The sequence below is a fragment of the Lycium barbarum genome, chromosome 6 (assembly GCF_019175385.1).
Source record: "Lycium barbarum isolate Lr01 chromosome 6, ASM1917538v2, whole genome shotgun sequence".
Lineage (NCBI taxonomy): Eukaryota > Viridiplantae > Streptophyta > Magnoliopsida > Solanales > Solanaceae > Lycium > Lycium barbarum.
Genome location: NC_083342.1, coordinates 24,416,748 through 24,488,836, shown reverse-complemented (window position 1 = coordinate 24,488,836; position 72,089 = coordinate 24,416,748). Strand labels below are relative to the sequence as shown.

General features: G+C 39.3%; 1 protein-coding gene and 1 long non-coding RNA gene across 2 annotated transcripts; both read left to right on the top strand.

Annotated features, from left to right (window-relative positions):
* Window positions 1–27,845: 27,845 nt before the first annotated feature.
* LOC132599651 (uncharacterized) lies at window positions 27,846–30,430 on the top strand. Its single transcript, XR_009566918.1, has 3 exons — window positions 27,846–28,017; window positions 28,795–28,845; window positions 30,220–30,430. It is a non-coding gene; the product is annotated as an uncharacterized LOC132599651 (long non-coding RNA).
* An 8,213-nt stretch (window positions 30,431–38,643) lies between these two features.
* On the top strand, window positions 38,644–39,225 carry LOC132643955 (uncharacterized). Its single transcript, XM_060360489.1, has one exon. It carries the CDS (start codon window positions 38,644–38,646, stop codon window positions 39,223–39,225), a length of 582 nt encoding a protein of 193 aa, XP_060216472.1.
* Window positions 39,226–72,089: the final 32,864 nt, after the last annotated feature.

The window sequence follows — 72,089 nt, the reverse complement described above, 5'->3', positions numbered from 1 at the left end:
TTGATCTAGAAAAGTATGCCAGCGTGGAACAAACACGGATCAACCTTTTCTATAAGAGAAAAATAACTCAAAGGAAAATAACGTTATTACATTAGACAATATCAAATAATGCCAGATAACGCACATAATTGGCATATAGGCACACAAGCACAAACAAATCATGTATTTGATTCAAACGTTGATTGATCCTCTATTCTGAGGCTTTGGGTATTTTGTATCTCTTGAGTCATTTGTGCATTTTGGTTTGGAAGTCTATGGTTGACTTTCTTTAAGCGATCTTTGTGACGCTACATCATAGGGAAAAATATATATTATATATAATATGGGGACCGAGTGTTTCGTAGACTGCCTGCGTATCCCTCCACGGGAAATCATGCCCTTCTGTAGTTTGGTTTACATGAAAATATATTTTTCCTAAACTTGTTCTACCTAAAAAGCTTCCCAGAAAAGGCCCGATAAGGGCATTCGACGTATCCCTCCTCAGGACATCAAGTCGGACGCGGTTTCTTTTACATATAAATAGTGAGGGGACAAACTTTAAAAATCACAAGGAAGGATCCCCAAATTCTACCCAAAATATGACCTCTCTTTGAGATCGGGAAGGGTTGTTGTCCTTACAACCGCAAGTTTGGCCGAAGGCCCTACTTTCTAATAACAGGGTGGGAGCACTACCCAAATCGCCAAACTGTGGACTAAATGTTCCAATTCGAACTTAAAGCTTCGCATTCTTCGATATCGTGCCCAGGTGCTCTTGAATGAAACAAATAGATCTTTCTTTGGCTTGGTCCACTGGGCGACGATATCCAAGAAGCCTTGACTAAACAGATCTTCCCGGTACTTGCTAACTTCGAAAAAATGCTGGCATACGAGTCCTTGGAGATGGTAAAGTCGTAACGCCAAATGTCAGTGTCCAAAGTGATTCCTTCATTTGGAGTGACCGTCTCATAGACCAACAAGGATGGGGGTCCCCATAACTTATGGATCATCATGTCTTCAATCATCCTTACCATACTTCTTCTTAGGGCCACACAATCATCAGCAGTATCGCCAGGTTGGTTTTTGTGGAAAGGGCACCTCTTGTGAGTATAAATTGGGGCGCAAGGCGGTAACTTTTCATAGCTAGCACATGTGGCCCCTATACTCTTCATCTTTTTGAAGACCTCTTCACATCTCACATGTTTTGGAGTGATGCGGTAAGGGAAAGCAAGGGCCTTGAGGGTGACCGCCCACCAAGTTGGTGATGGTGGACGAGCGAGTCTCTGTGCTACATCGTAGCTATCAGCTTGGGCCGCAGAGGCGGCAGTGATGGCCTCTTTAGATGGCCAGGTTTGTTGCTGTGGCTTGGATTCATCCTCGGGGTCCTTATTTTCTTCCTCTTTTTTGACTATCAGAGGCACGTAGCTTCGTGCCAATTCTTTGACCTTGTCTGAAAGGTTATCTTGGTAATGCTCCAATTCTTTAGTCTCTTTGGGTGGGTTCCCAGCTAAGTCCAAAATTTGGTTGGCCTCATTGATCTTGGCTCGAACCAATTTGATCTTTTCTTCTAGCCTACGAATCGTCCTACAAAACGATCTTTCGTCTTCGCTAGCAGCATCGCCCATGGGGGTAGTGTTACTATGGTTCCTTCTCCCATCCATGTTAGCAAATCAACCTTTAAATTGGTGCAAAGGGTTAGTTTTGATGTTCAGGGTTTTTGGCTATTTGGCAATTCTTTGTGTCTTTCTTTGATATAGTGATCGGAACGTAGGATCAATCAATTATTTAAACGAAATACATGAATAAGCATGTTATCATATAGTCATGTAATAATTTATGCTACTCGCGTTTATAAAGCACAGTCATCCTAGTCGATTTGAAACATTAACGTGCCATTTGCATTAAACCATTGCCATAAACCATAGTTTTCATCAAGAATACTTTCCCCTAAGGTATTACAAAAGATAATAAGCGTAAAGTAAAATCATCAGAAATGTCCTCCAGTGGATGATGATGAAGCTCTCTCGATCCTTGCCTTCTTGGCCCTTCGGAGGGCGGTCTGGATCTGGAGGTGAGTTGATGTCAGCACGACATCCATCAAGAACCCTTTTTCTGTGAAGGTAATTGTTGACACCTAATTTTTGACCTCCAATATCTTATTTTAATTACCCAGGGTTCTTGGATCTCAAATGGAGTGAAATATGTATTTGTATAAATCGAAATGATTTTGCAAAATTATTTCGATAATATTTTGCTATTTCATTTGGCAAAATAACTTCAAATATATATTGTAAGTAGTTCAAAATAATTTACATATTTTACTATTAATATTAAAGTATTTATCAAGATTAGTCAAAAATAACCTTAAAACAATTGTACAATTAATTTTTTAAATTATCAAGTGCCTAATTAACCCGTATTTTACTACGTTCAATACAAGAAATTAGATTAGTTAAATAAATAATTATTTTACCTCGCAATTTTTAATTTTTGCACAACCAATTTGCATTTGCAATTCTTTAAATTAATCATAATTAATTAATTGGTTAATTGTGGTTATATTTGAAAATTGCTCATTAATTGTTAATTATAGTCTTAATTAATCAATTTCATGGTTTAAAGTCAATTAGGGACATATTTTCCATTTAAGCTTTTTATGTAATTAGTCGTGTCTTTAATTTGGTTAATTAAGCTAATTAGCTTTAAACTTGGCCATAATTGAAAAGTCTAACTAATAGACACTTTTAATGGCATACTTACCCCTCCATATATATACTTGTATACATTAATATACATGTGTATATGTGTATACGTGTATATCATGTATATGGGCATATATCAGCCCCTCCCCTCTTTTTTTTTTTAAGGACTAGGCCCAGTTAATTACGGACCAGACCCGACCCAAATTTGAAAAACCTCTTTTAAGCATACCAAACAGACTTCTTTAGGTCATTTGATGAAAGAAGGGGTTTTCACCCTTCAAACCCTAGCGCCGCCCCCAACCCCTTTCTCTCTCCTCAAGTCACTCCTTGTAGGAAATGGCAAAAATGAGGGTCCACAACATGCTATCGACTGTTGGATGGCCGAGAATGGAAAGAGCATTTAAAGCTTTGCCATTTCTCACCCATTTCTACCAAGACTTAACCCCAAACATGGTATCGTGCCTCTCTTTTACTTTTTCTGATTTCTAGGTCAACTTGTACAAATCCTCAATGGGATTTGTCTTGATCAGGCTATTTTAAACTCTCAAATCCCATTGGTTCATCCGAAGCCAAAAGGATCCATTGAGGATCTCTCAAAATCTGACCCTCCATGTTTGTTTTACTTCAATCCTCACCATAGAATATGGAATCAAGGAGAACCAGTCTCAAATTTATGCTAGTCCCACATCGATTGAGGACTAGGGTTTCTCAAATTTGGGGGTTCTATACAAAGAACAACCCCCCCCCCCCAAATTAACATTTAGACAGACTGGGACACTGAGATGTACACCAATATACTCAAAAAACTTGAATTACCTAGGGTTTTGGCTATTTAGCTGAGATCTTTAATTATTCGGCTTAGTAAAATTTTAAACTTGGTTTTCTTTGAGCAAAGAAGGTCTAACAACTCCATTCTCAATAAGGCTGCACTTAAGAAAAGTAAATGCCTCCCCTTTCTTTGTTTTTGTTTTAAATTCTATGTTATAGTTGTTTTGTATGTTTGTATGCTTATGTGTTTAGTTTGTTGTCTAGCTTAGTTATTATTGTTAGATTAGGCATTATTATGTTTAGCTTAATTTAGATATTGTTTGGATACTACTGTTATTGTTTAGTTTAGCTTATGTTATTAGCATGTTATTAGGTTTAGTAGTGGAAATCTGTTTTTGTTAGCCTAATATAAAGTTGTTAAATGCCTACATGTTAGTTAATAACTGTTATCTGCTCATTATAGGTTATTTAAGCTTAGTTTAGTATTTATCAATGTTAGTATGTCTGATTGTTTATATTTGGTTACTGAGTAACAGTGTTGACATTATTCTTTGTCCAAATGGATCATCTACATATGAAAATAGCAAATTAGCAGTAGTTTGGTCATTTGCACCCACATGCTGTCTCTTTACTGTCAAATATCAACTATGTTTAAATGTAATTGCCCTTTTGTTTGGTTGATCATACACTCTAATTATGTAGTTAAAATTAAATGTCTAAATGCTTGTGGATATAGAGGTTAGCATTATGTTGAGAATAGCCTGCCTAGTTTGTGTAAAAACAAATGCTTCCAATATCCATATACTTAGATTAACCATCATCCTGTTATGATATTTTAGTTCTTTAGGGAATGTTCATATATGAACTGTCACACCCCAGTCCTGATAGGGCATGACGGGCACCCGACTCTCATCAGAGTCGAGCGAATCCTTAAACATTCGCTCTATCAAAACCTGTCATTTCAAAAACTTTTAAAAACATGAAACTTTTCCAACTAGAGATCATTATCTTTATAATGATTATGAAAACTTTCAATCAATTAAGTACTTTAAACCAATTGAAATTATCTAAAATACATACTCTTTTAAAATCTACAAATGATTCGCCTGACATCATTTTGTCGACATCTCGACAACATACCACAGGACACTGTCTGCAGAAGTCTCTAAGAAGTGAACTGAACATTATGAGTCAGAACAGGGCCCTAACATCCCATAATCACACATATCTAGACATGACTCAGCACAGCTCCAGGAGGAGGTGGAACTTGCCAATCCCAGCAGATGTCAGAGCATCCTAGCTGTATACTCAAACTGCCAAACAATCTGGCGCTGCGGGCATGAACGTAGCATCCCCAGGCAAAAGGACGTCAGTACGGACAATGTACTAAGTATGTAAGGTGGTAACAAATCATAACCATAACTTGATTTAGGAGAAAAGAAATCACAATCAGACTCAATACCTGCAGCCTTCGCTGGAAGAAACATAAATGTATACACGAGATCTCAAAACAATCTTTAAGTAAATAATGCAATCCAACCAACACTCTTTAAGTAAATAATGCAATCTAACACACATTCTTTAAGTAAATGATGCAATCTAACACACGTGCCGCTTCCGACATGTTAACAAAATGGTCCCTTCGGACGGCCGCTTCCGGCATAGTAATGATAGCCCTTTCGGGCAGCTGCTTCCGGCTCCATAACAATGATGGCCCCTTCGGGCAGCCGCTTCTGGCTCAATAACAATGATGGCCCCTTCGGGCAGCCGCTTCCGGCTCAATAACAATGATGGCCCCTTCGGGCAGCCGCTTCCGGCTCAATAACAATGATGGCCCCTTCGGGCAGCCGCTTCCGGCTTAATAATGATGATGGCCCCTTCGGGCAGCCGCTTCCGGCTTAATAATGATGAAGGCCCCTTCGGGCAGCCGCTTCCGGCTTAATAATGATGATGGCCCTTTCGGGCAGCCGCTTCCGGCTTAATAATGATGATGGCCCCTTCGGGCTGGTTTTGAAAGTCTAAATAGTAAATCTCGCACCCCCTTCGGAGTGGTTTTGAAAGTCTAAATAGTAAAATCTCGCACCCCCTTCGGAGTGGTTTTGAAAGTCTAAATAGTAAAATCTCGCACCCCCTTCGGAGTGCTTTTGAAAGTCTAAATAGTAAAATCTCGCACCCCCTTCGGAGTGGTTTTGAAAGTCTAAATAGTAAAATCTCACACCCCCTTCGGAGTGGTTTTGAAAGTCTAAATAGTAAAATCTCGCAACCCTTTCGGAGTGGTTTTGAAAGTCTAACTTTATGTTTCATTTAGTACAAAACTAATTTCCTCGAAATCATTAGTAAAACCATATACACAACTCAACTGGCACCTTATGGGTGTTCCCTTCGGAACAGAATAGGAGTACAATATCAATAAATCCTCACAAGGAACATTTATACCTTACTCGTCTAGGAATGGAATCATATGGAGTACATATAGAACGAATGGCACAAGAATCATGAATCACATTCGGAACCTATGAATAGAGTTACCCCAAGGTTCATATCATTCATCACTTACATCTAAGACATGCCAAGAGAAAGAAAGGTTAGCCTTACATACCTGTTCAACCTCCTATTAGCTACGCTTATTCGTCCGAGCTCGTAAATCTACATTTGAGAGGATTAGCAGTACATTAGTCTCCATATCACACGCTTCTTCCGAGTTTCAAATTTTTACTATTCTATATTCTGCCGAAAATCGGGCAGCATCTCCCCTGTTTATATGCCTAGCCCGAAATTACAATTCAGCAACCAATCAAAAACAACAATAATACCAACATCAACAACACTATTATTCGTACCAACATATTCCATAAACATCCCACACGACGTTTTTCAACATACAACAACAATATGCACTTTCTTCCGTCCCAATCAAGGAGTATAGTCCCATCAACACACCAAAAATGTTAGATACCGTTTTTATATGCATAAATCAGTCCATCCACACTGCCACAACATGTTCAAAATAGCCCGTAAACATGACAACTACAACACAACACTTTATGACCTTTTCTCCATAACTATTTTTATTTTTAAGGCTTGCTAGACCTTCAAATAAACTCAACATAAAAGATGGGATAAATAACATACCTTATACTTGAAAAAAAACTCAGCCACGTCAACCTTTTCCAACACCAACCTTAAGTAGAAGCAAGAACAATCACTTTTCACGGACTAGTTTGGCGTAATCTTGTCAATTTCTTGATTTATCGGACTATAATGTTTGGGAGATGTTTTGAGAGAATTATAGGAACTTTTGGAATGTTAATTTTCTGAAAAAAACGAGTTGATGGGGGTATTTATAGCCCCCCTAGGTCTGTTCCACTGACCTTCCCATGTGGGGCCCGCGGATCCACTTAGGCAGCTTGGGGTCTTGTTCTTAAAATGGCCATAACTCTTGATTCCGACAACGTGTGAGGGCCCACAACCTATGGTTGGAAATCTCTTTCAATTATCTACAACTTTTATTTCTGGGATCTTTCCCGAATTCCAAACTTATAATGCCATTGTTGCCCCTCCAAGTCAGATCATCCGAAAACGTTTCCTTAAATCGTCCTTTTGGAAGGCTTATGTCCATATTTGGCTTATGGGTCCTTCTTAGGACTTTCTCAACTTCACATGTACTACCCATATATCTCTTCATATGTCTTTTATAAAATCCCGACATGTGGGCCCCACCTTAACTTATGGTCACGAGGGTTATTATCAGGTAACTTGTTAACTGATTTATTCCATACGATCTCCAAATGTCACATGAATACTCTTATACACAGATAATACAATCTTCATCCCTAATTCTTGTATAACTCTGCTCTCCCTTGAGCTCATACTAAGCCACCGACAGTCTTGGTGACGCAAACTTTCCGGGGTGTAACATGAACCTTATCTTTTATGCTAAATCAGCATTGAATATGTCGTATTGAGCTAGTCTTATATATTTAAATGTTGGCATAAGTCCCTGTAAGCCTGCCGATCCCCCATGCTATCAAATATGTATGACCATGGCCAATATTAGGACCTTGTTTTAGTTTGGATCTGTCAGCATCTTTTCTTTGGCATGTATTATTTGCTTATCATGGTTGGACAGCACAATATGGTTGTGTTTGGGATACAAATGGGGTTTATTTAAGCATGTTGGCTTAAAATCTAAAAAAAATATTTGGTTTCATATCTGTTGAATCATTTTGCTTGAGGTCATTAACGGTGGTTAGTCCAATGGGATTAGTTCTTACTGTTGGAAGAGTTTTCGTAAAACAACAGTTATTACTCGAGTATTGACATGGAACCATTCAAGGCTTTGTATTGTAGGATATGTCGTTCTCTGATTGGGTAGTTCGATGCTTTTGAGGTGAGACCCTGGGGTATGGATTTGTTGAGATACTCCTTAGACAAAGTGGAGTTGATTCAGGAAACGTTTCCAGCAGCTCAAAGTAGGCAAAAGAAGTATGCGGACCGGAAGGTTCATGATTTAGAGTTTGTGGTTGGTGAGTAGGTTCTGTAGACGGTTTCACCCATGGAGGGTATGATGTGATTTGGGAAGAAGGGAAAGTTGAGCCCGAGGTTATTGGTCTTTTCGAGATTCTCCGCCATGTTGGTGAGGTGGCTTATGAGTTAGCTTTGCCACCAGGCTTGTCAGGTCTTCATCCAGTATTCCGTGTTTCCACGTTGAAGAATTACCATTCAGATGGCTCTAATATTATTCATTGGGACTCAGTACTTTTTTATAAGAATATCTCCTTTGAGAAAGAGCCGATAGCGATCTTGGATAGGCAAGTGAGGAAGTTGAGGTCAAAGGAGATATCTTCAGTTAAGGTGCACTGGAAGCACCCTCCAGTTGAGGAGGTTACTTGGCAGATCGAGGACAATATGCGTGAGAGATATCCCCAGCTTTTTACTGACTTAATTACCTTTATTTCGCTTCACTTCTTCTCCGTTCGAGGACGAACGGTTGTTTAATTGATATCTGATGTAACGACATGTTTGGTCGTTATACGCGTTTTGACCATTTTAATCCTATTGACCCCTATCCTAGCCCCGTTAGAGTACTTTTGACCCGTGGGGTTGTGCGACACTGTTCCTGAGGTCACCAAGTAAATTTCGATAGGATTTGAGAAAATTAGAACCTTAAAGTGAAAAATGATTGACCAATAGTTAACTTTTTGGTAAACGAAGCTTTTTAAGAATTCGGTCGATTCCATGAGGTTCGGAGGGTCGATTATGACTTGGTGGGATGATTGGTTCGGTTCCTGAGGCATTCGGAGCATTTTGTACCCTTGGTTAGAAACTTGATTTTGGCCATTTGGGGGTTGGCCGAGTCAAGATGACCTCCGTTTTGGAATTCCGAGGGCATGGTTGAGTTTGTAGCGCATTTTTACTTGTGTCTACATATTCAGTTTGTATCTGGAAGGTCTCGGATGGATGTCGGGACTATGGGTGAACTTGGTGAAAACCAGATTTTTTTGGTTTTCTGTGGTGTCGCTTCTGCGATAGGTTGGCCACATCTGCAGGCCTACCCAAGCGAGGCTTGATCTGCAGATGCTAGTCGTTGAGTCATTAATGAGATCCGCCTTAGCGGTCGAGTATCCGTCGAGGCGGATCGCGTAGGCTGACCCTTGCTCCACATAAGTGGAGATTGCTGAATCAGAAACCTTATATTTTTCCCATTTCGAACCATTCCTTTTCCATTCACTAAATTGAAACCTAGAGAGTTTTAAGGGCTAATTGAGGAGCATTTAGGGCTGAATCTTCATTGGGTAAGTTCTCTTTTACTTCCTTGTGTGTATTTAATGTTTAAGCTTGGATTCTATGGTTGAATTAAGAGGTTTAGTTGGAAAGAAAGGTTGTAGACTCTAAGTTTGACTTCATGAATCATATGCTTTGAAAGTGAGTTTTGATTTGAAAAACTTGCTAATCTAGTCATGAAATACTTGGGATAATTAGATACTAAGTTGAATCTATCCAAATTTCATGTATTATGAATATGGAAAGTTAGGGTTTTTTCTAAATTCGGGGTTTTTGATTAAAGGGTGATATTGATAATCGATTGAGTCTAATTAGTAATTGGGGAATGGTATGGAACTTCTTAAGTGTTGGGTAACCGATCTTTACTTTAAAATCCTATTTTGCCTTGTTGTCCCCAGTTTCTCCTTAAGAGATTGTTTTTCGATTCAAATCTTCTTTTAGCATTATGGGTGTCGTTATTCTCTGTTACGAATGTAGATTACATTGTTCAATAGACTTCGAACGTTTGGAAGAACGTTGAAAGGGAAAGACTCGTGTTGGATAGTTCATGCCACCCGCACGACATCGAATAAAGGAAGGGTTCGCCCACCAGGGGGTTAGCGTGGGTACCCGCTCAACCCACGAGTTGGGTCGTGACCATTTGAAAACCTTTTCACATCAAATTTATGTATATCATGCTTATAATTAGTTGTTCAATACTAGATTCCATATTCAAACACTTTCTAGTAGATTTCTAATATGCTAATGCATGTTATGAACATATAATTTTTAATCATGGGCCAGACTTAGTTCTCATGTTTATAGACTTAATCAAATAAGTTTGCAAACATCATCATAGATCAATCAACTATATCATACCACCCTAAGTAGATATGACACTGATCAGGCTAGTGTCCATCCTATATACCAATCTAATACACAGTTGACTAAACTACACAAGCATATTCATGTTAAATAATTAGTCAATCAATAACAAGTCTTAATAAGGCTTAGCAGTGCATAAGATAACAACCCAGAACCAGTTTCAATAGACATAGGGTTAAGACAGTGATAGGAACTCAACTCAATGTGCTTATGTTCACCCTCTGTAGGCACAACAATAATCACAAGTTAAACTACATCAGGTGTATGATATATACCAATGATTAGACTAGTTAAGGCTAAACAAAGATTAAACTAAGCTACCAATGTGCCGAGGATTTGTGTGGCACATACTCAGTTAAACAGCATACTAGATTAAGAAAGAATGGGATTACTTATCTATTAGACTAATTAACTAGGCTAAAACTAAACTAAACTAACAACTAAACACAAACATTAATAAGCAAATAACCATACACCAAACTAGGATAAGCTTATAGATTAACTAACACACAGACTAAACAGGAAATCATGCTAAACAAGCATATAAACCCCAATAATGACTAAATTAATCTACAAAGAATGGTAATAAATAAATAAATAAGGTAGCAAATAAACTAAGCTAACACATAACTAGACTACATAAGCACACAAACATAAACACAGACGAATCAAAAATTAAAGAAAATAACTTAAAGGAAGAAGAGTTACCTTTCTATGTGTAGCCTTTGATCGAGATTGGAGTTGAAATCCCTTGCTCCTTACCAGAGACTCAGCCACAAAAATAAAATAATATTTAGAGTAGAAAAACATAATTAGTTAAAGGTTTTAGCAAAATTGTTAAATCCCTAGTTAAATTAGGTATTTTTGCTCAGAATGTTTGAGACGTGTGTGTATCAAAACTGAGACGTTCAAAAAGAGAAGGGTGGGGTTCTTTATATAGAACCCTAAAATCCCAAATTTGCTATTGGAAATAGATGTGGGACTGAGGTTTTTTTGGGGGGGATTCCTCTTGAATCCCGCCTAAATTCATCAAACTAATAGGAATCGATAATTCAAACTAGAAACGAGCCAAATCCCATTAAGGGATTCGTCCTTCTTTGATAAATTTACAGTAAAAGAAAAAAGATGAGGAGTTATACCTCATTTGGTTGTTGTTTAGTGGAGAGAGGAAGCATAATTGTTTCCTCAATCGGCTATGCCAGACCTGAGAGAAAGCAACGTACACTGTCATTTTAGCCAAATTTGGCTTGGTGACGCAAGGAGAGAGAGGGAGACGAGTGCCGGCACTAGGGTTTCAACTGAAACCCTTATTCTAATAACTTAGAACAATACAAGGGTTGTTTGTCTTATGTTTGTAGAAGTTGGGGGGAATTGGGCTGGGCTGGTCCAATTGGCCTAGGCTCGGCCGAGAAAAGTAGAGTCTTCGGCCCAAATTCGTGAAACAAAATAATTAAATTTAAAAAATAGCTGATTTTGTAAAAGGGGTCACAATTGAAATTTAAAATATTTCAATTGTGTCCATAATTAATGTATAAATCAATTGATCATTTCGATTATAACCACAATTAACTCATGAAACAATTAGCAACTTTAGTTTTAATCCAATTTGAAAGTAATTGCAATTACAACCAAATAAATTATAAAAAAATTGAGACGTAATTGCTTATTTACTCAATTAATCAAATTTCTTGATTTAACGGAGTAAAATATTTATCAATTGACCATTAATAGTTTTAAACAAATAATTAGATTTTAGAAAATTTACAAAATACCACGGATAATACACCATAATATGCTTGTTATTATTTTTCCAAATGAAATGGCAAGATATTACCGAAATAATAATGTAAAATAATTTTTGACTCGTAAAATGCATAGTTCACTCTGTTTGTGACTCCAAAAGTCTGAATGGTTAAATAAAAGTATCGAAGGGCAAACATTAGGTGTCAACAACTGCCCCTTTACTGTTCGGGATGGCGAGGCCTAAGCATCGAAATTTGACAAATCTCATTTTTGACCGACCAAGTCAAAGTACTTCTCTCTTTTTATGCAATTTTTAAATTTATGGTCGGACCCTAGTCTCTTAGTTTTCTACATATCTCAAGCTTTATGAGAACTCAGGCCACTTGCAGTTCAACCCCATTAAACTTCTAATGTAAATTTCAAAATTGAACCTCGAGTCTTCCGATGTCAACTAAGAAGTCTCAGGATGGTCTGTTGGAATGTGACTGACCCTCCAATATTTAGTCCGCCTCCAATTTCGAGAATCAAGTCACTTGTTGTTCGACTCCATCGGTGGAAAAGGGTATCACTTATGCGAGAATGCCGTTGCACTTTGCAGTGTATCCGACTGGTCGCTGGATTTTTTTTGAAAGAAAGCAATAAGCGAAATCTTTTCAAAATCAATTTGTGCGGTTGAGCATGGGGAGGAGCGATCTTCCAATTCTTGGCCAGAGAGCTTGACTCTCGGTGTTACCCTATCTCGACCGGCTGTGTAAGTAAAAGTTCCATGTTTGCTTTGCATGCATCTGGATCTGGTTTGATTAGCCCGCTCCCTTCTTTGGTGGCTACGAACTTGCTTCCATCTGCTGGGCATCATTGCGGTTGACCCTCTTGGTATATGTTTTTTCTTTTATCACCCTTGCGTGGCTTTGTAATCGTACCCTCTGCATTTAATTTTGCGAGGTGACCATCTTGGCACCATTTCAATTAAATGAACATCTTGGTCTCGCGTAATTATTTTACCACCCTTGCATGGCTTTATCATTGTAACTCTCTTTACCGACTCTTTAAAAATAGGTGACCCTCTTAGCACCGTCTGATTTTCTGTGGGTGACCCTATTGGCACCGTTTGTCTTGAATAAACCTCTCGACAATGTTTGATATGAATGGCCCTCTCGGCAATGTTAGATATGAATGGCCCTCTCAGTAATGTTTGGTTTGAATGGATTTCTTGGCAATGTTTGATATGAATGATCCTCTCGGTAATGCTTTTATGAATGGCCTTCTCAGCATTTCTGTATGAATGGCCCTTTTGGCATGTTTGTATGAATGACCCTCTCAAAAATGTTTGTATGAACGACCCTCTCGGCAATGTTTGTATGAATGGCCCTATCGGTAATGTTTGTGTGAATGTCCCCCTGGGCATGTTTGTATGAATGTCCCTCTTGGCATGTTTGTAAGAATGTCTCTCTCGGTAATTTTTGATATGAATGGCCCTCTTAGTAATGTTTGATATGAATAACAAATATGGTCCTTTTGGCTAGGTTGTCTTTCTTTCATCTTTTATGTCGGTTCTGACCCTCTTGGCCTAATATGTCGCTTTGTCCATCGCGTCACCCTTTTGGCCTGATAATATTGTCCTTGTGACGCTTCATCCCTTATAGACCTCTTGGCTTGATTATGCCGCCCTTGTGGCGCTTTTCCCTTCTATAGCCTTTTGGCTAAGTTGTGTTGCCCTTGTGGCGCTTTGTCTTTGTAGCCCTTATGACCAAATTGTGCTGCCTTCACGGCGCTTTTCCCTTTTATATCCCTTTTGGCCAGATCGTGCAGCTTCGTAGTGTTTTTTCTTTAATAGCCCTTGTCACTAGATCGTGTTTCCCTTGTGGCACTTTGTTCTTTGTAGCCCTCATGGCAGGTTGCGTCGCCTTTGTGGGATTTTGTCCAATGAGCTGATTCTTACCTGTTCTATCATTATGAATAAATAAGGTTAGCAGAATAAACGGTCGTCCTCCTGATGACACTGGGAACCTACATCCAAAGAAAGACTGTTAGTTCCTATGAGGCCCATCCATGTCATCGACTCCTGTTTCTTTGTTTGCTCTGCTTGCTTGGTTGTGCTCTTTGTTCCGCTCCTCTTGGATTCGATAGTTCGAGAGATGAATTTATTTTAAAGTAAAAGTGAAACAAAACACACTTTGATCATTAGTTTTCAAAATGTTTGATTGTAAAAAATGGAATATAATTTTCGAGAACTATTTATGTTGTCGTCATGACATGTGCATTTTGAGTGAGAATCCTCACTTGTTCATGACATCTTGCGGCGACATCCGGCTTTCTCTGGTGGAATTTTTTAGACCTTCTAAAAAATTCTGCCCTAGCTTAATGCTTTGTTTTGGCAAACTCTCGTGTCGAACTTTAGCGGAGGAATGTTTGAGATCCTCTCAAAAATTCTGCCCCAGTTTAAGGTTCTGTTTCGGTAAACTCTCATGGTGAACTTTAGCGAAGGAATTGGGATCCCCTCAAAATTTCTGCCCCAGTTAAAAGTTTGGGTCGCTGACTTTTGCGCTGAACTATTGTGAAGGAATTTTTTAGATCCTCTAAAAACTTCTGCCCCAATTGAGGATTTTGAATATGTGTGTTTGCGAACTCTCGTACGAATTCTGAGTTTATCTTGAATTTCTATCATGTGGCTCCCTTTTCTTGGGTTTTGTAATGGTACGACCTAGCTTGAGGAGCGCCTATGTATCCTGTCTTAGCAGGAATCAGGTTGAACGTAGTTCAGAAAAAAAGTAATTGATTTTTTTTCTAATAACTCGACCGAGTCCTATAGGGACTGCCTACGTATCCCACCTTGAGAAATCAGGTCATTGCGTAGTTCATGCTACAAGGAAATCATTTGGTTTTTTCTGTCCATTACAAAAGGAAGACCAAATCCGATATGGATTTCTACGTATCTCTGCCATAAGAGATAGGTCTTATTGTAGTGATTACAAGAAAATGTGTGATTACAAGTCGAAAAGTGTGTCTTCATGCGTAATACCGCTAGATTGCATTTGAATAGATTGCCTTGGGCCATTCTTGGCTGTCCGTTTCAGCTAAGATCACTGCACCTCCGTGGAGTACCTTGTGGACCACGTAGGTCCTTGGAAATTAGGTGTGAACTTTCCCTTGTACTTATCTAGGTGTGGGAATACTCGTTTGAGTACTAGCCGTCTATTTGAAAAAGTTGAGCTCTGACTCGCTTGTTGAAGGCACGAGCCATTCATTGTTTGTATAATTGATCGTGGCATACGATGATCATCCTTTTTTCATCGATCAAAGACAGTTGCTCGTATCAGTTCTGGACCTATTATGCGCTGTCCAATTCTACTTCTTGAATGATTCTTAGTGCTTCTATTTCCTCTTCGGCAGGTATGACTGCTTCGGTGCCATATACAAGAAAGTACATAGTTGCTCCTGTTAAAGTCCGAGTTGTTGTTCGGTATCCAAGAAAAGCATCAGGCAATTGTTCGTGCCAATACTTGTAGTTGTCCATCATTATCCTTAATATCCTTTTGATATTCTTGTTGGCTGCCTCTACGGCCCCATTCAATTGTGCCCAATAGGCGGTGGAGTTCCGATGGGTTAAGAATTACTCACAGATGTCCTTTATCATATGACTATTTATATTTGCTCTATTAGCCATTATGATGGACTCTGGTATACTGAATCGGCATATTAATGTTCTTTCGAACAAAATCAGCTACCACTTTCTTCATTACCAATTTGGGCGATGTGGCCTCCACCTATATGGTGAAGTAATCTATGGCGACCAAAATAAATCTATTTTCATTGGATGCAGTCGGTTCGATGGGTCTAATGACGTTCATGCCCCAGGCGGCGAATGGTCAAGGTGAGCTCATGACTTTGGCTTCACTCGGTGGGACTCTGATTAGGTCTCTGAGGATTTGGCGTTGTTGATATTTTGCACAAACTTGCAACAGTCGATTTCCATTGTCATCCAGTAGTAACCTGCTTGTAAGATCTTTTTAGCCAGAACAAACCCATTTATGTGAGGCCCACCGGTTTCACCAAGCACTTCTTCCAATAATTTCGTGTCCTCGACGGTATCCACGCATCTAAGCTATCTGAGATCTGGCGTTCTCTTGTAGAGTAGCTCCTTGTTTAAGAAGAAACCATTAGTCATTCTCAGGATTTTTTCTTTGATTGCTCTAGGAATTCTTGGGATACTCCCCCTTCTCCAAATATGTCTTTATGTTGACGTACCATGGCTTGCCATCTGATTTTTCCTCCACATGAGAATAGTAGGCATGTTCTTCTCTCAAAATTATCTCCAGTAGGTCAATGTGGTTGCTTTCACGATGCTGTATCATGGATACTATGGTAGCAAGAGCATCGGCGAATTCATTTTGAGCCCTTGGTGTATGCTTGAACTCGATCTTCCTGAACCTTTTGCACAACCTTTGTGCGAATTTCACATATGGAAAGATTTTGGCGTTCTTCGCCCATTCTCCTTGTACTTGGTGAATTGGCAAATCTGAGTCGCCTATCACCAATAACTCATGGATGTCCATATCCAGGGCCATTCTGAGACCTAAGATGCAAGCTTCGTAGTCCGCCATATTGTTGGTGCATCGGAATATGAGTTTTGTAGCCATCGGATAATGTTGTCCCATTTATGATACAAAGACGGCTCCAATTCTCCAACCATTGTAACTGACTGCACCATCAAAAAATAATCTCCAGTCTGAACAGGGCTCAACAATTTCATCATCCACCGTTAGCATTTCTTTGTATAGGAAGTAGGTTCGGAGTTGTTCAAAATCCTTGTCGACTGGGTTCTCTGCCAGCAGGTCGGCCAGTTCTTGTCCTTTGACGTCCTTTTATACCACGTATGTGATGTCAAATTCAATTAGTGGCATTTTTCCATTTTACCAATTTCCCTATGGGCATGGGTTGGCGGAAGATGTACTTTAGCAGGTCCATTTTAGATATGAGGTAAGTGGTGTATGATGACTGGTAATGTCTCAGCTTTTGGGCTACCCAAGTCAAAGTATAGCTTGTCTTCTCTACCAGGGTGCACCTCACCTCGCAGGTGGTGAACTATTTGCTCAGGTAGTAAATTACATGCTCTTTCTTTCTTGTTTTGTCATGTTGTCCTAACATGCATCCAAAAGCATTGTCTGATACCTATAGGTATAAAAATAACGGGCTTCCTGGCCTAGGAGGCATTAAAATTAGCGGGTTGGAAAGATATCTTTTGATTGTGTCGAATGCTTTCTCACACTCTTCAATCCTATCCGTTGGCGCATCCTTCTTTAGCCGTTTGAGTATGGGCTCAACAATCACAGTGGACTGAGCTATGAGCCGACCGATGTAATTTAGCCTTCCCAGAAAACTCATGACCTCTTTCTTGGTCTTTGGAGGAGGTTTCTCTTGGATAGCTTTAATTTTGGACGGGTCTAGTTCTATGCCTCTTCAGATTACTGTGAACCCAAGCAGTTTTCCAGCAGGCACTCCAAATGCGCACTTGGCCGGATTTAGCTTCAGATTGAATTTTCGATGTCTGTCAAAGAATTTCCGCAAATACATTGTATGCTATGAACTACTTGATAATGACTTTTTCTACCTATAATTCAATTTTCTTGTGGATCAGGTCATGAAAAATGGTAGTCATAGCTCTCATGTAAGTGGCGCCGACATTTTTGAGGCCGAACGGGGTTACCCGGAAATAGTACACTTCCGATGGAGTGATAATAGCTGTTTTTTCTGCTACTTCTTCACTCATTAAGATCAACTGGTATCCCGCGAAGGAATCAACGAATGATTGCAATTCGTGCTTCGCGCAGTTGTTTATGAGTATATGGATGTTTGGTGTAACAGTTCACCTTTTATGCAGTGTTAAGGCATAAAATCTACTATGAACTCGTAGGTGCTCTTTCGGACATATTTTTGAAAAGAGTCGCCACCTAATTTTTAGGAAATTAGGAAACCAGGGGTGAAGGGTTTATTCAAATACCGTGAAAAATCCTTTGTAATCTATAGTTCTAGGTAAGGGTTCTAATGATCCCCTCGGGAAGGTGTTAGGCACCCCAGTATTAAGGATCCGTACTATACGGTAGACCTTCGAATTCCAAAGTATGAGTATTTGCATAAACTGTCTATTTAGCGTTTATTCTCGCAAAAATCTTGTCATATTTGCATATCATTTTGAAGAGAATTGGTAAATGTTCCTTTTATATATAAGGTACGTAGGTTCGGATTTATAATATCCAGGTAAAATAATTTCCCCTTTTGAATGTGAGGATGACATATTTCGTTTGGAAAATGAGTATAAGATTGGTGTCTTTATTTGAAAAAATGTAAACTTGTTATGTTTTGAAAATTTGCAATTTTGTCCATGCTTGACTCATACTTTATTTGGTTCGACCCGTATAACACCTTTGGAACACTTCATCCGAGAACTCATGTGTAGACGAATGTATTTTTATTTTAGGAAATGCATTGTTTAAGACAATTTGTGAAAGTGGTTTTGTGTATTGGACCTTTATAGCCAACACTTGATTTTTGAAAGAAATCTACCTTTTTTGGGCCCAAATTAATTGGTTTAAAGGGCTTTAGGAGTGCTTAAATCCTCCCCTTTTTTGTTTTCTTGTAAATGGGCTTTGGCCCGAAAAAATCCTTTTGTTTTTGGCCAATTCTGGCCTTGTCATTTTTTTGCCAAAATCAGCAGGGTTTGGCCGCAAATTATACCAAGTTAGTCATAGAAATACTTGCCTATTTTTTATCCTTTAGTTCTACAAAAAAAAAAAACTTCGGTTTTGCCTTTGAAGAAAAACAGTCGTTTAACACAGTTTTGCAACACAAAAAGCTTTTTGAAATACCCTTTTCGTTCTCTTGTTTTAAAAATTTAAAGCCATTTCAAGTAGTTTAATTAATCTAATTTTTTAGTTATCAAAATATCGTTCGCTAAATCCGGGATATTGAAAGAAATGGTTTGGGGACTTAGAGTCAATCTAGATGGCATGAGCACCATTGTCCTAAGACTACTAGTTCGCACAATAAAGATTCCACTACAACATAAGTTTATACAAATTTTACAAATACATAGAAACTAAAAAAATGAATGATAGTAATGAGCAAATAATGTAGAGACGCGTAACAGCTCCCTAGCCCGCCATTTTCACCCATGGTTGGGCCTTTTGCGCGCCAAGCTTTTTCTCCGTCTTTGCTGACTCAATATCTCCGAGGAAAGTTTTTTTCTTATTGGGCATGATGCCCAATAGGCAAGCTGCCTTGACCCGAGTGGTCACGTGGTGAGGGAGGAAAGAAAAAAGGAAATTGGTTAGTTAGAATTTTTGAACTTATCACTATCATAAAAAAAAAAAAAAAAAAAAAGAATATGCATCAACCATATACATGTATATCAAAACAGATTCTGCAGGCCAAGCTAGGCAGTTGTGCTAAGGCTTATGTGTGAACACCGCCAGGCCTATCGGCTGGTCCTTGGTAATGAGGAGGAAGGGTAAGTTGTTGCCCCCGTATTCCCGATGTCGCACAAGTTCCAAGGGGTTTCACGAACCCCAGGCATGGCTGGTCACTGGGGAAGGCTAAGACTGTACCTTACCCCAAATTGCCTTGTCCCATGCCAATTCAGCGACAAAAATCAGAAGCAGATCTCAGGTTAAGCCATTACATAGCTACCCAGATTTTACCACACAATGTACATCTACAAAACAAATAAATTCATGTACTTGCAGTAGCAAAATATGACCATACACACACTTGTGAGAGAGGCTCAAAACTGACTAGAAAACAAATCCAAGAAATAAGAACAAAACGTATAGTCATAGGGTGACACAACTGCAGCCCATAAATTTAAAAATGGGACAAAGGCAGAACAACATAGCCATAGAGAAAGAATAACGCAGTTGCAATATCAATTATGGAAGGATCTGGGGAGATAAATCAATGTCACACATGATCATGACAAGGGCACACAGGCCGTGACATACAAAGGGGGCAAATCAATACCATACACAACACCAGGAGATGAACTAGAACATCTTGGCTTCTTACCAATGAGAAGAGCATATAGAACCAAACAAGGACATGGCCATGGAAGGGTAGGAGGGAAACTAATGTACTCTCAAGGACAAGTAAACAAAACCGGATAAGGGAAAAATAAGTAAGCAAAATCAGCACCTCTACCTAACCTCCCATCTTTGCCTCTTAATTTGAACTCATGTGTACGATTATTCCTTATTTGGTCAAAGCCAAAATCAACCTTACTATGTCAATGCTAAACTCTAAGCTGGGGAAAGGTTTTCACTAAATCTAGGAGGGGCAGAATCTAGGTGGTTTCCAGAACTCTTGGCAATGAACCTCAGCCCCACAGACCACAGAAGTGCCATAGGACCTCTTATTTGAATGAGACTGTTGTGAACCAGGCTGTGCCTAGCTTTACTCTTCTCCCTTCCCTAAGGCCCCTTTAAAAGGTCTTTCTTAGGTCATGTGGCTTTGGTCTAGTTCCAGCCTTCTCTATAATCATAGGGAGGTCTGTTTCTTTCAAGATTACCTAGCCTAAGACTTAATATAAAAAGGTTCCAAATGTACATATTCAAACAGACAGACCTATCTATTTATACTAAGGTCCAAGCCATCTCCCAAAGAAGACAAGGCAGGTTAAACTAATTCAAGTGATAGCATGAATCTCATCCCATCTAACCCCAAAGGTACACATGACCAAATCAATAACAAAAACAAGCATAGCATTTTCACAGTGTGCCTGATGACCAAGGTATGCAATGGACTTCAGGCAGTGTTACTTGTTCCAGGTAAAAGGAAGTTTGACAGCATTTAGGACTTTTAGAGCACATATTTAAAAAACTGGCAGCCTTTAAACCTTACCATTTTTTATTACTCAAGCATGAATAGACAAGTTAACTAATCAGGATTACTTGTTAACAATTGAATGAACTTTGAAGGCCTTTATTAAGGAAAAGAGATTTCTAATGGGCAAGTCATATGGGCACTTAGCCAAAACAGCCTTAAAACAATTTGACCCTTAGTAATGACCTTTCAAATACTTAAACTTATCAAAACATTTTCTCAAGGAACAAAAGAAAGGAAAGAAAGCAAGAAATAGGTTTGTGGCATGATCATAGTTTTGGTAAACAAGGGGATTCAAATCACCACATAGGAAACAGATTTCAATCAGTAAACAAAAGGGGAAAATTCTCAGACACTAGTTATGGATAAACAAGCTAAAAGAAAATGGGGTGGATGAAAAACACAGGATCACACACAGGAGCAAGCAGTAAGCAGCAAATTTGGCACTTAGCTCTCATGATGGATTCAGACCAACACAATACACTCATCAGTCCCACTTTTACATAAAACCAGTTTGAACAATAAGACTCCAAACGGGCAAATTCCTAAGACAAAGAAAAAGAAGACAAACTTTCAGGAGACATGGTGAAAGTCACACAACACTTAGGCTTTCCCAAATAGTGACAACAGTTCATTTAACTCTTGGTGCACCCTTTTCCCAGCTATGGTTAAGTCTGTCTAATCTATCTGAGATCCTTGTGTGTCCCAGGACCATGAAGGAAGTTCTAAAAGAGAAGGATAAAGTCTGAGGGTCAGGAAAGGGAAGCAGGATACGGTGGGATCATCACCTCCCCATCTCTTTTTCCTGAATCTCTTTTCAGCAAAAGGGATCCTGGGTTCCACTAGTCATCACCTTCTACTCTTCCAAGACCTCTTTCTTTTCCCTTATGAACTCATCCTCATACCCCAATGACACCACTAAGGACCAGGGAAGGTTTTGGCCATGTTAACCCTATCACATGACTACCACAGGTAACTCATGAAACTATGCTTAACCCCCTAAAAGACTTTTGTTGCCCAGTTTCAAAACATGATGCACTAAGAACGGACCCACCATAAGCATTTAACAACAATAACAAACTAATGTTCATCATCAACTCCAAACCAACAAAAAAGATCTTTGCTCTGAATACTACATTTCTACTCAAAGAAAACAATATTTTCCATCTATCGGGACCAATTCCTTTGGAGAAAAGCAGAGATAGACTCAAATCAAAACTACTCTAGCCTTAGCCAAATTCTGAGACATTATACTCAAACCTTTCTTAACCTTATTATTACTCCTTAAAAGAACTCCATTCACCCCATCAAAAAGGGAATGCAAAGCATCCAGGAGAGCCGCACAAAGATGAAATAAGCAAACTTATAACAAGATTCCCATTACCCCTGTTCCTTTTTGTCCTTTATCTTTACAGTTAACATAACTAGGTGATCAATCCTCAAAAATAAGGTTTTTCTTCACACAACATATTTATGGACATTTCTACACATGATCGACCAAATAGACTCACACATATACACATATTCCTTGTCAAACTACCAATCCTTAAGCCCCTTTTTTTAATGCCATTTTCAGAGTGGATACATCTCATTACTAGGTTAAGGAAAACATGTGAATTACCTCCTTGACAAGCTTATTTAACTAAATGATTTCCCATTTTAACCAAACATAGACCATCTTAGGACTGCTCTTCACTCAGTTTATTACAGCAACATTAAAGAACTTTTAGACTCCACACAAGCACTTACATGTTTTATAGGTTTTACCCAAAGGGAGGTTAAATAAGTTCCCATACTTACCATAAGCAGAAGAATCAGACAAATGTGAGCCAAGTGAATATTTTTTTATTAAGTTCAAATCCCTTCCCTCCCCAGAATCACTATTTAAGACCTCTATCTCAACAGACACTAATGTGACCCAAAATGCCTAGTTTTTTATCAAATAGATATTACTTAAATGAAGCAAACAGAAATCAGGCCAGCCAAGGCACTTAATCGACCTGTAACCACCAACACCCTTAAGGACAAAAATATTACCAAGTGGAACAAATAGAATCCTGCAAAGCACACAACAAACCTTCAATCATTAAACCAAGCACATTATGAAACAGGACAAACATCATCAGACTAGGTCCAATACATATCAAACCTTCAACTTCCAAACAAGCACATGATTAAGTGGAACAAACAATGATCAGACTAGGTCCCTTCATGACAAATCTCCAACCTTTAGACAATCTCCAGAACAAACACACTATCAGATAAGTTACTCAGCACCAGATCAAACATCTCATTTTAAAAGGACCTTTAGCCCCTACTTGAGTTAATCTTCAAGCCAAAACACATTTCCAAATGGACACAGCCAAGAATGTAATCCAAATAAATCACTCAAAAGTTTCTATAACCCTAAGCGAAGTACTGTTACATGGAACACATAGGACTAAACCCATCATGATACTTAACAGACCCCTTTGATCCTAATTCAAAGCACAAGACTCATTACACACATCAGACAAACATATTAACCTAAAATACATTCTAAACCACACATAAAAACACTTAATCATATTAAACAAACATGATGTAACGCCCCGAATTTAAAAAAAAAAAAACTCGCTCTTGAATTTTTGATTGACCATACCTTGATAGTAAGGATATATTTTACTTCGCACTCCCTGGATGTGAACTTGACGACATTTGAAGCTTGTTTGAAGTGTTATGGTGTAGTTATATGAACTACTCCTACTATGATTATTTATTAAATGGATTAGATATTCATAAAAGTGGGCAACCTTTTTATTCTATTTTATTATTTTCTTCCATTCTTATCAAGGAAGATACAAGTTATTTTATTATTTTTTTCATTCTTATCAAGTAAGATATATATCCCTTTGTCTCTTATTCCCCCCCACCTCTATAATTTTTGTTTCCTCTCTAGAAAAAGAAGACCAAAAACTCCTCTCCTCTCATAACATTCATCCACCAAATCAATCATCAATATTTCCTTGGTTGAGCCCCAAACAACTCCACACGATTGAGGTAAGTTACAAACCCATTTTTGGATTGGACTGCTGTTAGTGTTTTTTGCATAACTCCTTGTATAAAGCTTAGTTTTAAGTGCTTCAAGATATTCTAGAAATCTGTTGCATAGACCTAAAACTTTATTTCAGGCTCTAAAACCCAGTTTTGCTTGTATTCACTCGAAAAGGGGCGAAAAAGTACAGGGCAGGTGCTGCCCAGATTTTCGTTTTGCAAACCCTACATGTACTACTGTTAGTATTTTGAGCATATCTCTTTGTACAAAATTGCTATAGGAGTGATTCAAATTTCTATAAGACCCTAAGACATATATCTACAACTTTCATTAAGGCCTCAAAGTCTATTTTTGCCATTTACCCCTTTGAAACTGAGTGACAGTACAAGACAGTAGTACTGTCCAGAATTCCTGTTTTGATAGTTTAGGCTGATTTTCACTGATTTCATGTTTAGTTTCGACGTGCTGAGACTTTTGAACTTAAGTAAGTATTTATTTAAGGTATATATTCTCTTGTACAAGCTAAGAGGAATTTTTTGACGAAGTGGACTTTGGTTGGTCTATGGTGTAGATGATTTGAACTCCTCGAGCTGTGGTAGAACTTGTTGTGTGGTAAAACGCCAAGGTTTGTGTATAAACTTGAACTTGGAATATCCTTGTTTTCTAGAATTTTTGAAGTACCTTGATGGGTTGTTTCCTTACTCTTCATCTTATATCATAGTATGGTTATTATCTTAAGTATTGCAAGACTTTCGCTAAATCACCCACTTGTACGGATTACTTGATCATTTTGAATTCTTGTTGGGACTTTGTCCTTCTTGTTAAGGTGACTTTTTCATTTATATCGGCATGCCTCTCGATTCAGATCTTGCCTATCTTGACTTTGGATTTACATTTCGTCTTGATGATGGATTTTCGTCCATTTTCGAGTACGAGTGGAAAGCCACTTTCAACATGGCTCTTGATTCTCTTGACTATTGGGTGACGAACCTTCTTGATTTGGGGCTTCGGTCCATCTTGATATTGATTGTTCTTGGTGTGATGGCATGACGTACATATTGGGCGAAAGTGGTTATTTGACAAACTCTCTTGAATTGAATTATAAGCTTTCTTGATACTTGAGCCTTCGAATATTAGTATCGATATTTTGAAACTCTTCAAGGTTGGTATTTGATATTTTGATATACTTGTTTACTTGGTTTATTGTTATCTTATTGAGCTACCTATGACGGACAAGGGAATTGGAGAAGCTAATGGCTCCAAGCCCAAAGTTTATACACCACTAAGCTTTATGCTTAGCGATAGTTGTTTTCTATCGTAGGTAATGTGCGGGAAGAGATGTGAAGATGGACATTTAGAGTAGATTTTTTGGGAGCCTTAGTGAAGATCACATTTGCATATGCATCTAGGTCTTGTAAAATTTTGGGGACTTGTACATGATCCATGTGTGGCACTTATGTATGAAATTTTGAAGGCTTGTTGGACACAAGACCATATGCTTGTAACTTGAACTTGGTGACGTGTTTTGATATTTTAGGGTGTGCTACCAACCCAAGTCATGCCATGTACTAGGTTTACATTTTGCCTCGTAATTATGTACAAAGAAAGATACTAGTTCTGTGATAATCGCAAGTTTGAGTTTTGTGTATCTTATGGACCCGCAATGGTGTTGATTTGAAAATATAATTTCAAAATGAAGTTTCTTAAATGTATTGACTATTTGAGAAGAGAATCACCATTTTAAATTGATACTTTGATATTGTATTTCATCTAAGAAATTTTTGGAGGGTACAATGAAAAAAAAGATGACGCACTTTCAACCCTTTTTCGCGTGGGCCTATTTCCGCTATTAAACATTTTTGTGTGAATAGCCTTTGGCATAAACTTCTTCTAAACGTTTTAAGTGTGAAATTAGCTTTTGTTTTGTAAGTGGTATCCTTTCAAAGGGGATACTAAAAGTTTTGGTATCAGAGCCTAGGTTTGTGATTCTAGGGTTTTTGTTGTGACTTGTTGGTATACTTGTTCCTTTTTTTCACAAGTTTTGTTGAGTGTATTACGCATATGCATCGTGTACATGTGCCTAATGCTATGTGATCTTCCCTTATGTAGGAATTAAGTCATGGCCTCTTCTTCTTCTAATAGACCTATGGAAGCCGCTCGTGAGGTTTTAAATAACCCTAATGCCCAACCTCGCTTACAAGAAGGGGTTGGAAAACACTTTTTTGATTCTAATCCTCCTCGTACTAGTGGATCCGAAGTGGGAAATAATCAGGGTACAAGAGTTGGGCCACACCCTCAAATGAGCCATAGTGCTCCTGCTGTTAATCTTCCTTTTCAACAAATGGCTGATTTCTTTTGTCACATGGCTAGAAGAATGCCCGACCCTAATGAAATGAACTTTGAGAAAATGAGAAAAATGGGTGGAGTTGAGTTTGAAGGCATTGTTGATCCTACGGATGTCGAGCAGTGGTTGGAGCGGATGGAAAGAGTGTTTGAGCAATTAGAGTGTTCAGACACTGCCAAATTTAAGTATGCTGTCTCACTGTTACAAAAGAATGCCTATGACTGGTGGGTAAGTGTACCGAATTCCAAGGCAAAACCTCCTGTTCTTACTTGGAATCATTTTGTGAAAGAATTTCATATGAAGTATGTCCCTCCTGCTTATCATGATGCAAAGAATAAAGAGTTCTTGAATTTAGAGCAAGGGGGTATGTCTATTGCTGAATATCAGCAGAAGTTTCTCAGGCTTTCTCGTTATGCTGGTGGTATTATTAATAACGAAAAAGATAAGTGCAGACGATTCGAAGACGGTTTGAATAATTCCATCAGGAAATCTGTAGCGGTCCTACAACATGAAAACTTTTGTAAATTAGTTTCAGCTGCTCTTACTTGGGAAAGGATCGACAAGGAACAAGCTAGTAGAAATGAAAACAAGTTCAGAAAAGCTGATGCAAATTCAGGAGGTCCATCTAAAAGGGCAAGGTTTGACAATTCCAAAGCTAGTACTGCTCACAAGTTAGCCCAGCATAAGCAAAATAGATCAACTTTCTCTACTGCTAGCACTCTAAGCTATGGCCAAGGCAAGACTCGTATACCCACTTGTGCACAATGTGGAAAGACTCACTTTGGTACTTGTAGAAGAGCCTCTGGTGCTTGTTTTAATTGTGGGAGCTTCGATCATAAGGTTAAGGATTGTCCTAATCCTAACCCCACTTCTCCGCGTACGGAAGGCTCAGTTCAAAAACCTATTACCACACCTTCTCAAGGGAATAGAGGTGCAAGATCTAGAAACACACAAGCAACAGGTGCAGGTGGATCCAATCAAGCTAGTGAGTCAAGAGCTACAACACGAGCTTATGCTATGAGACAGAGGGATGACCAAGATGGAGCAGACGTGGTCGTTGGTAAATTTCACTTATTTGGCTTATGTGTTGTTACATTATTTGATCCTAGTTCTACACATTCTTATGTTTGCTCATCATTGGTTTTTCCTAAAAATGTGAAATCTGTGAGACTTGATTATGGTGTGTGTTATATCCCGTATTTCGTACGTTCGGATATCCCAAAGTAGTCGTGACGAAGTAAAGGGAATGACCATTTTCAAAAATTTATTATAATGTATAAGTTGTTGTGAATATTATTTACGAACATTGGTAGTATGGAAATAGTGAGGAAGACTAAGGGTAAAAAAGAAAATTCGTGAAAAGGGTTCATGGAAAATATTGCGAAGGACTAAGGGCAAAATGGAAATTTCACAAAAAAATATCAAGAATGTTCTTGAAGGGCCCTTGGCCGTGTGGCATGCCCCTATATGTCCACATTTTTATTAATTAATAAGGGCTAATGGTAAATTATAACAACATAAGGAGCAAAGCTTGCCAAAGAAGACATTAGTCTTCTTTGTTAAAATTTCAAGAAAACTCTAGAAAAAAAAATGACAAATAAGTCATCTTTGCCACCAAATTAAGAAGAATCTAGAGATGGATAAGTGGCCACATAAGATTGGAGGAGACTATATATATATATAAAAGGAGAGGACTAATTCATCAATTTGGAGAGTTGAAGAAACAAAGAAAAAAGAAGATACTTTGGAAGAAAAACAAAGGGCCAATTTCGGCCAAGCTTGGAGGAAACAAGAACCTTGGAAAAATTTCTCAAAAATTACTCTCTACTAATTGGAAGGTCCCTAGCAAGGAGAAGAGGTCATTGGAACAAGTAGAACATTTATTGTTGCAAGATCAACATTCTAGCCAAGTGGGAAATTGAAGAAAAAGGGTAAGAACTTAATCTTCTTTTATATTTTATGTATGGTTGTATATGTTGTGGTGTGTGGGAGTGAATGGAACTCATGAATATTATGAAAATATGGATGTTGAATAGTTGTCCGTGTATATGTAGTTGTGGCCGTGTGGTCATAGTGTGATTTGGAAGAGAATGGATTAATTCTATGTAGTATGTTAGTTGTTGTTGCAATGTATGGAAAAGGATGGAAATTCATGAAAATAGGGGTGTAGTTGTTGTGGCCGAGAATGTTATTGTGTGGTAAGCTATGATGAATTGATTTCATGTAATATTCTAGTCGATGTCGTTGCGGATTCTATGATATTATATGAAGGTTTAAAGGGTTGGAACGAAATGGAAATTGGTTGTAGATTGGTGGAGAAGTTAATGTAATATTAGTATGCTTCTTTATGTTTGTATGAATATGATGTTAGCAATGCATGGTTTTAATGTGGGTTATGAATCTAGAATAAAAATGTGTGGTTACACTTTTGTTGAAGTTTTCGGGTAGCATTAAATCATTGTGAATATTGTGAATGTTGTCGGACTATGTAGGAAGAGCGCTTAATGTTAGAATGTATTCTTGAATTGATTATTGACGTTATAGCTTGGTTGTTGGTTGGGTTGCTGTTGAATTGGGCCGAGCCATATTCTCGGGGGTGGCATATTACAGGGGAAATGCTGCCGAAATTTCGGCAGACAAAGTGTTACTTTAAAGAATCAACTTCTAAAGGCTCTAATCAAGTTTTGGTAAACATGACCAATTTGTAGATTTTGGCGGATTTGGAACGTGAATTTGGAGTCGCATAAGAAGCAGAAAAGGTATGTAAGGCTTTACCCTTCTTTCTATGGCATGTCTTCGACGGCATATGTTGGATATGAGCCTCGGGAATAACTCTACCCTCCGGAATCCGCGCCTAAAGTTTTCTCTTTTTCAATCAGTAGAATTGAACTAAAAAGTGTGCAAAATGTTGGAAGAATTTCCTAAACCTCTAGAACTCGCATAAATAGGACCCGACTACCCTAAAACCCTCACAAGTAACGCCATGACATGTAACATATGTAAATTTGGTACCCCGCCTCATTTGACCCGAGGTGGGCCCATGGTCCCCGGATTTTCCTTATTGTTCCGTTTGATCTATTTTGAAGCAGAATCCAAAGAAAATTTTTGATCCTTATCCCGTTCACCGAGTGACAAGTACTGTAACTATGCTAACGAGGATACTTCTATGATGACAATGATAATGATGATGTTAAGAAAGGGAATATGCCTATGATAAGTATGACAAAGATGATTCCATGACTAAGATGATGAATATGATCTTATAATGATAACGATGTAGTCCAAGATGAGAAAATGCCTACGGTAGATGTGTTGGCAAAATGTTTTGCTATGAAAAGGAAAATATGGAAACGTTAAACTAATTCTTGATATCTCAACTCTATTACAGGTAATGACTACTCTAAAAGGTCCTATGTCTATGAAACTGTACCCTATGACCCTATTTGATGTTTTCCTCATAATGACACTTTTCATTGGTAGTCTCGCCTCATAATACTCGTTCTTTCAAGGTGAGACAAAGCGACTATGGTTGTTCCATAATGTAATCGGAGGCTACCGACCTTCCGTCACTCCGATGGACACATGACTTTCTTTCAGCTCTCACGCATGCCAATGGTATGACATATGTATATGAATGTGAATATGTATATTTATATGTATACGGGGAAAAGGGAAAGGGCCACTGCTATATCACCACCTGATTCAGCTGGATTTCGTCCCGGACGCGGGATGCCCGGACGCGGGATATGGGAGAGCCGGATACGGCGTCTGTATATGTGATATATATATTTATATATAATATGTTGGGACACTGTTGGGGAGGGGGTGGGAGAGCCGATGCACTCGGCGTCGGTAAATGTGAATAAAGGATACCGTTTTCTGAAATGTTCTGTTTTCTGTACATGTAAATAAGAAGTACTGTTTTTCTGAATAAGGGACTAAGCATGCATGGCATCTGGCTGAAAGGCATTCATATGTACAGGTTACTTCTGTCCCAAGATACGCTCCATATGTCTATTCCGTTATTATTCATACTGTATGTTCCTTTATTATGTCACTATTCATGCCTTACATACTCAGTACATTACTCGTACTGACCCCTCTTCTTCGGGGGCTGCGTTCATGCCGCGCAGGTACACCAGATGAGCCACAGCTATCATAGAAGATGTTCCAGCGGAGTTGGCAGGCTCCACTTGTTCTGGAGTGCTGCCGAGTCAGAGTGTCTGAGCCATGATGTTTGTTTGATGTTAGAGACTTTGCAGACAGAGTCGTGGGTATAGAGTGTCGATAATATGTTGTATCATAAAGTCCATGTGATTGCAGATTCTGTTTGACTTGAGTACGATGGAAAAAAAAATCTCTTGAAAGTTTTACTATGTTTTCCATTTTTATTGATATAAGAGTCTAAGAAAGTTAAGTATGTAACAAGAGTCAGCGCGTTCGCTCGGCTCCAGATATGGGGTCGGGTGCCCATCACACCCTAGTAAGGTCGGGGTGTGACAAAGTGGTATCAGAGCAGGTCGGTCTAAGGGGTTGTCTGCAAAGTCGTGTCCGGTAGAGTCCTGGTTATGAGTGTGAAGCCGACCACATTTATAAACAGGAGGCTGCGGGACATCTAGGAAATATTGACCTTCTTTCTGTCTTAGATCGTGCGATAGAGCCAAGTCATAAGGAATAAGATTTCCCTATATGAGCTATATGTATGACGAAAGAAAACGAGCAAGGCTGCGGAAGCTTATAAAGGTAAGTCCCGACGTAATTGTTCTGTTACCTGAACTGGAAGTATTGGATGGCGGGGATCTGTCATATAGTCGTACGTTCTGTGAGGCCTTGATAACATTGGCCGCATATAGGTTTTGAATAATAGGAACAGTAAAGAAGGTTCTGCCAGAACAGGTACGCCCCACAGGAAGAAGTATGGGAAAGAAATACTGTGAATGGGTAATAAGTGAAATGCGTTGGTTCAGAAAGGTTATGGATTTGGGTGTGGCAACAAAGGTAAGGTCGCTACCATCGGGAATCTGGAAGCTCAACACAGGAGGTATTCATACACACAGGCGGAAGGTGAACATCGGGAACCAAAAGGGTAAAACACTAATTACAAAGGAAGGGACGTGTTACGAAAATGTTTTGGGAACTGTAAGACTTTGACTTGCTCCAGAGCATACAATAAAGGTCATGTGAGGAAGCTGACGCGAACATATCGTCATTAAGGCACCGAATTTCAGTGAAGCTTTTGGGTTAAGCGTGCTCAGGTGGGAGCAATTCCATGATGGGTGACCCCCTGGGAAGTTTATAAGGAATTTTACATATTCTGACATAAAAGACAAATGGAAAACTAGAATAGCCTAAGTGAAACTACGGTATATGAGATGACGGGAGACCATAAGAAGACGCGTGAAACAAGGCAGACTAGCTCGGTAAAGGACAGAAAGTGCACCACAGTCCCGGGATTAGGATAGACTTGAACAGCGCTTGGAAGTATTTGGTGAACTAGTTGATAGTGAATATGTATGTATATATGAATGTATAAGATATCCCGCATATGACTGTATCGGTGGCGTGCGAGCCCCTACAACCGAGACTACGGGAGGAAAGGTATTGATCACGCAAAGGTGCCGAAGTACGAGTGACAACAAGAATAAGTGGTCCAAGTGCGGCGAGTGAACTGTTATTATTTTACTATAGGTTGAGGTCGGAAATTCCAGTATAACGATACTCAGAAAAGAAAGAGAGTGTGAGTAAATGGAAGATAGGAAGCTTAAATGTCAGAAAAGGGGAAAGTTAAGAAAACCTTAGTAAGTGAAACCCCCGCGAGAAATTAATGGTAAAAGTACGAGACCACTAGGATAAAGATTCAAGAAGGCATGTGAGACGAGGTAGAGTGAGGTAAAAGGAAACAAGGAGAAATGTGGAGAGGTTGAGAGTTGATTTCAACAAGTAGGTCTAAGAGAATGGTGACCAGGGTAGAGGAATGTGAAGTAAGAGAAGGAATGCTCAGGATGGTGATGGTGTTAAGGTAAAAGATCTGTAAAAGGATAAGTATGTAGCCATAGTACTATGCTTAGAGGTTTAAGAGAGTAACGGAACGTTTAAGAAATATGGGCACACAGCTACAATACGAACATGTAGTTAAGAAAGAATTACGGGCAAGTGAGCTAAGCAAGTGAAAGGACGAATAAGGGATAAAGGTATAAATGCAGACTTCATAAAGGACTATTGGCATATAAGGAACCCCTTAAAGGGGGGGAGGCCATATAAGGCTTACGAGGAATAACGATGAACGAAATGAGCACTAGCACATGAAGCCAAGGACAATTATACATGTATCAAGAGATACAAAAAGAGACTAAAGAAGAGTTGTAGTAAGAATCAAAAGGTGTGGTTTTTGTTAAGATATGGTCACGAAACAGTAACGGAAAAGAGATGATCTGAGAAAGACAGGGATAATACGTTGGCCCAACAAAGTAGAAAATCCACGACACGGGAAGAAGATTCATGTAAAAACCGAGAAGTTCGATTATAAAAGGAATGAGGTAAAGGATAAGGAGTGAGCGTGAAGGAAAGGACGACTACAAAGGGACCTTCCCGAAATATTATGACACTCCATAAGACCAGTTGAACATTCGAGGACGAATGTTCTAATGGGGGGGAGGATGTTATATCCCGTATTTTGTACGTTCGGATATCCCAAAGTAGTCGTGACGAAGTAAAGGGAATGACCATTTTCAAAAATTTATTATAATGTATAAGTTGTTGTGAATATTATTTACGAACATTGGTAGTATGGAAATAGTGAGGAAGACTAAGGGTAAAAAAGAAAATTCGCGAAAAGGGTTCATGGAAAATATTGCGAAGGACTAAGGGCAAAATGGGAATTTCACAAAAAATATCAAGAATGTTCTTGAAGGGCCCTTGGCCGTGTGGCATGCCCCTATATGTCCACATTTTTATTAATTAATAAGGGCTAATGGTAAATTATAACAACATAAGGGGCAAAGCTTGCCAAAGAAGACATTAGTCTTCTTTGTTAAAATTTCAAGAAAACTCTAGAAAAAAAAATGACAAATAAGTCATCTTTGCCACCAAATTAAGAAGAATCTAGAGATGGATAGGTGGCCACATAAGATTGGAGGAGACTATATATATATATAAAAGGAGAGGACTAATTCATCAATTTGGAGAGTTGAAGAAACAAAGAAAAAAGAAGATACTTTGGAAGAAAAACAAAGGGCCAATTTCGGCCAAGCTTGGAGGAAACAAGAACCTTGGAAAATTTTTTCAAAAATTACTCTCTACTAATTGGAAGGTCCCTAGCAAGGAGAAGAGGTCATTGGAATAAGTAGAACATTTATTGTTGCAAGATCAACATTCTAGTCAAGTGGGAAATTGAAGAAAAAGGGTAAGAACTTAATCTTCTTTTATATTTTATGTATGGTTGTATATGTTGTGGTGTGTGGGAGTGAATGGAACTCATGAATATTATGAAAATATGGATGTTGAATAGTTGTCCGTGTATATGTAGTTGTGGCCGTGTAGTCATAGTGTGATTTGGAAGAGAATGGATTAATTCTATGTAGTATGTTAGTTGTTGTTGCAATGTATGGAAAAGGATGGAAATTCATGAAAATAGGGGTGTAGTTGTTGTGGCCGAGAATGTTATTGTGTGGTAAGCTATGATGAATTGATTTCATGTAATATTCTAGTCGATTTCGTTGCGGATTCTATAATATTATATGAAGGTTTAAAGGGTTGGAACGAAATGGAAATTGGTTGTAGATTGGTGGAGAAGTTAATGTAATATTAGTATGCTTCTTTATGTTTGTATGAATATGATGTTAGCAATGCATGGTTTTAATGTGGGTTATGAATCTAGAATAAAAATGTGTGGTTACACTTTTGTTGAAGTTTTCGGGTAGCATTAAATCATTGTGAATATTGTGAATGTTGTCGGACTATGTAGGAAGAGCGCTTAATGTTAGAATGTATTCTTGAATTGATTATTGACGTTATAGCTTTTGTTGGTTGGGTTGCTGTTGAATTGGGCCGAGCCATATTCTCGGGGGTGGCATATTACAGGGGAAATGCTGCAGAAATTTCGGCAGACAAAGTGTTACTTTAAAGAATCAACTTCTAAAGGCTCTAATCAAGTTTTGGTAAACATGACCAATTTGTAGATTTTGGCGGATTTGGAACGTGAATTTGGAGTCGCATAAGAAGCAGAAAAGGTATGTAAGGCTTTACCCTTCTTTCTATGGCATGTCTTCGACGGAATATGTTTGATATGAGCCTTGGGAATAACTCTACCCTCCGGAATCCGCGCCTAAAGTTTTCTCTTTTTCAATCAGTAGAATTGAACTAAAAAGTGTGCAAAATGTTGGAAGAATTTCCTAAACCTCTAGAACTCGCATAAATAGGACCCGACTACCCTAAAACCCTCACAAGTAACGCCATGACATGTAACATATGTAAATTTGGTACCCCGCCTCATTTGACCCGAGGTGGGCCCATGGTCCCCGGATTTTCCTTATTGTTCCGTTTGATCTATTTTGAAGCAGAATCCAAAGAAAACTTTTGATCTTTATCCCATTCACCGAGTGACAAGTACTGTAACTATGCTAACGAGGATACTTCTATGATGACAATGATAATGATGATGTTAAGAAAGGGAATATGCCTATGATAAATATGACAAAGATGATTCCATGACTAAGATGATGAATATGATCTTATAATGATAACGATGTAGTCCAAGATGAGAAAATGCCTACGGTAGATGTGTTGGCAAAATGTTCTGCTATGAAAAGGAAAATATGGAAACGTTAAACTAATTCTTGATATCTCAACTCTATTACAGGTAATGACTACTCTAAAAGGTCCTATGTATATGAAACTGTACCCTATGACCCTATTGGATGTTTTCCTCATAATGACACTTTTCATTGGTAGTCTCGCCTCATAATACTCGTTCCTTCAAGGTGAGACAAAGCGACTATGGTTGTTCCATAATGTAATCGGAGGCTACCGACCTTCCGTCACTCCGATGGACACATGACTTTCTTTCAGCTCTCATGCATGCCAATGGTATGACATATGTATATGAATGTGAATATGTATATGTATATGTATACGGGGAAAAGGGAAAGGGCCACTGTTATATCACCACCTGATTCAGCTGGATTTCGTCCCGGACGCGGGATATGGGAGAGCCGGATACGGCGTCTGTATATGTGATATATATATATATAATATGTTGGGACACTGTTGGGGAGGGGGGTGGGAGAGCCGATGTACTCGGCGTCGGTAAATGTGAATAAAGGATACCGTTTTCTGAAATGTTCTGTTTTCTGTACATGTAAATAAGAAGTACTATTTTTCTGAAAAAGGGACTAAGCATGCATGGCATCTGCCTGAAAGGCATTCATATGTACAGGTTACTTCTGTCCCAAGATAAGCTCCATATGTCTATTCCGTTATTATTCATACTGTATGTTCCTTTATTATGTCACTATTCATGCCTTACATACTCAGTACATTACTCGTACTGACCCCTCTTCTTCGGGGACTGCGTTCATGCCGCGCAGGTACACCAGATGAGCCACAGCTATCATAGAAGATGTTCCAGCGGAGTTGGCAAGCTCCACTTGTTCTGGAGTGCTGCCGAGTCAGAGTGTCTGAGCCATGATGTTTGTTTGATGTTAGAGACTTGCAGGCAGAGTCGTGGGTATAGAGTGTCGATAATTTGTTGTATCATAAAGTCCATGTGATTGCAGATTCTGTTTGACTTGAGTACGATGGAAAAAAAAAATCTCTTGAAAGTTTTACTATGTTTTCCATTTTTATTGATATAAGAGTCTAAGAAAGTTAAGTATGTAACAAGAGTCAGCGGGTTCGCTCGGCTCCAGATATGGGGTCGGGTGCCCATCACACCCTAGTAAGGTCGGGGTGTGACAGTGTGCTTGTCCAAAGTCCTTTGGGTCAACAAGTTGTTTGTAATCAAATCTATCGAGGTTGTCCCTTGGTGATTAGAAATCTAGCCTTCCCTGCTGATTTGATTGAAATGCCTTTCCAAGACTATGATGTCATTATCGGTATGGATTGGCTTTATAGGTACCATGCAGTAGTTGATTGTAGGTCGAAGCATGTGACCTTTAGAGCTCCTTCACTTTCACACATTGACATCTAATATTATCTCCGCGGTTGTGGCAAGAAAGATGATTAGTTAGGGTTGTGAAGCTTATCTTGCTCATATATTTGATACACACCTGGAAAGTCCAAGCCTTGAGGATATACCAGTGGTGTGTGAATTTCCTGATGTTTTCCCTGAAAATCTTCCTGGACTGCCCCCGGAAAGGGAGGTTGAATTTCCTATAGAGGTTATTCCTGGAACTACTCATATTTCTATAACACCGTATCGAATGTCCCTAGCAGAATTGAAGGAGTTAAAAAATCAATTGCAAGAACTTCTTGAGAAAGGTTTTATTCGCCCGACTGTTTCTCCCTGGGGAGCTCCTGTTCTATTTGTGAAAAAGAAAGATGGAACTCTTAGGCTTTGTATTGATTACCGGCAACTGAACAAGGTAACAATTAAGAATAGATATCCACTGCCTAGGATTAATGATTTATTTGACCAGTTAAAGGGTGCTAATTTGTTCTCAAAACTTGACTTGAGGTCTGGGTATTACCAACTGCGGGTAAGGGAACAAGATGTCTATAAAACTGCCTTTAGGACTCAATATGGCCATTATGAATTTTTGGTGATGCCATTCGGGCTGACGAATGCTCCTGCGACATTCATGGATCTGATGAACCGCGTGTTTAAGCCTTATCTTGATCAATTTGTGGTGGTCTTTATAGATGATATCTTAATATATTCAAAGAATAGTGAAGATCATGGAAAACATCTTCGAATTGTTTTGCAAATTTTGCAAGAGAAAAAGCTTTATGCTAAGCTTTCCAAATGTGAATTTTGGCTTGGTGAAGTGGCTTTTATGGGACATATTGTGTCGGCTGAAGGTGTGAAGGTGGATCCTAGTAAGATTCAAGCTATTGTTGAATGGAAACCACCTAAAAGTCCAACTGAAGTAAGGAGTTTCTTGGGTTTGGCGGGATACTATAGAAGGTTTGTCAAAGGCTTATCCATTATAGCCTCTCCTTTGACTAAACTCTTGAGGAAGGATGTCAAGTTCATATGGGATGACAAAGGCCAAGAGAGCTTTGAAAAGCTCAAATGTTTATTGACACAAGCTCCTATACTTACTCTACCAACTGAGGGGAAAGAGTATGTGATATATAGTGATGTTTCTCATCATGGTTTGGGTTGTGTCCTGATGTAGGAGGGGAAAGTGGTTGCGTATGCCTCTCGAAAATTGAAACCACATGAATTGAACTATCCTACTCATGACCTTGAGCTCGCTGCCATAGTGTTTGCTTTGAAAATTTGGAGGCATTACTTATATGGCGAAAAGTGTCACATATTTACTGATCACAAGAGTTTGAAGTACTTGGGTACACAGAAAGAGTTGAATTTGAGACAACGTAGATGGCTTGAACTCATTAAATATTATGACTACACGATTGATTATCATCCTAGTAAAGCCAATGTGGTGGCAGATGCTCTAAGTCGCAAAGCCTTTGCTAGTTTATCTCTAAGTCATTTTCCTTTGTTTCTTAAATTAAGAGCCATGAATGCTTGTCTTGCATTTAATTCTGATGGCTCTATTGCTACTAGCTTGCAAGTCAAGCCAGTTCTACTTGAGCAGGTGAAAGAAGCACAGAAGTTAGATGAGAAGATTGTGAAATTGATCAAAGAAGTTCAAACTGGAGAAAAGCTTGATTTTAAATTGAGGGAGGATGGTGTTCTACTTTATAAAAATAGGTTATGTGTCCCTAAAGATGACAAATTGAGAAAAGAAATTTTGAATGAAGCACATACTTCACCATATGCAATGCATCCTGGAGGTACTAAAATGTACCAAACCATCAAAGAACACTACTGGTGGAATGGTATGAAGAAGGACATTGCGGAATTTATTTCTAGATGCTTAGTTTGTCAACATATAAAGGCCGAGCATCAAGTCCCAACTGGTTTGTTACAACCCTTATCGATACCTGAATGGAAATGGGAAAGAATAACTATGGACTTTGTTTCTGGGCTTCCACGCACTCAAAGAAATCATGACGCAATTTGGGTTATAGTTGATAGGCTAACCAAAAATGCCCATTTCTTAGCCATCAGAATGGACTACCCACTTGAACGTTTAGCAGAATTGTACGTTAATGAGATTATGAGACTACATGGTGTCCCTGTCTCTATTGTATCTGACCGAGACCCAAGGTTTACATCCAGATTCAGGACTAGCTTGCAAGAAGCTTTGGGCACTAGGTTGAACTTTAGTACTTCTTTCCATCCTCAGACAAACGGCCAGTCCGAGAGGGTGATTCAAATCTTGGAAGATATTCTTCGAGCTTGCATTATGGAATTTGAGGGTAGTAGGGACAGACACCTAGCCTTGATAGAGTTCGCTTACAATAATAGCTACCAATAAAGTATTGGCATGCCTCCCTACGAAGCCTTATATGGGAGAAAGTGTAGAACTCCCCTTTGTTGGAATGAAGTTGGTGAAAGAAAATTGGTTGGTCCTGAGATTGTGCAACAAACTGAGGATAAAGTAAAAGTCATCAAGGATCGTCTAAAAATTGCTTCGGATAGACAAAAGTCTTATGCTGATCTTAAAAGGCGTGAAGTTGAGCATCAAGTGGGAGATAAAGTATTTTTAAAGGTTTCTCCATGGAAGAAGATTATGAGACTTAGTCCTCGATTTATTGGACCATATGAAGTACTTGAGAGGGTTGGTCCAGTTGCATATAAATTAGCTCTTCCACCGGAGTTAGATAGAATCCACAATGTCTTCCATGTTTCTATGCTTAGAAGATATCGCTCAGATCCATCTCATGTCCTTCTTGTTGAATCCATTGAGGTCAGCCCTGACTTGACATATGAAGAGGAACCTATCAAAATCTTGGCGCATGAGACAAAAGAGCTTAGAAACAAGAAAATCCCATTTGTAAAAGTCCTTTGGAGAAATCATTCTGGCAAAGAAGCTACTTGGGAGCGAGAAGAGGATATGCGAATTTAATATCCACAGTTGTTTTGAGGCTAGTATAAGGTAAATTTCGAGACGAAATTTCTTAAGAGGGGGGGGGGGGGGGGGAGTTGTAACGCCCCGAATTTTTTATTTTTTTTAAAAAAACTCGCTCTTGAATTTTTTATTGACCATACCTTGATAGTAAGGGTATATTTTACTTCGCACTCCCTGGATGTGAACTTGACGACATTTGAAGCTTGTTTGAAGTGTTATGGTGTAGTTATATGAACTACTCCTACTATGATTATCTTATTAAATTTATTAAATGTTATAGATATTTATAAAAGTGGGCAACCTTTTTATTCTATTTTATTATTTTCTTCCATTCTTATCAAGGAAGATACAAGTTATTTTATTATTGTTTTCATTCTTGTCAAGTAAGATATATATCCCTTTGTCTCTTATTCCCCTCACCTCTATAATTTTCGTTTCCTCTCTAGAAAAAGAAGACCAAAAACTCCTCTCCTATCATAACATTCATCCACCAAATCAATCATCAAGATTTTCCTTGGTTGAGCCCCAAACACCTCCACACGATTGAGGTAAGTTACAAACCCGTTTTTGGATTGGACTGCGGTTAGTGTTTTTGGCATAACTCCTTGTATAAAGCTTAGTTTTAAGTGATTCAAGATTTTATAGAATGCTATTTCATAGACCTAAAACTTTCTTTCAGACCCTAAAACCCAGTTTTGCTTGTATTCACTCGAAAAGGGGCGAAGAAGTACAGGGCAGGTGTTGCCCAGATTTTCGTTTTGCAAACCCTACATGTACTGCTGTTAGTATTTTGAGCATATATCTTTGTACACAATTGATATAGGAGTGATTAGAATTTCTGTAAGACCCTAAGACATATATCTAAAACTTTAATTAAGGCTTCAAAGTCTATATTTGCCATTTACCCCTTTGAAACTGAGTGACAGTACAAGACAGTAGTACTGTCCAGAATTCCTGTTTTGATAGTTTAGGCTGATTTTCATTGATTTCATGTTTAGTTTCGACGTGCTGAGACTTTTGAACTTAAGTAGGTATTTGATTGTGTATTTAAGGTATATATGCTCTTGTACAAGCTAAGAGGAATTGTTTGACGAAGTGGACTTTGGTTGGTCTATGGTGTAGATGATTTGAACTCCTCGAGCTGTGGTAGAACTTGTTGTTTGGTAAAATGCCAAGGTTTGTGTATAAACTTGAACTTGGAATATCCTTGTTTTCTAGAATTATTGAAGTACCTTGATGGGTTGTTTCCTTACTCTTCGTCTTATATCATGGTATGGTTATTGTCTCAAGTATTGCAAGACTTTCGCTAAATCACCCACTTGTACGGATTGCTTGATCATTTTGCATTCTTGTTGGGACTTTGTCCTTCTTGTTAAGGTGACTTTTTCATTGATATCGGCATGCCTCTCGATTCGGATCTTGCCCATCTTGACTTTAGATTTACATTTCGTCTTGATGATGGATTTTCGTCCATTTTCGAGTACAAGTGGAAAGACACTTTCAACATGGCTCTTGATTCTCTTGACTATTGGGTGACGACCCTTCTTGATTTGGGGCTTCGGTCCATCTTGATATTGATTGTTCTTGGTGTGATGGCATGACGTACATATTGGGCGAAAGTGGTTATTTGACAAACTCTCTTGAATTGAATTATAAGCTTTCTTGATACTTGAGCCTTCGAATATTAGTATCGATATTTTGAAACTCTTCAAGGTTGGTATTTGATATTTTGATATACTTGTTTACTTGGTTTATTGTTATCTTATTGAGCTACCTATGACGGACAAGGGAATTGGAGAAGCTAATGGCTCCAAGCCCAAAGTTTATACACCACTAAGCTTTATGCTTAGCGATAGTTGTTTTCTATCGTAGGTAATGTGCGGGAAGAGATGTGAAGATGGACATTTAGAGTAGATTTTTTGGGAGCCTTAGTGAAGATCACATTTGCATATGCATCTAGGTCTTGTAAAATTTTGGGGACTTGTACATGATCCATGTATGGCACTTATGTATGAAATTTTGAAGGCTTGTTGGACACAAAACCATATGATTGTAACTTGAACTTGGTGACTTATTTTGCTATTTTAGGGTGTGCTACCAACCCAAGTCATGCCATGTACTGGGTTTACATTTTTCCTCGTAATTATGTAAAAAGAAAGATACTAGTTCTGTGATAATCGCAAGTTTGAGTTTTGTGTATCTTATGGACCCGCAATGGTGTTGATTTGAAAATATAATTTCAAAATGAAGTTTCTTAAATGTGTTGACTATTTGAGAAGAGAATCACCATTTTAAATTGATACTTTGATATTGTATTTCATCTAAGATATATTTGGAGGGTACAATGAAAAAAAAGATGACGCACTTTCAACCCTTTTTCGCGTGGGCCTATTTCTGCTATAAAACATTTTTGTGTGAATATCCTTTGGCATAAACTTCTTCTAAACGTTGTAAGTGTGAAATTAGCATTTTTTTTGTAAGTGGTATCCTTTCAAAGGGGATGCTACACATGATATAAACAGAAATCTAAATCAAACAAGCATATTAGCTTAAACTATATTCTAAACCACATAATCACATTAAATGAGCATGATATAGACAGAAATCTAAATAGAAAGCAATAAACTAAAAAGTTTTTACCTTTTGCGAGTGCAACCGGGGCAAGCGATGGACTTGGAGGCTTCTATCCTTCCAATGCCAAACTCATCCACCAACACAACAACCAAATAAAAGTAGAGAAACTTTAGAACAAAAAAAAAACTGAAACCTTTCGGCTAAGCTTACAACATTGAGTAATGGAACTTTAAAACTTTTAAAAGTTGTAATTTTCAAGCCTTTCTCGGGTTTCAACCTCTTCTTTTTTGAACAAATGGGGTTCTATTTACAAAATCCCAGAATACATCTCAGAACTTTATACAACCAATATGGGACTTGTAAATTTACACAAGTCTCCACTCAAAATCCAACACACGGTCCAGATTTGAGGCAATACGAAATCAATGGCTCAAATCATTTCAATACCAACATAATGACGGAAAATATAAGAAAAAGGGGGACTTTGTACCTTTAGGGGTTGTTTGGCCGGATTTTGTGGAGAGAAGGATGAAGCCATTAATGCTTCGTCCTCTCCCTCACGCTATACACTCACTACGCAATGGGACATGGCCCAAAAATAGGTAGGGTGGTTGAAGTGGCAGTGGGGCAGTGCTACGGTTTTACCCCTAGCCACCTCCCTCTTTTCTCTTTTGCAAAACGACCCCTAGGGTATGAAAAGAAATAGGGAGGAAGGAGCAATATTCCTCCCCCCCCCCCCCCCCCCACCTTTTAATTTATAGTAGACCGGGTCTGGTCTTATTTTGGATAGGGCCTGGTCCCTTTTTATTTTTTTAAAACAGGCCTGGTATATGTATACATATATATAGGCACCATGTATCTATATATGGTGCATATATATATGTATGGAGGGTCGAGGATAAATATCCCAAATAAAAAAAACAATTATTATCCTATTGGACTTAATAAATTTTGAAACATAACTCATTAAAAATTATTTTGCAAATACTGGTCCCAAATTAATTAACCAGCTAATTTACCAATTAAACAACTATGCAAACACAGAGTTAAGGTTTGAGGGGTAAAATGGTCAATTCTTTTAAATACTCAAAGTGCCTTTGACAATAAAATAGAATAAATTACTCATTAATCTAATTTTTCTTGATTAAATTAATTAAGTAAATAATTATTCAAAATGGTTTTTCCTTTGATTAATCTAAATAAAAAATATTCCTTGAATGTCATAAAAACCCTAATTAATTTCCACAAAAATTTAAACTATCTTGGAGATTTCTTTATCAATGTAAAAAGGTGAAATATTATCCCAACTAGTTTCATGTAAAATTACTTAGATCCTTTAGGGTGCGCAACTGATTTTATTTATTGTCCAAGGACTCCGAGCACTTAAAATAAATTTTGGGAGGTCAAAAATTAGGTGTCAACAACTTCCCCTTTGGTGTTCGGGGATGGCGGGACCATCCTTGAGCAACGAAATTTGACTAACCCTATTTTTTGACGGACCCGACTCATCTTGCCCTTCAATTTCAAACAAGTCACACATGTGCGGCTGGACCCTGGCTTCCGGGTTTCCTACATATCTCGATATATACAAGAATTCAGGCCACCTGTAGTTCGACTCGATTAAAGACTTTAAGTGATTTAGCAGCAAAGTCCTGAGACTCCCAGTGTTGTGGTCGGGTTTCCCTGGATGGTGGTTGGAGTGAGGCCGACTCTTGGGTTTTGAGTCTTCCTACATATCCCTGGTCTCTGGGAATCAGGCCACATGTAGTTCGACTTGCTGGAAAAGAGCATCCCCCTTTTTCCAGGAAGACCTTCGAATTTTACTGGTGTGTATCCGACTGGTCGTGATTTTTTGGCAAAATAGATATATTGTTGCTAAGTATGAGATTGGACGGCTTCCAAGTCCTATCTAGAGAGCTTGACTCTTATGGGCACCCTAGCTTGACCGGTTGCGTAAGAAAAAATTTCACGTTTGCTCCGCAATTCATCTAGATCTGGTTCAGCAGGTTAGCTCTCTCTTGGAGGTTGTGCTCCTGCTTTTGAAATTTGATAATATTGAAGATATCTCTGTGATATTTGTATGAATGGCCCTCTTGGCAGCAGGAAAGTAAATAGCAATGGCCCTCTTGGCAGCAGGAAAGTAAACATGCAATGGCCCTCTTGGCAATTTGTATGAATGGCCCTCTCGGCAGTATGTATGACTGAACGGCCCTCTCGGCAGTATGTATGAATGAATGGCCCTCTCAGTAGTATGTATGAATGAATGGCCCTCTCGGCAGTATGCATGAATGGCCCTCTCGACTGAATGAATGAATGGCCCACTAAGCAGTATGTATGAATGGCCCTCTCGGCAGTAGGAAAGTAAACGTACAATGGCCCTCTTAGCAGCAGGAAAGTAAATGTGCAATGGCCCTCTTGGCTGTTTGTGTGAATGAATGGCCCTCTCGGCAGCAGGAAAGTAAACATGCAATGGCCCTCTTGGCAGCAGGAAAGTAAACATGCAATGGCCCTTCCGGCAACAGAAAAGTAAACATGCAATTGGCCCTCTCGGCAGGAAGAAAGTAAACGTGCAATGGCCCTCTTGGCAGTATGTATGAATGAATAGCTCTCTCGGCAGTAGGAAAGTAAACGTGCAATGGCCCTCTCGGCAGCTGGTATGAACTAATTGAAAGGAATTTAGAGAATAGAAGAATCAAAAGGAATTAAAAGATGACAGATACGGACCTTGTGGCCAAATGATCTTTCTTTTGTCCGTAGTATGGGTTGTGACCCTCGTAGTTGGATATGCCCCTTTGTTTTTGTCATGACCTTTTTGGTCGAATATTTCTTTATGCTCATTCAGTGCGACCCTTTTTGCCTGATATGTCTTTGTCGTTCATTTGTTTTGTTGACCCTTCTGGTCGAATACTCCTTTGCCATTCATTTGTTTTGTTGACCCTTTCAGTCAGATGCATTTTTACGCTCATTGTCCTGACCCTTTAGGCCGGATGAGTCTTTACCGTCCATTTCTGTCGTGACCCTTTTGGTCTTTCTTCGTTAGGATTGGCCTTGCTGTGAATAGACCGGTCAATGGCGCGCCTAATTTCTTGTTATAATCCTGCATCCACAGAAAAATTGTGAGTTTCCTAAAGGACCAATTAGTGTCGTTCTCCTTCCGTCCGGCGGCTCCTTTTGATGCTCTTCCAAACCCTCTTGGGCTCAGTATTGTGAGAGATGGTTTTAGAGTGTACATATGCTAATGGGTGCATTTTGAAAATTTAAAGTAAAAATTTGTAAAACGCATTGTTCAATATATTATTTTTTTTGGGAAAAATCTTTTGTCATGACATGTGACTTTGAGCGAGGTCTTTCGAATCTTCAAGAGGTATGATTGCTGATTTATGAACTGATGGAAGAATTTTAAGATCTTTCTCGAAAAATTCCATCTCAGTTTTAGGTTTGCCTAGAGCCTCCCCTTCCACTTCTCATTACGCGGGAATTTTTTAGGTTCCCTCAAAAATTCTTCCCCAGTGTAGGGCCTTGCTTTGCTATCTCCCTGTTGATTATTCCAGATAGTTTGAGACCCTCTAAAATATTATGCCCCAGTGTAGGGATGAGGCTGACCGGTTCTTGTATCGGTCCTCGTAGTTTGATCTCGTCAATTCCATCCTGATTTATTGTCTCTGAGGTTTTCCTAATGGCTTCGGGTTTTTTTCTTTTATGACGATCGAGCTCCAAAGCACCTACGTATCCTGTCGCAGCAGAAATTCAGGTCGAATGTAGTTCGAGATAAAGTAACTGGGTTTTTGGTTTTACTAATAATGTAACCTGGTCTGATATGGACTGCCTATGTATCCTACTGTAGGGAAGTCAGGTCGTTACGTAGTTCATTTACAAAAGAAGTATACACATTTCTTATTTTATTACAGAAGTACGATTACAAGGAAATGATAAGGCAACTACAAGCAAGTGGAATCCTAAATGTAGTATCTCTTGAGCGCATCTGCATTGATGGCTTTAGGCCACTCTTGTCCATCCATCTCGGCTAGGACTACGGCTCCTCCCGAGAGTACTTTCCTGGCCATGTACGACCCTTGCCAGTTTGGCGCGAATTTTCCTTTATATTCTTCTTGGTGGAGAAAGACCCGCTTGAGCACGAGTTTTCTAATTTGGAAAGGTCGGGCCCTGACCCATTTGTTGAAAGCTTGAGACATTCTTTGTCTGTACAGTTGTCTATGGCATACAGCCACCATTCTCTTCTTATCTATCATAGCTAATTGTTCATAGCGGTTTCTGACCCATTCTACATCTTTTAGCCTTGCCTCTTGGATGATCCTGAGTGAGGGGATTTCCACTTCTACGGGTATGACCGCTTCTGTACCATAGATAAGGAGATATAGAGTTACCCCGATGGAAGTGCGGGTCATCGTACGGTACCCCAACAAGGCATAAGGCAGCTGTTCGAGCCAATTCCTATAGTTGTCGATCATTTTCCTCAAGATTCTCTTGATGTTTTATTGGCAACCTCTACGGCTCCATTCATCTGTGGCCAGTAGGCGGTGGAGTTCATATGGGTTATCTTGAATTGTTCGCAAATGTCCTTCATCAAATGACTGTTCAAATTGGCACCATTGTCTGTGATGATGGATTCCGGTATGTCGAAGGGACATATCAGATTGTTTTTGACGAAGTCAGCCACGACCGTTTTGGTCACTGACTTGTACGAAGTGGCTTCCACCCATTTAGTAAATTAGTCGATGGAGACCAAGATGAAATGATGTCCATTGGAGGCTGGAGGCTCGATGGGTCCTATGACGTCCATCCCCCGTGCCACCAAGGGCCATGGCGAGCTCATCGCATGTAACTCGGTAGGAGAAACCTTGATTAAATCTCAGTGTATCTAGCACTGATGGCACTTCTGTACCAATTTGAACGAATCATGCTCTATGGTCATCCAGTAATATCCTGGTCTTAGAATTTTCTTTGCGAGGACGAATCCATTCATGTGGGGACCGCATGCCCCTGCGTGCACCTCTTTTAGTAATTTTGTAGCCTCATCGGCGTCCACGCACCTGAGTAACCCAAGGTCAAGTGTCCTCTTGTACAAAACTTCTTTGTTCAGGAAGAAACCATTAGCCAGCCTCCTGATACTCTTTTTCTGATTTGCTGAACTCTCTAGGGGGTATTCTCCCTTCTTTAAGTATGTCTTGATGTCGGCATAGCATGGTTAACCATCCAGCTCGGCCTCAATATGGGCGCAGTGAGCTTGTTCTTCTCTTAATGGGATCTCCAGAAAGTCAATGTGAGCACACTCGGGGTGCTGCATCATAGAGGCTATCGTAGCCAATGTGTCTGTGAACTCATTTTGAGCTCTCGGGTATGCCTAAAATCGATATTCTTGAATCTCCCGCACAATCTTTGCACTAGATTTACATATGGGAGTATCTTATCATTTTTGGTCTCCCAATTCTCTTTTACTTGATTTATGAGTAAATCGGAGTCCTCGATTACCAACAACTCTGGTATGTTCATGTCCAATGCCATCCTGAGTCCAAGGACACATGCCTCGTATTCTGCCATATTGTTGGTACACCTGAAGTTGAGCTTTGTGCCATCGGGTAGTGTTGTCCTGTCTCCGATATCAACATCGCCCCAATGCATGACCCTTTGTAGTTGACTTCTCCATCAAATAACAGTCTCCAACATGTATATGGTTCCTTCAACTCTTCTTCCATAGCAAGTACCTCCTCATCTAGGAAGAATGTCTGTAAAGGCTTAAGCTCGTTATTAACGGGGCTTTCTGCCAGCAAGTCGGCCAGGGCTTGTCCTTTGATCGCCTTTTGCGCTACGTATATAATGTCAAATTCACTCAGTAGCATCTGCCATTGAGCTAATTTTCCCATGGGCATCGATTGCCTGAAAATATATCTCAATGGATCCATTCGGCATATGAGGTGGGTGGTGAACACTGATAGGTAGTGCCTTAGCTTTTGAGTGATCCAAGTCAGAGTTCAACAGGTCTTCTCTATGAGCATGTACCTCGCCTCGCAGGATGTAAACTTCTTGCTCAAATAGTAAATTGCATGTTCCTTTTTAGCTTCATCATCATGCTAGGCCAACATATAACCGAAAGCGTTCTCTGATACTGACAAGTACAGTAAGAGGGGACTCCCTTGCCTGGGCGGCACCAGAACGGGAGGATTGGAGAGATATCTTTTAATTTTGTCATATTCCTTTTGGAATCCCTCCGTCCAATTTGTGGGAACATCTTTCTTGAGAAATTTAAGGATTAGCTCCATGATTACAGTTGATTAGGCTATGAACCGCCCAATGTAATTTAACCTTCCCAAGAAACTCATGACTTCCTTCTTGGTCTTGGGCGGTGGCAATTCTTGAATTGCTTTCATTTTGGTAGGATCCAGTTTAATGCCTATGCTGCAGACTATGAATCCTAACAACTTTCCAGCAGGCACTCCGAATGCGCACTTAGCAGGGTTCAGCCTCAGATCGAATTTGCAGAACCTATCAGAGAACTTGCACAAGTGCATAGTGTGTTCTGAATTTTCTTTTGATTTTATGATGACATCGTCCATATAGACTTCGATCTTTCGATGCATCATATCATGGAACAGGGTAGTCATGGCTCTCATGTATGTGGCACCAGCATTTTTGAGTCCAAACGGCATTACCCTGTAATTGTAGACTTCCTAAGGGGTGATAAAGGTTGTCTTCTCAGCGTCTTCTTCGCTCATGAGTATTTGGTGATACCCAGCGAAACAGTCCATGAATGACTACAGCTCGCGCTTGTGCAGTTATCTATTAGGATGTGAATGTTTGGGCGAGGGAAGTTATCCTTTGGACTAGCCCGGTTGAGATCTCGGTAGTCCACACAGATTCGAATCTTTCTGTCCTTCTTGGGAATTGGTACTATATTGGCTATCCAAGTGGGATAGGATGTTACTTCCACTATCCCAGATTGGATCCGCTTCTCTACTTCATCCTTTATCCTGATACTCATGTCTGGCTTAAATGTTCGCGTCTTTTGTTTGACTAGGGAAAACCCCTCCTTGATGGGTAATATGTGAGCCACTATTTCAGTGCTTAATCCTAGCATATCTGCATACTACTTCATCCTTTATCCTGATACTCATGTCTGGCTTAAATGTTCGTGTCTTTTGTTTGACTAGGGAAAAACCCTCCTTGATGGGTAATATGTGAGCCACTATTTCAGTGCTTAATCCTAGCATATCTGCATATGATCAAGCGAAGACATCCACATATTCCTTTAACAGAACTATGAGCTCTTCTTTATGTGGGGCCCTCAAGTGGGCGCTGATTTGTGTCTCCTTGACATCCTTTTCGTCTCCGAGGTTGATCACCTCAGTTTCATCCATATTCGGCTTCTTCTTTTCTTCTAGTTCTTCCTATTGCTCTACCAGTCCTTCTGGCATCATCGTCGATTCATCGTACTCCTCGTATTCCTGTTGGTTGTTTTCCTCGTTCGTTTCATGACACGTCATGACATTTTTGGTTGTTTTATTATGATTATCACTGAAAAAGAGAGGCAAAGTAAATTTAGGTTTATTATTGTTCGTTAAGCGTAGTTAGTTAGAAAATTTTGGTTATTATTATCCTGTAAAGGTAGCAGTTTTTATGTAGATCGAGGCTTTTCATTAATTCAAAAGTAATTGATTACAACTGTGGTCTTGGTTCGGAACAACATCGGACCATTTCCATTTTTAAACATCTCAAAGTAATTTAGAAAAGCCGATCATTCAGGCCTCAGCCGATGTAGCCGCTTTTAGCAAGAGATTTTTAAGGAATATCCATCTCTCTACCGAGGAGCCAAGAGGGGGGTGGATATCTAATTGTTCAGGCACTTTTCCGGCCTTAGACTGCGTATATTGGGTGTTTTATGATTTTCTTCATTGACTGCGTAGCATCCCTCTTCTTGGAACAATGAATCGAGACTCCCATCAGCTTTTTTTTCATACAGCATCGGCATCTTTCTGGGGAATGATTGGTACATACCCAGATTTGGATGAGGTAGATTGCTTGTTCTGGGATCTCTCTTGATTGCCCTTGTGAGCTCGCTTTCGTTAGGGGTATACCGTAGACCGAAGTGGTAGTTTTCTTTCGGGATTAGCACAAGCTCTGTTATCCCTACGACGTCCCTTCCTAGAACCTTTCCTGTTTCAAAACCATTCCTCACCATGGTAGAGGCAATCATTCTGTAGACTACCGGCATAGGTTTATTGACCTCTTCCTCCGCATGTGTGGTCCCAACGTATTCCACTATATGAAAGTTTAAGAAATGTGGACTCCCCTCACAGGAATGATGTTGTAAGGATACTTCTTAATATCCTTCTCAGGTGCCACTAGAATTTCCTGTCCTTGCCATTCGAATTTTATAGCCTGGTGCAGACTTGATGGTACCGCATCGGCGAAGTGGATCCATGGTCTTCCCTAGAGCATGTTGTAATTGGCAGTGATTGCCATGACCTGGAACTCCGCTGTTAAGTAGGCAGGTCCGACCTAGATTTTTAGGTCGACCTCTCCTAGGGAATCACTTAGAGATCCATCGAATCCCCTGATGTTCGTTCCACTCTGGTGAATCTTGTCTATGTCATAGCCAAGTTGTGTTAAGGTGGTTATAGGGCAAATGTTGAGGCTCGACCCGTTATCCACAAGTACCCTTCCTATGGCCTTGTCATGGCATTCTAGGGTGACATTGAGGGCATTATTATATGACATCCCTTCGACGAGCAACTCTTCCATGGAGAAGCATATTTTATGTTCCCCAATGATATGAGCCACTACCCCGGCTAAATCTTCACTACTCGTACCCGCTGGTATGTGTGCATCATCCAATACCTTCATAAGGGCATGCCTATGCGGTGGTGAGCTAGCCAACAATGGTAGCACCGATATTTGCGTCGGCGTCTTCTTTAAATGCTCAACAATGGAATAATCTTTTGGCTGCATGCGCCGTTAGAAATCTTCGGGCTCTCCTTCTGTTACCGCCCTTTTTTTGAGTATTTTTCTTTTTTGTGGTGTTTTGGGAAAATTCTTCAAGAGTATAGCATCTTCCTAAATGAGTCATGCCTTGGGTCATAGCTGCCTGCACAGTGATTTGCTTTTTGGGGTCAGGCACAATCTGCTAGGACTATCACAGGCGCTGGGACCAAGGTCCTGAACATGGGTATAGCCTTGGGAACTCTCGGACTGGGGATCAAGACCCTGAATTTGGGTCATTCCTGGAGTGTAAGGGAAGCAACTATCTGTTCAAGAGGCTCAGTGATTTTGGGCGATAATGTTTCACAAGCTTCCCAGTCTTCGCCTCTCCCTATCATGTGGACCCCGTTATTTCTATGATTCAGCAGTGGATTCGTGTTCACGTTGGGAGAGATAGTTTCCAAAATGATTTCTCTTTTATCGATCAAATCCTGAATTTTATGCTTCAGGTTTATGCAATCCTCCGTGCTATACCCATTCCCTCATGAATGGTAGGCACAAGTCTGTTAGGCCCTGTTTTACCTGCTTTCGGGCTATGCTGGCTTTGGCGGGGCTTTCTGAATTAACCCCGTGGTCAGTGGCCTCTCCAGTAGTTGAGCCCTCGATTCGAGGAGCGGCATGAATTCCCTTAAGTGTCTTTTCTCGAAAGCTAGACGTGGCGCATTATATGTTGGGGGTGGTGGCTGTTTTTTGTAATTCTGGGGTTGATAGGCTTGTCGAGGGTTATTTTATGGTGGGCAGTATTTTTGCTGGGGTGGTGGTTGGTATGTTTCTTGTGGTGGTGGTTGATAAGGAGCGGGCACACGGACACTGGGCAGAACTGTGTATGCTGGTACAACAGCGGTGAAGGCTGGTTGTGTGTAGTACACGGGTGCTGGGTTGTACAGAGGGGCAGAGTAATTTAGGAGGGGCAGAGTTTGGTGAGAAGATGGTGTTCCTTTCGGGTTTTGGTTTCGAATATGGGATATGCTTGCCACATCCTCTTTCCTTTTGCAGAAGACTCCCGCAGCGACCTGGCCAGACGCTTTGTTGAAGACACTAACGATCTTTCCAGATTTGAGGCCATCTTATATAGCCTCTCCCAATTTTACCAATTCAAAGAATGGCCTCCCGACCATGGACAAAATCCCACCATAGAAATCTGGTTCCTGTGACTTGATGAATAAGTAGACTAGCTCTCCCTTGCAAATCGGCAGCTGCATACGAGCTGCTTTGACCCTCCATCTGCTGGCAAATTCTCTATAGTTTTCCGTCGACTTTTACTTGACCTTCTTAAGGTAGTAACGGTCTAGTACAATCTCGATATTGAAAGGGAATCTTTCCATGAAGGATTCCACCAGGTCTTCCCAGCGGAGCCATTGGCGCATATCTTGTGTGGCGAACCATTCGGCCGCTCACGGGTCAGGCTACGACTGAATGGTGAAATCATTAAGGGTTCGTTCCTCTTTACTCCGACTAACTGGTCGCAGTATGAACGGAGGTGTGCCTTGGGGTTTCCTGTCTCGTTGAACATCTCAAATTTTGAGATTTTTAACCCTTCTGGCAGGTCCAAATCTAGGTGCATGCACAAGTCGTCATACCTCAGGCCTACGGCCTTTCTTGCGGACTTGTTGGATTTTTCCAACAACTCCTCCATCTTCCTCTCCATGTCTTTCTCACGTCTGTCTTGTTCGGCTCTCCATGTCTTTTCCATTTCCTCGTAATAATCCAACTCCTTATGTCTTGAGGAAGATTCAGTTTCCATGTAGATCATTTACGTGTTGTTCTTGGAATTCTTCGAGCCCAAGAATTATATGCAAAATTTTCAAAGTGCGAGTTTTGGTTGAACTCTGTATCATTTGTGGGCCATGTTATTTCAAATGATGGCATTCGAGTTGACACTCAGAAAATTGAAGCTGTGAAGACTTGGCCAAGGCCTACTACGCCTACAGAAGTTCACAGTTTTCTGGGATTGGCAGGTTATTATAGAAGATTCGTAGAGGGCTTCTCATCTATTTCAGCCCCATTGACGAAGCTAACCCAGAAGTCAGCTAAATTTCAGTGGAATGATACTTGTGAGTGTAGTTTCCATGAATTAAAGGACAGATTAACCTCAGCTCCAGTCCTAACACTTCCAGAGGGGCCAAATGGTTATGTGGTGTATTGTGATGCTTCCGGTGTTGGGCTAGGATGTGTATTGATGCAACATGGTAGAGTTATTGCTTATGCTTCGAGACAAGTACGAAAACATGAAAAGAACTACCCAACTCATGATCTCGAATTGGCTGCGGTTATTCATGCATTGAAAATGTGGAGACATTACTTGTACGGAGTGCATGTCAATATTTATACAGATCACAAGAGTCTTCAGTACATTTTCAAACAGAAGGAGTTAAATCTGCGACAAAGGCGGTGGTTAGAGTTATTGAAAGATTATGACGTGAACATTTTATACCACCCCGGAAAAGCGAATGTAGTGGCCGATGCGCTTAGCCGCCGATCAATGGGCAGTTTGTGTGAAGTCCCTCCGGAAAAGAAAGAGATGATTCATGAGCTCCACCAATTAGCCAATCTCGGGTTGTGTGTAATCGATTCGGGTAGTGCAGGGATTGGTATTAATGATCCCACAGTTTCATCTCTGAATATAGAAGTGAAAGAGCGTCAGTATGAGGATCCTCAATTGTGTCATCACAGAAACACATCTTATGAAAAAGAGAAGTCCCCATTTGATGTTTCCACGGATGGAATTCTTAGATACCGAGGCATGCTATGTGTGCCGAATGTGGCAGAATTACGCCGGCGGATTCTAGAGGAAGCCCATTATTCTCGATATTCTATTCACCCAGGTGCCACCAAGATATATCATGATCTTAAACTAATATATTGGTGGGATGGCATGAAGAGAGACATAGCAGAATTTGTAGCTCAGTGTCCAAATTGCCAACAAGTGAAGATCGAACATCAAAAGCCAGGAGGATTATTGCAGGAAATGTAAATCCCTATTTGGAAATGGGAAGTGATCAACATGGATTTTATTGTGGGGTTACCTCATTCCCGAGGCAAGTATGATTCTATATGGGTGATCGTGGATAAACTCACGAAAGCAGCTCATTTTCTTCCGGTTAGAACCACCTACTCAGGAGAAGATTATGCGAGGTTGTACCTTAAAGAGATTGTGCGACTTCATGGAATTCCACTATCCATTATCACAGATAGAGGAGCACAATTTACAGCCAAGTTCTGGAAGTCTTTTCAAGAAGGTCTAGGTACTCAAGTGAAGTTTAGCACGGTATTTCATCCGCAGACAGATGGACAAGCCGAACTTACTATTTAGACCTTGGAAGATATGCTTCGAGCATGTGTGCTGGATTTCAGTGGTGGTTGGGATGATCACTTATCCCTTATTGAGTTTGCATACAATAATAGCTACCATTCCAGTATTCAAATGGCTCCGTACGAAGCTTTATATGGAAGAAAATGCAGGTCTCCAATTGGATGGTTTGAAATAGGAGAAGTACAACTAATAGGTCCTGAATTGGTTCAGCAAGCGGTAGAAAAAGTCAAGGTGATCCGAGATCGATTGCTAACAGCCCAAAGTCGCCAAAAGTCTTATGCAGACAATCGCCGACGAAACTTGGAATTTCAGGTTGATGATTGGGTATTTCTGAAAGTGTCGCCAATGAAAGGGGTGATGATATTTGGCAAGAAAGGGAAGTTAAGTCCTCGATACATTGGACCCTATAAAATTACCCACAAGGTGGGACATGTAGCCTATGAATTGGACTTGCCTTCAGAGCTTGAATCAGTACATCCAGTCTTTCATGTCTCAATGCTCCGCAAATGTGTTGGAGATCCTACGAAGATTGTCCCAATCGATGATGTACAAGTGATAGAAAAGCTAACCTATGAAGAAGTGCCTATTGTCATCTTAGACAGGCAAGTACGAAGACTTCGAAACAAGGAAGTGGATTCAGTCAAAGTCTTGTGGCGAAACAACAACCGGAAAGAAATGACCTGGGAAGTGGAAGAGAAAATGAAATCCACGTACCCGCATTTATTCCAATCCCCAGGATAGATTCAAGATGAAATGCCAACAATATAAGGTATGTATGCTTACTTTTCATGCTTTTGGTCGTGTGTGGCCAATTTATAAGTTCTATTGTGTTGTGGCCCTGTGAGGCAATGTTATTATGGGTTGTTGTGACAGGTTGCTAGTGCCATATTACAGGGGAAACTCTGGCGAAATTTTCGTAGAATTCCGAGTGTTTAACGTTCGAGGACGAATGTTCCAAAAGGGGGGAAGAATGTTACACCTTGGAAAATTCCCCATTAATGTACAGTGAATAGGCTAGAGAGGAACACGAGGTATACGATGATTTGGATGGGTAAGAAATAGCATTTGATGATCTTAATCGAGATTCAAAGACATTTGACTAAAAGGAAAAAGTTTGGTAAAGAAAGAAAAGGGTATGTTATATGTCGGGTGCGAATTATGGATGACGATTTAACGATGGCTTAAAGAGGTTTTAGATATAAGTGATAACATCCCTTAGATTGGTATTGAGGTGTTAAACAAATGTTAAGAAGGTCCTATAAGGATTGGAGATCAAACGAGTCGACGAGAACAAGTTCTGAACAGCTGGACATTATACAGCCAGACATACTGGCCGTATAAAATACACGGACCGTACGTACAGCAGTAGGTTCAGCCCAGAATGGCATACTTCACTGGACCAAACATACGGTCCAGACATACGGTCAGTGAAAAATATACGGACCGTATGTTGGTCTGTATGTTTTGGTTGGGACAGATTGTGAATTAATATAAGGGACCTCTCTCTCATTTTATTTTCATTTCATTTGCACTCCACAAGTCAAGAAACCTCTAGAATATTCTCTCCACTCTTCATCCACAAGAAATCAAAAGGAAAACCAAGATCAACTACTTCAAATCCATGAAAACAAGTGTGTGAAACTTAGTAAAAGTTCATCTACCTCAAGAAAACCCAAGGGAAGTGAAGTAGGGTTTTGGTGCTAGAAGAGTATTTTCATTCAAGGCTTGTTTCTACATTATCTAAGGTAAGTTTTATGGTATTTTCATGATGTTTGAAGTATTGATAAGTTGAAACACTTGGATTGTAGAAGAGTATAGAAAATGGGTCATAAAGGTGTGAATAGTATCATTGTTGAGTAGTAGTTAGAATGAATCATGAATATGGATATGTTGTGATTGTGAATACGTTATAAATGACATTTAGACCATGGAATAGGTATTATATGTGAGAAAACGCGATAGGGAGTCATAACAATAATTGTGGAGAAATTAAAGGGAAATGGTGAATTGTGGTAAATGTAGATAAATGACGATTGTCGTGTGTGACACTGTGAATGTTGATATGAACGTTTGGGAGTTGATATAGAACATGGGAAAATTAGTATAAACAAAGGAAATGCTGCCCAATTTTCTCTAGCGTTAGTAAGTCCGTTCTTATAATTGTTAGCTAATGTCGATACGAATTCTCTTGAAGGTAGAACGTGTGCATTAAAGGAGAACAAGCAAGCGATAGATTAGTTAAATGACAAAGGTATGTAAGGCTAATCCCTTCCTTCAAAGGCATGAATCCTTCAAGCTTTCCATGATCCTCCTATATGATGGAGCTTATGAGTCCGTAAATATACCAAACTACATTCGAGCATGATAATGATGATGATGAGTTAAAGTATAGAGATTCTAGAGTTCATGATATGATGATCCTATAACGTTAATGATGTCATTATTGTTAACACTCGCCTTACATACTATTTCCTTCAAGGTGAGGAAGAATACTAATAAATGTTCATAATATAATCAGGGGTTCACGACCTTACATCACCCCGACATAGCCATGGTTGTCTTCAAAATCTAATGTATGCTCCTAATGATAAATGTGAAATGATGCTAAGTCATGATATGTCTATAAGATGATCAATAATGCTAGCTTATAATATGCCTATGTTATGCATGAAAATGTCAAGCTATGATAAGATTATGATATGTTCATGAGCTGTGTAAAAATGACGAATTCATGAATGATTATATGATGATGCGATTCCACCGCGCCAAGATGGCCGGGCATGTCACCGCTAAGGTGGGCTGCATATGATTCCACCGTGCCTAGATGGCCGGGCATGTCACCGCTAATGCGGGCTGCTATGTATACACCGAGCCTAAAAGGCCGGGCATGATCACCACTAGTGGGCGGCATATGATGGTTACCTGGATGCGGGATAACGATGAGGATTATGATGTGATGATATATGTGATGGGATGATATATGTACCATGATTATATAAAAATACGATATATATATATATATATATATATATATGTATGTACGAAATGTATTCACTTATGAAACTCGTGTAGGTTATATCTTTCTCTTATGGCTCATGATCCTTCTATTATATTTATTTCATTCTTGTCTTACATACTCAGTACAATGTTCGTACTGACGTCCATTTTCTTTGGACGCTGTGTTCATGCCCACAGGTAGGCATGGAGGCGAGATTGATCCAGACTCGTAGGAGCTGTTAGCAGATTGAAAGCACTCATTTGTTCCGGAGGTGCTTGATTATTCTTTTGTGTACATCTGTATATGTTGGGCACGACGGGGTCCTGTCCCGTCCATATGTCTGGTACTCTAGTAGACCATGATGTATGTACATATATATATATTTATATATATATAATGTAAAGGCTTAAGTATATAAAAGTATTTATGTTTTCAAATGAAATATGATCTTATGATTTGAGTATGATGAGTAATAGAACGGTGCTCGGTGGTTAGCCCCGGGTACCCGTCGCGGCCCTTAGTCGGGTCGTGACACAATGAGTCACATTGCTTAATTTACAAACACCAAAGCAAGAATACCCTTGCCTTTCCCCATTCTAAGGGTGGATGATTTTCTAGGTGATAAACAACTTATCAAGGCCCCTAGTATTCATTTACCACCAATTTATACAACATTTTATCAACATTCCCGTTACAAACAGTTTTCTATAGGAAAGACACCATTTTATAGAACCCTAGGTCTCAAATCACTTAGTTTACTATTCTAAATGTTCAATTTATGACAAATAGCAACTAATCAATCCATTTAAATGATAAATAAGCAATAATAACCCCCAACCCATCAAGTTTAGAAGGTTCATTGACATTCTAGGGTTTCTACTTCACTTTCACCATTTAAGACCCATGAAGATGATTACAATAATGAAGGGGAAGGGAATGATAGAATGAAAAGCAATGGAACTTATCTCTCAAGGTTATCTTGGTCTAGCTTGAAAATTCTCTCTAGGTACTTGTTGGGAACTGTGTTGGTGTTTTGTGAGAAGAGAAAATAAAACTGAGTATATAAAATTCGGGCTACTATTTTACGTCGACCGCTACAGCGGTCATCACGCCGCTGCAGCGCCCCCGCTATAGCGGTCAAGTGACCTCTATAGCAGTCCCAAAGGAAACCACTTGACAACTATGATGGTCTTACCAGCGCTATAGCGGTACTGCCATGGCGGTCCACCATCTGCCACAGCGATACACCTACCACTGCAGCGGTCCATTTTGGGCAGTGAGCTCGACTTTTGATCAATTTTCCCCCTATCACCCCACATTTCTCGACTTTTGACCAGTTTTCCCCCCGATCACCCCATATTTCATCCAAGGCCTCAAAAACACAACACAAACCATGCACACATACAAAAAGATGCCCCACAAATCCACCCGCGGCCTCGAAATTCCCGAAGGAGTCCTAATTTCCCCTAACGACTGGAAGGGTCATTACATAGACATATTGAAAAGAATTACTTGCAGTTCATTCAAAAACCTTTTCACACAAATTTATGTATATCATGCTTATAATTAATTGTTCAATACTAGATTCCATATTCAAACACTTTCAAGTTGATTTTTAATATGCTAATACATGTTGTGAACATATCATTTTCAGTCATGGGCTAGCCTTAGTTCTCATGTTTAAAGACTGAATCAAATAAGTTTGCAAACATCATCATAGATCAATCAACTATATCAGACCACACTAAGCATACATGACACTCATCAGGCAAGTGACCATCTTATATACAAATCTAATTCACCCTTGACTAAACTACATAAGCATATTCATGTTAAATAATTAGTCAATCAATAACAAGTCTCAATAAGGCTTAGGAGTGCATAAGATAACAACCCAGAACCAGTTTGAATAGATACAGGGTTAAGACAGTGATAGGAACACAACTCAATATGCTTGTGTTAACCCTCAGCAGACACATCATTAATCACAAGTTAAACCACATCAGGACTATGCTATATACAAATGATTAGACTAGTTAAGGCCAAACAAAGATTAAACTAAGCTTCCAAGATGCTGAGGATAAGTGTGGCACTTACTCAGTTAAATAACATACTAGATTAAGCAATAATGGGCATACTTATATATTAGACTAATTAACTAGACTAAAACTAAACAAAATAACAACTAAACACATACATTAATAAGCAGGTAATCATACACCAAACTAGGATAATCTCATAGATTAACTAAAACACATACTAAACAAGAAATCATGCTAAACAAATATATAAAACCCACTAATGACTAAACTAATCTACCAAGCATGCTAATAACTAAATAAACAAGATAGCAACTAAACCAAGCTAGCACATAATTAGACTAGATAAGCACACAAACACAAACACATACAAATCAAAAATTAAAGAAAATAACTGAAAGGAAGAACATTTACCTTTCTTATGTGCAGTCTTTGGTCGAGATTGGAGTTGAAATCCCTTACACCTTAACCGAGACTCAGCCACAAAAAGAAAATAATATTTTAGACTAGAAAACCTAATTAGCTAAAGGCTTTATCAAAATTGCTAAATCCCTAGTCAAATTAGGTATTTTTGCTCTGAATTTTCAAGACTTATGTGTGTATCGAAATTGAGACTTGTTCAAAATGAGAAAGGTGGGGTTCAATATATAGAACTCCAAAACCTCAAATCTGCTGTTGGAAATCGATGTGGGACTGAGGTGTTTTAGGGGGAATTCCTCTTGAATCCCGCCTAAATTCATCAAACCAATAGGAATTGATAATTCAAACTAGCAACAAGACAAATCCCATTAAGGGATTCGTTCTTCTTTGACCTTAAATTTGCAGAAAAAGGAACAATATGAAGAGTTATACCTCATTTGGTAGTTGTATGGTGGAGAGAGGAGGCAAACATGCCTCAATCATCTAAACCAGACCTGAGAGAAAACAACATACACTGTTATTTTTGCCAAATTTGGCTTGATAACGCTAGGAGAGAAAGGGAGACGAGTGGCGGCTACTCGGGTTTCAACTGAAACCCTTGTTCTAATAACTTAGAACAATACAAGGGTCGTTTGGCTTATGTTTGTAGAAGTTGGGGGGAATTGGGCCGGGTCTGGTCCAATTGGACTGGGCTTGGCCAAGAAAAGTAAGGTCTTTGGCCCAAATTCATGAAACAAAATAATTATAGTTAAAAGATGGTTGATTTTGTAAAAGGGGTCACAAATGAAATTTAAAATATTTCAATTGTGGCCATAATTAATGTATAAATCAATTGATCATTTCGATTATGACCACAATTAACTCATGATACAATTAACAACTTTAGTTTAAATCAATTTTTAAAGTAATTTCCATTACAGCCAAATAAATTATAAGAATTGAGACATAATTGCTTATTTACTCAATTAATCGAATTTCTTAATTTAACGAAGTAAAATATTTATAAATTGACAATTAATAGTTTTAAACTATTAATTAGATAATTGTTTTCACTATTTTGAATTGAAATCTTGATAAATAGGTTTGAATTTTTTTAGAAAATATACAAAATACCTAGGATGATATATAATAATATAAAATTATTTCCGACTTGTAAAATGCATATTTCACTCCGTTTGTGACACAAGAAGGCCACATGATGAAATAAAATTATCTAAGCGCAACAATTAGGTGTCAACACTTAACACTTGCTTTTCCCAAAATCGAGCTCTAGAACTTGAGTTATGTGAACATGGGGTTTTGTCTCGAAGTTGGAAATAATTAACTGTTTCAACCCTTCCTTTCTTGGCGAACGCGAGACAAGGCCCGCTAACATGACCCTTACACGTCCCAATCATCACAAACGCGATGGTGGCATTGTGATCATGATGCCCAGTCATGACCTGGCCAGCTCCCATTTCCCCTTCGCGAACGCGACAGGGGGCTCACGTTTGCATTGACCACCATAGTCAACTCACGCGAATGTGGTCCCTCCTTCACGAACGCGTAGAAGGAAACCAGCAACTGAACATTTTTCTTGTATCTTTCAAAATCCGTTTTGACATTCGGAACCCCTAGACACAAACAAAACATGCATTTCAGTCATAAAACACACTAAGAACTCACTCGTGCAATAAGAATTCTTAAAAGATGTCATCTTGACCCGTGGTTGACTATGGACAATTCCAACACATCAAAAACTTAACTTTCCAACCAATGACCCAAATCACACCTGAATGCCTCGGGACCCGAACCAGCTATCTTACCAAGTTAAAAAAGCACGTTTCGGACCTAATGAAACTATCAAAATTCGGTTCCGGATGCGTTTACCCAAAATTTAACTATTGGTCAAATCTTTTCCTAAACCCAAACTTAAGAACCAAAATTTAGGATTTTTTTCCTACCGATTGCCTCGATAACCATGTCATTCATTCCCGCAAGTCAAAAATACCAAACAATGTCTAAGGGAAGGTTTGTTTAGGGCAAAATAGGTAAAATTACCAAAATGACCTAACTGGTCATGACATGTTGAAATTGACGAAGATAATTTTAGATTTCGTTGGTTGGTTTTTGACAATAAAGTCGATTTTCGTATTTAATATGCCTATTTATGGTGAAACGATGGTCACGGGAAGAAATAAGATTTGGATTGCAAATTGGCTGATTCCTAACATCGTATTGATGGATGTGACTTGCGGGGATGGGTAACGCGATTCCCAACACTTTGGGATGAGTTTTGTATAAGGAAAAGGTGATTTTGGAAATTCTTAAGTTAAAAATAAATAAGTTTGACAAAAGTCAACGTCAGGGGTAACTGAGCCTATTTTGAAGTTTCGTCGATTCCATTAGGTTCGAAATGTGATTTATAACTTAGTCGAGTCCCTGGTTCGGTTCCGAAGAGGTTCGGGTGCGATTTAGGTAGTTGGTTGAGAAACTAGCTTTTGAGATGATTTGGAGTTGACCACAAAATTGATTCAAGACGAACTAGGCAAAAAATTTGTATGATGATTTTGGACTTGTCCGCAAGTTTTGGTGAGATTCCAATGAGTTTCGGATGGATTTAGGTTGTGTCGCGCTCGTGCTTAAAGTTTTGCAGTCGTTTCTTTGGCCATAAAGGTGTACCATATGATAAAATGACTTTTTATTTGTGTTTCGATTAAACCATTTGATCGGTATCGCGATTGTGAAGCCCCAGCAAAAAGAATCGTCGAATTTCGAAGTTGTATGAGGGAGTTTTTGCCATTTTAATGTCGGAGAAATTGATGTTTCTGGTGTGGTCGCGGGTGCGGAAAAAGGGCCGCACCTGCAAAGCTACATGTATAAAAATTTGAAGGTGTGGAAATGCCATCTGGTAGTCAACAGGTGCGGAGTTTTGGGCCGCGGAAGCGGAAATTGGTGAGTACTTAAAATTCAAACTTCGTCCATTTAGTATTTTGAGCATATCTTGAGTTCTAGAGCTCCATTTGAGGTGATTTTCACGGCGTTGTTCTCGTCTCAATGAGGAGGTAAGTATATAACCTTTATTTTGATGTTTACCTATGATTATTTCTATTGGTTATCATTTTTATCCGTGTTTGGATTGTAGAAGTTGGGGTTTTGAGCCCTAAGGATAAGAGGATGAATAATCTCGATTTAGGGATCGATTCATGGATGGAATTCGGTGATTTTCTGGATATAGACTATATAAGTTACGGGTAAACCAATTTTAAAATAAAATTCCAATTTTGCCCTTGTGGGCTCGGGGTTACCTTTTTGGCTTCATTTTTGGGTTCCGAATTAAACTATAGCAATATGGGTATCATTGGACTCGTTTAAACTCGTAGAGTACTATTTTGAACCCAATTTTGCAATGAAATTATAGTTTTGACCTTTGGGGCTCAAGATTGGTTGTTTAGGTGACCTTTTAGATTCGAATTATTATCATAGCAATATGGGTATCTATAGACTCATATACTTATGTAGATTACGTATTTGAAGCGTTTGGGGTCGTTCGGAGGCTTTAAAGAATGTCAAGGCCGTGTGTTGATCACTTGAGCTTCGGATATGTCACGTCCAAAATCGGGCAACGTGCAGGCACTTACCATTTCCCACCCTGGGTAGGCGAACCCTTTCCCAGAACATTCATTCAACCACAATAAAGTAACTAAGAGTCTCAAATGTAGATAATAATAAGGATAAGTAAATAAATGTGGAAATAATACAACAATCCTAAGGAATCTGGCTAAGGCCGTACAAGAGCCACTACTACAAATACTGTCACGTCCCAAATCGGGGAACGTGCAGGCACCTACCCTTTTCCCACCTGGTAGGCGAACTCGTCCCTTTATCAACAGTCATACAACAATAAAACAACCCAACCAACATAAATGTCTAACAAGTCTGAAATAGATAAGCAAATAAGTGCGAAAATATTACATCAATCCCAAAATCTGGTCTAGGTCGTACAAAAGCCACTACATAACTAAAAGTCTCAATACATAGTCTCAGAAGTAGCAAATAAGACAAGTAAAATAAGAGGAGTCATCCGGGCTATGGAACAAGCCATGAGCTCACCCTAGATGCTCGTCAGCAATGCCTTGAGAGTCAATCTCGAGAGGAAGAAGTCGATCCAGCTACGTACTCTGCACTCATAAAAGAATGCAGCATGGCAGAATCAGTATAACAACACGTACTGAGTAGGCATCATAGGCCGACAACAATTAGCTAACATATATATAAGTAAGAGACTGAAAGGTAGACATGCTCACAACAAGTACAACCAACATTGTCCAAGTTCGGAATCACAATCACTAAATACAAAGTTCGAATGTCACCATAAGTACAGAATACCAAGTCCAAATACCTCGACAAGTATAGATCACTAAGTCCGAATATCATCACAGGTACAACTATCAAGTCCAAATCCAAATATACTAATATGTAGTATGAATGCAATGCAATGTAATCATACGTAAACGCTCTAGGTGGAATACCTCCACGCCTCGATAGTTATGACCCATGGGGGACTCGCGAAGTCCATGTACCTGCTGTGGCGCACAGCCCGATTCAATATCTATTGCGGAACGTGCAACCTGGTCCAATAGATGTTGCGCAACATGCAACCCGACCCAATATATGTGTTACAGCGGGCAACCCTATCCCAATGTATAAGTATGAATGCATGCATGATATCAATGTCAACAAGAGTATATCAATGCCAAATCGTGCCATATGGGCACCTATCATAAGAATCTATAAATCCCAACGGTGCCATACATGGACACATATCATGAGAATTTAACGATGTCAACGATGCCACACATGGACACATATCACGAGGATCTATCAATATCAAGTATAGTATCACAAACGGGGCAACAAGCCAAAATCAAACAACAGTACCAACCTAAGTAATCCATCCCAACTTCATACTCGAAGGCGTAACATGCTTTCTCCAACAATCACTAACTCTACATATGCCTCGCTAACCGAAGCCTAACCATAAGGTAAACCGTAATCTACCTGGTAGCCGAGCAGGAGCCACGAACAATCAAACTTTTGCCTTGCCCTTTCATTGCGCCTCCAAATACTCAAAGTCTAATCATATTCGAATTCTATATTAAAAATCATGAAGAACAACACCCATATTGCTATACTTATCGTTTGGGTCAAATTCAATTATGGAGAAAGGGGAAAAGGTGCCCACAAGGGTAAAACGGTTATTTCAAAAGTGAAATATGTAATTCAATGTTCTAGGAGTTCAATCCTACTAAAAAATTGCTAACATAACTCAAGAATAGGCTAATTTCGAGATTCAAGTGAAAACCCCAAATTTGGGTATGAACCCTAATTTTTTAACCGTCAAATTGATCAACATAAATGGAAGATTCAAGCTTATTAGCTATGAAAAGATCAAATTCTATGAATGGATTAGTCAAATCCACCAACAATTTCCATTTAGAAAGATTATAACTTATTTCAAGAAGTTATCATCAAAATCCATTTTCCTCTTCAATTCTAATGGATTTCTAGCCTGATTCAAGCTTAGGAAGATTAAATCAATGAATACTAGATTATGAAACTTACCAAAATGAAGATTCAGCCAAGAACTCCTCAATTTGCCCCAAAATATTCTTAGAAGGTGATGAATGAAATGATAGAGGTTTAAGGATTTTATCCTAACCTATAATGGTTCTGGAATCCCGTAATCCCGCTGCAGCGGTCACGAGTCCGCGACAGCGGGCTCACGCTAGCTAGACCCAGCTCGCTGCAGCGCAGACGCTACAGCGGATTACCCTTCGCGGTAGTGCCCCAACCAAATATCGATTACCCGCTATAGCGAGCCAAGACCCTACTATAGTGGTTCATCTAAGGTGGGTCTGGTACCGCTATAGTGAACACCAGACACCAGAAAATCCTGATTTTTCACAAGTCCAACCCTGAAATCCGACAATCACCCGTGACCTCACACATACAAACCAAACATGCATTCACACATAAAAACACGCTACGGACTCACTCGTGGTCTCGAAATTCCCAACGGAGGTCTATTTGACCAGGTCAATGATACGCTCAAATTACACCTTTTAACAGCGTAAAGTGGACGATGTCCAATATAGTAACCCAACAAGTTTGGGGTCGAATCCCACAGAGAATATGGTGTGAAAAGTTTACTAAATAAGTATTATACTAATCTTGCGGTCCTAGTGAATTCCAAAAAAAGGTTTTATAGTTGTTTTGGTTTGAGGACTAATTTAAAGTGACTAGAAATTTAAAGTTGTAAATATATGGGTAAAAAGAACCAAAGTTGTGTCCCCATCAGATAAAGTGTATGATCACGGGTATCGATCTTGATATACTTCTAATGGATCATATGTATGGATGCACTTAACCTCTAGGTGAATCTAGACTACTTCCCGATAAGAAATGATTATTTTTTTCTATGTGTTTTCCAAAGATAAGAAAGTATGCATGAAGAACGGTTAATTATGCCAAGTAAATTCCTCTTATGTGAATTTATTAAACAAGGGTTAAAGCCTTGAGTTCTTGTTATTTGTTCTTACCTAACCCTAGCTATTTTCCCAAATAAACTAAAGTCCATGGCATTAGCTAATGTTTGCAACCACTAACTATATAATGAAAACGAAGAACAAATAAATCCTAACAATCCATTATGTGTATATCAATCACAATCCCCAATCACAGAACACCCATCCTTGGGTGCACAACCTTAGTAAAGGTGTTTAGCTACTCATGGCAACAAGAAAACAATAAAAGATTAAAAATTGCATAACTGAAATGGTACTAAATCTTACGAATAAAACTAGAAATTAAACGATTATAATTGTCTTGAAATCCTTGAACAGTACTAAGAAAAATTGTCTCCACACGAGTCTTAAAATTCAAGAATTCCAAAAGTATGAAACTGATCCCTACCATAAAAAAAAACCCTATTGGCTATTTATAAGATTCAAATCCTTCTTCAACCTAGAACAAATAACGTCAGCCGTGCGGAAAGAGTATGGGACGCACATTGAAGTACGTCCAATCCTTGTAAAAGACAGCCTCTGACTAACTTCAAACTTCGGAAGAAGTGCGGGCAAATGTCCATCCCGTACTTTGAAGTACGGGACGTACTCTCACGACGTCCTTTTCCTCATTGCTTAATGACTTTCTGTTACTTTCAGCCAAGGGACGGGCACCAAGTACGGCCCGTCCTTATATGTACGGGGCGTGCTTTCCAAACTGTACTTCCCTTTGATTTTCTAGAAACTCCAATGGCTTTCCTCCCAAGTGCGGGGAACAGGTACGTCCCGTCCTTGTAAGTACGGAACGTCCTTCTTCATGTTTTGCTCCATTTTGCTGAAACTACTGTCTTTGGACTCCTATAATGCCAAATACCTGAAACACAATAAAAACACATCAAATTGACCAAGACTTGCTCAAAAACAAGTAAAACTTATAGCCAAAAAGCGTCGAATGTGCCAAAAAGCGTTGAATATGCCAAAAATCCCTGGCACATCAGCCAACACCCAATAGCCAAAGACTAACTTTCCAACCAATAATCTAAAACTCTTCCAAGTGCCTTGGGAACTGAACCGAACATCCTACCAAGTCACAATTAACCATCCAGACCTCTCTGAATCGACGAATTCCCAAAAAAAGGTTCGTTTACCTAAAAGTCAATTATTGGTCAAACATTTTTTGCTTTAAAGCTGTAATTGGCACAAGTCATCACAAACCTCATTCGATCATCTCGGGAACCATACCACCCATCCCTGCAGTTCCAAATCGTACTTATAAGGCTCGAGGAACGGTCAACAGGGGTAAAAGGGCCAAGAACGCTATAACGACCAAATGGATCGTCATATCATATACCAATTAAAAAATCGCTAGTCCTCGAGCGACAAGGAAATAACAGGGGAAAGTACCTGAGTCAACAAACAATTGGGGATATCTGGCATGCATATCTGACTCGGTCTCCCATATGGCCTTCTCAACAGGATGATGCTTCTATTGAACCTTAAGCGAAGTTATCTCCTTACACCTCAACTTTCTAACCTGTCTATCCAAGATCGCATTAGGCTCCTCTTCATAGGACAGATTCTCATTAAGAAACATAGAATCCCAACGAACAATATAAGTCCCATCTGAGTGATACCTCTTCAGCATAGAAACATGAAAAACCGGATGAACACCTAACATGCCGGTGGCAAAGCCAACTCATAAGAAACATCACCAACTCAACGGAGAATCTCAAATGGGCCAATGTACCCCGGGCTCAACTTTCTCCTCTTCCCAAATCACATCACACCCTTTATGAGTGAAATCTTCAGAAAAACCTGCTCATCCACCATAAACTCTAAATCCCGAACCTTTCGGTCCGCATACATCTTTTGCCGACCGTGAGCTGCTAGAAGCATTTCTTGAATAAGCTTCACCTTGTCCAAGTGTTATATCCCGCATTTTGTACATTAGGATAATTCAAGATAATTGCGGGAAGTTATGAGCAAAGCTATATTTTTGATCTTGCTAGCACAAGTTGTTTATGAAAGTTATTAATGTGGAAATATTAAGAAAGGCTAGGGGTAAAAAGGTAAATTCGCAAGATGACTCATGGAAATACGGAGGAAGGCTAAGGGAAAATTTGGAATTTGGAGAATAATTTTTCATGAATTACATAACAAAAAAAAAAGTGGGCTTGAACTTAAGGGGCCATTTGGCCGTCCAAAAAAATTAAATGGGCCAAGGCCCATATGGGAGCAAAATAAATAAGTGTAAAAGATGACCCATGTATTATTTCATCTTCATCTAAGAAGATTCAAGAAATTTAGAGAAGAGAAAAGAAGCAAAAGGCCATTCGGCCATAAGAGCAAAAATTTGGCCCTTGAAAATATTGATCAAAAAAATAATTTCTTCTAGTATTCCTACTAATTCAAGGGTCCTCTTTAACATGGTATAATTATTGGAGCAAGAAAAACATCTATTCTTGCAAGGAGCAACTTTAGCCAAGAAAGAAGATAAGTGGAAAAGGTAAGAATTAATCTTCTTTTATATGTTATGGATGATTATGTATGTTGTAGTATGTAAAAGTGGATGAAATTCATGAAAACATGGAGCCTAGGTTGTGGCCGTGTATGTGTGGTGTGTAGGAACAATGATTCAATTATTTTATTTAGTGTTTTAGTTGTTGTTGTTGTGGATTCTACGTTGATAATGAAAGTTTGGTGATTCTAGTTGAAGTTGTAAGTGTTGGAGAGTGGTTATGGAAGTCAATGTGACTATAATATTATTTCTTGTATTTATGGAAAACAATGTTGCTAGCATGTGAATTGTTGGTATAGTTCATGAATTTGGAAGAAGAAAATGTATTGTTGTTGTTCTTGTTGAGTTTGAAAGGTTTCGGGTAGTATGTTGGTTTGGCCGTTTGGAATGTAAGGCGGATTGTTGAAGTGTTCTTGAATATTGTTTGAATAGCTTCGGATTAGTACTTGAATGTGTGAGCAAATATGAAGTGAATATAAGTGAAACGCCGTTGAAGTTTGTAGAATGAAGTTGCTAATGTTAGTATGCGTTTTGAATCGATTGTGGATATTGTTAGAATAATTGTTGGTATTGTTGTTGATATTCTGGCCGAGTTAAATTCTAGGATTTGTTGTTGTATTTTTGGCCGAGTTGAATTCTCGGGGTTGTTGTATTTACAGGGGAAATGCTGCCGAAATTTCTGTAAATAAAGTGTTGGTTTAGAATTGGACTCTTAAGTGTTATGGCTAATGTTTGGTATGTATGAATATTGTTGTAGATCTTGCGAAGCCAAAGGCTTAAGTTCGGATTATCGTAGAAAGCGGGCAAGGTATGTAAGGCTTACCTTTCTTTCTTTTGGCATGATCTTTATGAATCGAGCAAATGACGTATATGTATGATTCTAAAGAAATTCCTGCTCTTAGAGCCACTAGGATGGCTAACGTTCTTGATTTCCATAAGCTACTTCATATGATTTTGATGCGTATTTATGATGTCCGAAGGTCTATTTGATATGTTTCTGAATGGTATTCGAAAGATAATCGATATGACTAAAGTCTTGATTTTTCAAATGCTAACACGTTCGACTATTCCATTGAGTCCTTGATATATTTTGACATGTACATATGATTCCAAAAGTTATATTTGATTTGATCTATACGATATCCGAAAATACTTGATATGATTATTGCTTCGATTTTCCAAAAATGGCTTCTGAAATGCTCATAGAATGTTCTGTACTTACAACGTCCATAACTTTCTCATACTAAGTCGGATTGACCCGAAACTTGTTTCTGAGCCTTCAGGAGTCGGTAAGTATACTTGTCTATCGAGTCTTGATTTATGTGCCTATGGTTTCGCATTATTCTGTTCGTGCAAGCCTCAGTTTGGATTTCACTGAGCCCGGGCCAGGATATGTTATCGTGCGCACTCCTCTGCATTGTTCACCGAGTCCCTCTTACTTGCGGGTCGGGACACGTTATATGTATATGATGATACGGGGATAGTGGCCAGGATGGCATATGATGACTTTATTCACCGAGACCCGCAATAGAGGGCCGGGACACGTTATATGTATATATGGTATATGATTCTGACATGCATGATTCTATCCACCGAGTCCCTTAATAAAGGGTCAGGACACGTTATATGTAAACATGATACATGATGTTGACATACCTGATTCTATCTACTGAGTCCCTCACTAGAGGGTCGGGACACGTTATATGTATATATGCTATATGATGTTGACATGTTGACATGCGTGAATAACATATGCTATATGATGTTGACATGTTGACATGCATGACTTTATTCACCGAGTCCCTCACTAAAGGGTCGGGACACGTTATATATATATATAAATTTGTATATGTGTATGATTCACGATTTGAAATATACTACTTCACTACATAAAGGAAACGTATTGATGATTTCACACAGTTATACTGGTTCTGGAGAGTTTCTATTTTTGGCTATGATCCTCTGTACTGTACTTCATGCCTTACATACTCGGTACATTTTCCGTACTGACCCCCCTCTTCTTCGGGGGGTTGCGTTTCATGCCCGCAGGTACAGACATTCACTTGAGTGACCCGACAGCTTAGGCCATCTATTCTGCTGCTCTGGAGTGCTCCCTTGTTCTGGAGCCTACATTTTGGTACAGACTCTTCTGTTGTCTATATGTACGTATATGTTCAGGGGTACGGCGGGGCCCTGTCCCGTCATATGATTCTGTAATCTTTGTTAGAGGCCTGTAGATATGTATGTGGGTCATGGGTCGTTGTGGTTCAGATATGTCTGTGTGGCTTGTGTCTAAGCGGTTCCATTTGCTATGATAGCCTTAACGGCTTGTACGTATGTATATATAGATGTTTTGGATAATATGCTCCACGACAGCCTTTGCGGCTTCTATATGATATGTATGATATATGTGACCGCTTAAGACGACATCTGTTCTCAGTATCTATATAAATGGATATATGTTGGATATGAATGAGTTAGGGATATGTCGATTGGTAAGTAGGTGTGTATGGGTGTCCAGCTCGGGCACTAGTCACGGCCCGCGGGGTTGGGTCGTGACACCAAGGACTCTCTAAGAAAATCTGTACCCCACGGGCGAATCTCGAAAGCATCAAACCAGCCAATAGGAGGATGATACCTCCTACCATATAATGCCTCGAACGGTGCCATATCAATACTTGAATGATAGCTATTGTTGTACGCGAACTCTGCCAAGGGTAGGAACTTTTCCCAATAACCACCAAAGTCAATAACATATGCTCTCAACATATCTTTGAGCACGTGGATAGTCCGCTCAGACTGACCATCAGTCTGGGGATGAAAAGTTGTACTCAAGTCCTACTGAGTACCCAACTCTGCCTGCAATGACCTCCAGAAGTTGGAAATAAATTGGGGACCTCAATCTGAGATAATGGAAATAGGAACTCTGTGCAATCGCACAATCTCACGGATGTAAATCCTGGCCAACTTCTCTGCATTGTAAGTAACCTGAACAGGGATGTAATGAGCAGAAGAACCTGCCTGTAATGACCTTTAGTAGAACTTACTTGCCCACCATAAAATCTAAATCCCGAACCTTTCAGTCTGCATACAACTTTTGTCGACTCTGTGTTATACCCCGTATATTTATATGTCGAATTATTCGCAAGCAAATCGACTCAAGTTAAAGGCGGAATTACTTTCGGACAAGAAATGGAAACTTTTAATTTTTAATATTAATTAGAACATAAAATGTTTACAACTTTTATTTAGTGTAAAAATATTATTAAAGATTAGGGATTAATTAATTGTGATTAAATTATTAAGTAGGGATTAGTGATTAGTTAAAATTAATTAAAGTTAATTATACAAGTGGGCCCCACCCGAATTAAAAAAAAAGGGAAAATTTAAGATCACCAACTCATGCCACATTAGGGGGGCACGTGTAAGACTTAGGGGAAACATATAAAACTACTCTTGA

Coding starts and splice junctions, on each gene's coding strand:
- LOC132643955 (XM_060360489.1), top strand. CDS start 38,644: ATGCCTCCCTACGAAGCCTTATATGGGAGAAAGTGTAGAACTCCCCTT.